Source organism: Alosa pseudoharengus, unplaced genomic scaffold (genome assembly GCF_046254945.1).
Source record: "Alosa pseudoharengus isolate Yale_2024_CS ecotype anadromous, Long Island Sound unplaced genomic scaffold, YU_APseudo_1.1 YU_APseudo_1.1_scf_10, whole genome shotgun sequence".
NCBI classification, from domain to species: domain Eukaryota; kingdom Metazoa; phylum Chordata; class Actinopteri; order Clupeiformes; family Clupeidae; genus Alosa; species Alosa pseudoharengus.
The window spans coordinates 27,802,392-27,874,480 of NW_027468565.1; the positions used below are offsets into that span (position 1 = coordinate 27,802,392).

At 42.3% G+C, this 72,089-nt stretch overlaps 1 protein-coding gene across 1 annotated transcript; it reads right to left on the bottom strand.

Moving 5' to 3' along the window:
- Nucleotides 1-8,264: 8,264 nt before the first annotated feature.
- cspg4 (chondroitin sulfate proteoglycan 4) lies at nucleotides 8,265-49,816 on the bottom strand. Its single transcript, XM_076269394.1, has 10 exons — nucleotides 49,698-49,816; nucleotides 25,831-25,994; nucleotides 21,711-25,271; nucleotides 19,131-19,601; nucleotides 16,637-16,813; nucleotides 14,787-14,985; nucleotides 14,290-14,421; nucleotides 13,928-14,088; nucleotides 12,704-12,881; nucleotides 8,265-12,478 (listed from the first exon to the last, which is right to left on the bottom strand). Exons 1-10 carry the CDS (start codon nucleotides 49,765-49,767, stop codon nucleotides 10,659-10,661), a joined length of 6,933 nt encoding a protein of 2,310 aa, XP_076125509.1. The 5' UTR covers nucleotides 49,768-49,816; the 3' UTR covers nucleotides 8,265-10,658.
- Between the last annotated feature and the right edge of the window lie 22,273 nt (nucleotides 49,817-72,089).

Below are 72,089 nucleotides of genomic sequence, written 5' to 3' on the forward strand. Positions count from 1 at the left end.
GTCGCAAAAGTCCGATTAAATAACCGGTGACCAATGAAATAATGCACACTAGATCAACCCAGTGTATAAATATTAAACTTTGAGATGGTACTCATCTTGAAAATCACAATTCCTATCACATTTCCAAGGAGCTCACTTAACTACGTCTGCTCGGCACCATGACCGGAAGCGCCCCTCCTCAATTGTGTTTCTAAAATCATATCAAGTGACCTAGAGGGCTGAAATGCAGTCAGTTCAGAGATGCTTGTTATCTCGCAGAAAGAAAAAAACAATATTCTAGGCTCTGTAACTCTGTGCCAGTGCTTCCTAAGAAACTACAGGATCTTAGCTTTCTAAAGATGTCCAGCATTTAATGGTAGGCCAAAAGAACACACTGCCCTCTGAAGTAGGCAGTGCAATGTTGGGGGAGAAAGCCAATAAATCGCCAAACAGGTTATGGGAAGATTTGGAGACTGGCACTCTTGCACTCTGGTAACATTTGTGTGGTCCAGGTGCTGTTGCATAAAAAATGGTTGTCATTCACAAGACTACTTTTACTTTTATACTTTAAGTAAATTTCCAAGCCTGTACTTTGTTACTTTTACTTGAGTAAATAAGTTAAACCAGTACTTCTACTTTTACCAGAGTATTTTTTAACACAAGTATTTGTACTTCTACTTGAGTATGGAAAGTGAGTACTTTTGCCATCTCTGACCATTAGCTTCTCGCCTGCAGCACAATGATATCATGCAGCACCAGAAAATAGTCCCTGTAGGCTAACTTCCAGCAACAAGGTTGAGCTGCAGCAGACAAATTGGTTAGTGACTGTTTTATTTTCTGTTAGTCTTATTACACTTTCTAACTTGAGAAGAGACAAGTTTTAAAGAGGAAATTTACCGGAAGTCTTAGTCACTTTTAAAGGTGATGCTAGCAGGCGAGAAGCTAATGGTCTAATCAGATTAATTGATCTATGCTAGGCTGGAGCTAAAACTGGTATCGCCAGACTCAGAGAACGGCTGGATGAACGGGAGAAAGGTAAAAATAAATTGTTTAACTCAAGGGGAGGTGGAAAATGAGTTTAATTCCCCAAATGGTGGATTATCCCTTTAATGAATAATCTTCATTGTTGTATTCTTCCAATCATGTTTCATGATAATTAAACGGAACTCCAAAGTCCTGCAATTTACTGTGAACTGAATCAGCAAAATATACATTTATAGAAAGCAGTTTTTCTAATCTAGTCATGACAGTAACTATGGCTATGCTCATTTGCCTGAGCTTGTTACTGATTTATGCATAGAGAGCATAAATTAATAGGTGAGAGGTAAGGGACTATTTTGGAGGCAGCAGCTCATGCTGTGACTCCTCCTCCAGTTCTTCCATCTTGTCCCTCCCTCTGAACTAAGAGCCAAGTGTGAGTCTTCCCCTTGGAGACAACAGCCATTTCCTTAGAACACTGCGTTAACATTCCTGGGATTCTGCCCGACCCCTGTAAACAACATTCCATCTCCGGGAGAGACACTTTGAGAGAAGGCTCACAGTTAAAGTCACTCAGTTTTGTCATGTTGTCACTTTTTTTCAGTTCTACCATCATCACACACATGAATGTCTCCATATGATCTTTGTCAGAGCTGTAACCTAGACTCTGCAAATCAGATTCAGGCCTTATTCAACTGTACACACACCAATAAAGAGCATTTATGTCTGCAGCTCATCCAGTTATCCCTCTAGGCAGCGCTATTAGCATTATAATGGACCAAGCCAGGCAATCCTGTGGAACTGTCCGTTGTCATAGCATGCTTGAGAAATTACTGTCATCAGAATAGCTTACACCTTGGTGTGGACTGACCAGCCATTTTGTAGCACTGAAATGTCAACCCTGAGCTTTCCTTATAATGGTAGTGTCTCAGTGTTGTGGACTTTTTCCTCCATCTCAGTGGAAATTCCCAGTATAAATGGCACAATCCAGTTAGTCTTACTATTAAGTACAAACCAAATGTGTTTAAACCTTTAATATACAGTCTATGGTTTAAACCGGTAGCCCTCACATACATTTGAATCATAATGGGTTACTAGTCTGTTGCTGAACACTTGGCTAGCGGTTTTGTTCCTATGCCTACCTTTACCACACTTCAGCTACGTCCAAAATAGCTGAGTCGCTATCTGTATGTGAACCAGCCAGATGTGAACCTGAGTACTATGGGTGTTGACACGCAGTGTGAGGTTGTTTTTTGTGGCTCTTGTAATAAAGCAATTCATTAAGTATTCAATTTCAAAAGCTTCAGAGATCTGTTTGATGAACGCATTTGGTGGAATTTTCAGTGAATATCAGAGGCCACATGCAGGGTGAGTGGAAAAACATCTGAAAATGAGTCTTAGTTCTGCTGTGACTTCGACAAGCTTTTGTGCCAGGGCATCTCATTTCCAGCACGTTATTTTGCAGATTCTCTCTCCATCTGTGGTTCTAAATGTTTCAGGATGGAGAAAGTAATCAAATCAAATCATGTTATTTCATAGACACACAATCCACACACATGCACATGCACACACATACACACACACATACACACACATACACGCACACATGCACACCCACACACAGAGAGAGAGAGAGAAAGAGAGAGAGAGAGAGAATACAATTTATTACGGTTACAAAGGAAAATTCATATCGGTGACTCAGCAAGTATTGAACTGCCAGACAAGCCAAAATTCAGTTGTTGTTGCCGTCAAAGCGTTTCTTCACATATTTGGCAAAATGACCTCATTTCACTTCCTTTTTTTGTGTGCAAATTTGGAGCCTATTGTGTAACTCGTCTGGGTCGGCTCTCAGAATGGCTGAGCTGTTGCAAAAAAGTGGCTGCGGACGGCCTAAGTGCATTTCCAGAAGCGCACGCTCCGAAAATATCAGCACAGCCAGTCTGCATACCAGCCTCGGAGTGCTAGACCTCTCTCCTCACCATGCATTCAGTGGCAGGCCACCATCTCATCGGATACCGCCGGTGATGACCGTTTCTTGCTGGGGATTCCACCTCCATAATGTCTTGCCGCCTCAGTCGTTCACCTCCTTTGCCTACCCCCCCCCCCCCTCTTTGGGCTGCCCTGTTTTTTCCTAGACAAACATCCTTAACAGGACAGACCATCATGAACACTTGGTCTCCATGACAGTTGTTTTCCAACCAATGAGGGGAGCTCCAAAGTCATGATGTCAGGATATGAGAGGCACTTACGGGATTATGTAAATAAAACAAAGCATTTAAACTGACCTGAAGGGTGTAGGTGTATTTCTGCATGTCAAGCATTCTATACACCTAACTGTTCTTCCACAAAGAGGACTAATGAATTTTGTTTTTGTATTTTTCTGAGTTGTTGATAAGCCAAACAGTCTTTGATAGAATGAAGCAGGAAATAAAAGATAATTTCAATTATGAGGTTTTCAGGAGTAGGCCTAATGCTATTTTATAATAGATGATATTTATTGCAAATGCTACCTGTTAAATTAATTGGTTAAAAATTGAGTGAGCATGAGTGTTCTAACAGCTGTACTGAGGGGGGCCCATGTCCATAATGTGACAAACGTGGCTGTCTCATCTAAACACATGGCACCACCACTATTGACACACACACAAACACACACACAAACACACACACACACAAACACACACACACACACACACACACACACACACACACACACACACATACACACACACACACACACACACACACACACACACACACACACACACAATGGTTAGTGTATGGAGGACTGCAAGGGGGCAGCTGACACAGTTGGACCCACGTGGTATAGTGTCATCTCCGAACCTCTTGCATTCTTGTAGACTGTCTGGTGCACCGCAGTGAAGGGACCATTCTTCTCGCTGGGAACACTATGCCACTGTCCAAATGGCCACGCTCATGACCCCACCACATGCCCCTCTGACATACGTTGTACCCAACACTGTGCTACAGCAGCTGGGTCACATCTAGAACCAATTGCCTCGGAGGCATGGCATTTAAAACAAATAGAAAAGCCATGGCAAGTGGTATTGTTGTTTTAGATCATTCATATTAAAGACGTGCCAATAATGTGGGTTAAATTAGGGCTAAATAGATTAATCTTTAAGATTAATCTTAAATTAGGTAATCTTTTTGTGCGAATCATGGTGAAAATGTCAAAAATATCATTACTAATGTTTGCATTGTAAATAATGCTTTACTCATTTATAATTGGGATTCTTAGCCAATGATTTGGTGCATCATAGCATGTTCATTGGGTTGTTTATTTAGCTTAATGCACCAGTGGTCCAACTGAGTTTTGTCACCTGATGTATGCACACAGGGGTACCCGGCATAGAGAGCATAATTAAAGGTGCTCTAACTTAAGCGATGCTGGGTAACGTCACTTCTGTTGACTTTCAAACAAAACAGAGCGCTAGCTCGCTACTTCCTCCACCTCACTCCCGTGCTGCTCCTGTGCAATTGAAACTATCCTAAACGCACATCTCGTCTGTGATTTGCTGGAACAGTTTGTTATGTTTTTATGGGCTAGGTTTGTCCAGGTTGTTTTTGGAGTCTGGGCTGTCCACAGAGATCACATTTTTACAGAGTATTCAGGACACAGACAGCTAGCGGTTGGTTAGGTGATGTTTGCAGTAAGTGACAAAAAATGTTTTAGCCTAAAAAACGCGTGGCATCGCTTAGAGCACCTTTAAGTTACAGATAAAGTTGTAGAGCCAGGTTATGTTACTAGTATCTTCATTTTTCGTTCATTGTAAAACGGCAAAAAGAGCCATCACCACCGACAGAGCTCAGCCAGGCTTACCAACCTTGGGTGTTTGGCTGGAGTAAGATTTTGTGAAGTCATAGTGTGTGCGCACATGTTTAATTTTTTCCTAAACCTAATTTTAAAAATGTCTAATCCTTGATTTATGTAAAATAAAAGTCTGTCGTTTATCTGTGAGGCAAAAGGATGACATTTCTCAAAAACTAATTGCACTGAGAGGGCAGATGCCAAGTGAATTTGCTCTCCTCGGGGTTTGCGTGAAATTGATAGGTGGAAAGCCACTGAGGTGAAAAAATATTTTATCCCTGATACATATATACATTCATAATTATCTCGTAATTATGAGATACTATCTCGTAAAAATATTTTATCCCTGATACATATATACATTCATAATTATCTCGTAATTATGAGATACTATCTCATAATTATGAGATAATTATCTCATAATTATGAGATAACCTGATTATTTTTTTTGTTGTGACGTGAATGCAATGCGCCACCATAGATAGACGACCTGCTGTTGGTCTAAAGAGCCTATTTATGCCTTTAAACTCGTCTTCTGTCATTTTTAAACAATCCTGTAGTCTAGTCTATCATGAACAGAAAATGAACGGATTGAAAAAAGAAGAATGAATGGCGTGACATTTCTTATGCGTGAGATTGATGCTGAAAGTGTCACGCCAGATGCGTGAGAGTTGGCAACAGCTGCCTCAGCTAAATAACCTTAACCTATTATTCCAAATAGCCTAGGCTATTTGTAGAGAAATGTAGACGCCTCAACGCATTTTCGCCAAGATAATTGGCGTCCACTGTGATAAACAGTTTAACGTGGTAGCCTACAGCCTACAAGTCTCTCCACTCTTGTATGAGGGCAAAAGAATAACATCTCTCAGGCCTTTGAAGGTAAGATCACTTTACATGTTCCTCTTAACACAAATGATATAGGGCAGAGCAGGATTAGCACCTATGAAAAATAAATAACTTAAAATATAATAGATCATTTGTTAGACAAGTTGAGGTCACCATTATTACAGAGCATACATGTTTACTAGTCAGATGATACAGGAATACAGGGACCCCGCCCCTGCACCAGACAGTTTTGACAAATAGCCTACAAACACATGGCACAGCTTTCATCTTCACTGAATGATAGCACCACCACAGCACGGTTCGTTTTGCGCGTCTGTAACCTACATTGTCCCAATAAATCTAATGTTAGGTCAAGCCACTACTGGTACCTGCCAGTTTCCAACTAACCAAAGGCTAAGGCTGTCTGCCTTCACTGAGCCACTTCACCTCAGGTGACCGAGGCCAACGTCATTTGGGCCTCGGGGCTTGGTACAACCCATGTGGCTGGTAGCAATTCTCTTTAAAAACAATTTTGTGACGATATCCAGATAACAAACTTCAGAGAAAGGTAAACACGGTACACATCCTTGATAAATAAACGGGCTGAGTCACAAAGCCAGAGAAAACAATGGTGGTCTTACTCTGTTATGAGAAGCTAATGCCAATATTACTTGTGGAAGCAGTTCAGGGGGGTAGGCTGAGAGAAGAGACTCTGCCCTCTGCCAGCCACTGTTGGTGTGTTCTGTATGACTAACAACAAATGCAATCAAACACTTTCAGACATGAAGGCCTGCGTCAACTTATTCCTAAGATCTTTGATAACAAGCAGTGTGTGTGTGTGTGTGTGTCTGTGTGTGTGTGTGTGTGTGTGTGTGTGTGTGTGTGTGTGTGTGTGTGTGTATTTTGGAATGTTTGTCTTTCCAGCGAAACCAAATACTAAAATCAGCCTACTTGCAGGACATGTTTACAGCTGTGGTAAGGTAAAACAGGAAATGGATTACAGGAAGTCTCAAGTGGCTTTAAGGTAGAATTTAAGTCAAAGACTTCCCATTATCGTTAAGGTGCAATGCGACTCATCCCATATCATTGATATTTGACAGTTTGACAGTGAAAATGTGTTAATATGAGAATTTTTACTTTCCATTCCTCTACAAAATAGTGAGTGAACCAGTGATTTTTTCTGCATCAATATCTCAGTGAAGCACATCAAAATGTCTGAGAAATATTCAGACACATTATTGAGTTGAGAGACAAGTAGGCCTACATGATTTGATACATGTTTGTAGGGCTAATTAATTTAACAGTTTGTTTGACATCTCAACACATCTCATAGGCTTTATATTTCTGGATTGAACATGAATATGGTTTCAGACAAAAACATTATAACATCCAGTTGAATAAGCTAAAAACTTACCATCACCATCCCAAAAAACTTAATCAGCCTTTCCAAGAAACGGTGTTACTAACACTCAGCATACAGGCCCCCTGAGAAAGCCACAGTTGTTAAATTGATTTACTATAGTGGAGGATGTGTTGCTGAATTTGATTCAACTTGTTTCTTCCTCTCAAGTGGCAAGTTTCTTTCTCTTTGTATCTCATCATGACTGATTTTTTTTTTTTTAGTTCAGTGAAATTCCACATTAAATGTTCCTTTTTACTCAGTGGAGAAACTGATGTTTATATTATATATTATATATAAAGGTCTTTCTACAGTTATTGGGAAAAAAGCCAAGAACTGTTGTGACGTGAAAAAAAGGACAAAGATGGACTTTAACACACTGTTTCAAGTGAAAATAGATTTCAAATGTATTTACAATGTAAGTTGACAAGGACGGGGTTCCTCGAGTTGTGAAACACCAAGGCCAGGGCGTAAGCTATGAACATATGTTGAGAACTGAGGTAAGAATGACGACAAGGTTTAAAAAAGACTGAAAGGTGCAATGAAAGAAAAGGCTGCTGGTTGGAAAGTATGACTGCAGTCGAGGGGCTTGTTAAATGTCGACTAATAGTTGGTTCATGTCTGTAAAGCCAATTATATGTCGCAATACGCCACCTGCTGGTAGAAAACGTATGATGCAAGACTCCTCTCCAAGCGCTAGAGATTGTTTCCCCACTGTGTAAATCTAATTCTTTATTGATTGAGAAACTTAAAATCTGTAATGATTTCAAGTTTTAAACAATTAGTTAATCAGTCAGTGTCCCCCTGGAACAGAGATATTTCAAATGATTGTTAAGTACATTTGTGCTTAGATTCATTAAATTACATGTATTCATTTAGCACACACTGTTGTCCAAAGTGACTTACAAATGTCAACTATCATATTACAAGGGATCACATTGTCCCTGGAGCAACTTGGGGTTAAGTGCCTTGCCCAAGGGCACAGAGGTGGAAGCCAGGAATTGAACCCACAACTTTCAGGCTACTGTACGCTAGCCCAGCTCCTTAAACACTATACACTACGACCGCCTCAGGGATAGATAAGGGGTTTGCTTACAATCACAACTCAATTTACAAATAAAGGAACTCTAAAGCACTAAAAACATTTTAATATCTTAGTGTAGTGTAAATATTAATAACTTCGTAACTTCTTTAATGTGCTGAATATAAAAATATACAAAAAGCATTAACAGAATTAAAACATTATATTTCTGAATTTAGTATTTGGACTTTATTGTCTATTTTCCAGGCTTGGGTAACAAACATTTTCAAGGCAGCTTGTGGGTTACAATTTCAACATAGATCACATTTTCCTCACTGCCATAGAAGGTAGAAAAATAAATAACTGTTGATGAAAAGTCATTGGCAATGTCCCCCATGTGATCAAAAAGTTGAAAGTAAAATTTAAATTTTAGGAGTATGCTTTAGGATACAGATCATTCAAAGGGTTTTTGTTTGTAGCACACATAATGATGCAGTTAACACAAAAATATTGACAAATGCAAGAAATCAATAACCATTTCTTTTAAAACATAAAAAAATCCAACTCCCATTGGTACACACAAAAGACACAAACTTTGATTTCCTGAGCTATCTCTTAGCCTTTGAATAATGTAGTTGAATTATCACGCACTGCAGATAAAACACACACACATTTCCTGAGATATCTCAGTCTGGTTTGATCCAAAATAGTCAAAAATATATAAATACTCATATGGAAACATTCTCAATGGCAAATGCATGCATCTGACGATAAGGGAATGTTTATGTGTCTTACAATCAGATGGGGATAGTGACATCTTTAAATCCATCTGATTTACAATGATAGGACATATTAATACCAACATTATTGTAATAACTAAGAACAGTACAGTGAATAGCACAAGCCAACTATGCTACCTTAACATGATAGGGAAGATTTCCTTAAAACACAGGAAATGTTATTCATTTTACTTTTACGTTTCATCATGTTTTGTACACTATACTCATAGAACATATTACATTTCAGAATAAAGCAAAACAAAGGAATGTGAAGATATCAAAAACATTAAAATGTCTTTTCTTTTTTTACATCTGAATTAAACAGTTTCATTAAAAAAAGAGAGGACAAAGTAAGAAAGTAATTCTGTTGATTTCAGTCAGCTGTGCCCAATCAAAGGCACATTTCAAAAGATAGAAACAAAACCTGTTTTTGAAAGTTACATGAAACAGATGCTGCTTATTCAACATGTGTGACTCTGGGATATTTTATTTTTGGCCGGTGACCAACCCTGACATTTTATTAAGGCTATACTGGTGCTATTTGATTTAACTATTGACTCTTAGTGACATCCACATAGTGTTAAATGGCATTCTGACTGATAAACCTGTTACAACAACTCAGGAAACTTTATGGTATATGTATATATACAGTAGCTTACATATATATTCATGGGATTATATTTTTAGCACACACAATTTGTTACCCCCACATGGCTATCAGTATCAATTCTAGGACATATGAGGAGTGCATACACTTTTTAAAAGTCTTCGGTTAGGTTAAACATAGCTTTTTTTAATGTCTCCACAGGTTATAGCAAAGATGACAGATTAAAGGGCAATTTTAGATGTTAACACTAAAGACTGGGTTATTGGTTAAAGCTAAGCACTAACATAAATATTCAGTTATTCATAAATCTAGACTTCTAAAAGAAAGTATCAGAAAGAGCAACATTATGTTTAAAATTGGGAGAGATATGGATATTATACAGCAGCTGATCTATCATGGAAAATGTTCTCCCCAAAGCAAGCAGTAACGAGTAATACTTCATCGCCACTACTCTGGAAAATCGGGCCCAGTTCAAATTGACCTCACAACTTCCTGCCAGCCCTTTGGGATGGATTACCAGCCGCCACTGGAGAAGGACTTCCTGTCTGTGGTTTGCAATCGCATACTCTGCAGATATTTCTTCAGTGCCATCAGTCAGTCCAGTGAATGTAAGCGAGAATTTCAGTTGTGTTGGCAATACTACCACCCATAGCCTAAGGATACAAAAGTCATATCGCAAGACAAAGCAAATATTGTACATTTGTAGAAAAATAAAACAAAAAAGCACTAAAATGGCACCGTGCCCATTTAATATATATAGGAGTTAATTCAAATATTAAATGTGAATTTGATTTCTGTACACATATATACTTTAGCAATTTAGAACTAATACTAAAATATGCTTTTAGAGCTTTAAAACAAGATAATACTAAAAGAGCACATTTGGATAGTTCATTGTAGGAACAAACCTAAAGAGAGTTTCAAACACAACATGTGTTTATGTCCGACATGTCCTACAATAAATAGAGTAAAATCAAACAAAACTTGCATGTAGCTTTACTTTGCCTTCTTTCTTTTAAGTCTTGTGGAATTCTGCAGCATGCCAACAACCTGAGAATAGACAGCTGCAGATTTTTCCTTTTTCGTTTTCAGATAAAGAGCAAATATGATCTATCATCTGGCAAACTGCTTTAGCAAATGTCATTTCAAATGGCTGGCGGAGGAGATTCAACAAGCCCTATGCCAGGCTCAACAGTGAGTGTACTGAGCAGTACAATTTGTTTATTCGTGGGGAACTCTCATACCCAGTACTGATTTTTTTTCAGGGCAGGGTTTGTTGTCCGGCAGTGCTGCAGCAATTCAGGATCGGCCTCCTTTCCGTCCATGCTGGACATGGGAATGTTATTGGCTGGATCTGTTTTCCTAAATGTCTCCTGACTGACTTCACCGTTTTTGGGCTTGGTGGCAACCGTCTGGACGTTGTGTTTCCCCGTCTTGTTCCTGCGCACCAGATAGTACGCCAGAACAGCGGCTAGAATCAGAAGCAGGAGGATGATCAATATTGGTATGAGGATTGACCACAGGTTGCCCCGCCGGGACACCATTGGGGTCTTGCGTGACCCTGGATTTGGGGAGGCTGTAGTTTGGCCCATCCCATAAGGCCAGTTTCCCCGCCGGCCTGGGGATACACCATTCTTTTCTGGTAATGTTGGGGTTTTTACAACTGTTGCTCCATATACACCTTTGGGACTGTAGGGGGCAGTAGTGAACGACAGGACACACTCAGCAGGCGGGACCCCATGAGCTTTAAGAAGCAAGCGGGCCTCATCCTTCGCATCAGCATCTGCCTGTTTGCCGGTGTTGTTCAAGATCTCCAGGGCAACGAGTCCGTCGTCCAAATCCTTTTGAGTGAACGTGTCCACAGGCTTGCCCTCCCCCTCTCCTTTCATTCTGACAAACCGTGCTGACTTTGGCTTCTGGATGACCGTGAATGTTGGGAGGGTCTTTGCCTTGTTGGCAAGCGGAGTGGCATCCAGCAGCTGCCCATCAACCAGGACAGTAGCGCCTCTGGGAAGAAGAGGATCCTTTGCTATCTTCGCCAGTGGTTTCACTGTGATGTTCAGGACAGAAGAAACGTTGGCAGCTCTGCTCCGTGCCAGGAAGAGAATGCTGTCCCGTGGTGACGTAGATGTCACAAACCGTACACTCACCCGACCCTCACTGATTTGCTTTTGAGTGAAGGCATGGGTTGTTTGCCTGTCCACCATCAAGGCAGCATACTTAGGTGTGCTGGTGATTTTGTAGAGGACTTCCTCCTCAATGGGCCCGCCAGTACTGGCCCTCAGCATGGATTCAGTGATGGGGGTTTGATCATCTCCCTGCAACACATAGATCTCCTGGGGCTTGGTCAGCACCAGTGTGTGGGCCAGAATGCCAATATGGAGCGTGTATGGTGTGGTGTGATGCTTTCCATCTGTGACGGTGAATTCCATAAAACCTTGTGAGAGGCTCCCGTCACTTACAAATGCCACTCGTTCAGCATTAATGTCCTCCTGGGTGAACTCCTTGATTTGTTGGTTGGTGTCCGCGTTGATGAGCTGGCCGTTGGCGGGGCTTTTCAGGACCTTGAAGCGCACCTCATCAGGGGTGCTGTCCTCATCGATGGTGTTGAGGTACTGCTTGGAGAGGACCTCAGTGGAACCCTGTAGAACCTCCAACAGCAGGTCCAGGCTGACGAGCTCCGGAGGGCTGGAGTCGCGTGGTCGGACGTTCAGGCGGAAGATCTCCTCCATAACCAGAGCGGACTGCTGTGGGCTAGAGGGGCCCCTGCCGTGGGGGTTGAGCCAGGCACGGAAGGAGAAGCTGTCAGAGGGGGCGCCAGAGTCATCGTGCTGATACTCTAGAGCATCGCTGTCCACGTCCTCCTGGTGAAAGTACGGGGCGTCTTGTGTGATGTCCACACCGGCCAGTGTGAGCCGGCCATGAGTGGGGAACTCCTTCACTTTGTACAACACATCCTGGGTGTCGTGCTCGGACTCGGGAAGGCTGGCCAGCAGGTTGGAGGCATCCAATCGGGATCTGTCTATGACCCTACTCTGGCCTTGGACTACATCTAAACCTGGAAACACAATAGACACAAACATTACCCCAAATATCTTCCTGCACATCAGTGACAACAGTTCATGCATCATCAAATAGCTACATATGAAATGGCTAACAACAGTCCTCTTTACTGGTGGTGTTGTGCTTCGTAGTTGAGATTTAGGCCTTAAGAGTTTAATGTATTAATCATTTGTCAATGAGTTTGCATCAGAGATGAACAGAATGGCATATCATGTCAAACCTTTATTCTTCCAGAGCTGAGATGAAACATTGTGATCGGCGGCGGAGAAAGACACAGTGATGGGTAGGAGGACGGTCGGGAGCGAGGGTGATGACGACTGCAGCTGCAGCGAGTCACGTACGACCCAGAAGGGTTCCTCGGGCATCTGGTGTTCATAGTAGATGTTTCCAGCTTCCAGCTGAGCAGCGGGGGGGAAACAAACACTTTCATTAGCTCAGCAGCTGTGTCCACATCATTTGGGATGCACTCCTATTTATATCAAAACAATTTGCAAAGGACACCCATATGGCAGGTGTCAACATGTTCCAAACAAGGGATCATTCTGTGTCAGCTATTAGCTGAAAAAGAGCACATTTTGATCCATTAGTCTGATAAACAGAATTGATGGTACATTCTTCTTGGCCTGAAATATTTCCAGGCATATCGGAGGATGACGACAATCACCAGGTAATTATGTCAGGATTCAGGATTGGTAAACAAGTTGAACTGAGGGCTGTTTGTTTTCAGAAGGGCGCCCTAGCTTGCAATTACTCGAGCTGAACTCAGTATACAGTGCTGTGCCGAGACGGGGAAGGAGTCATTTATATGGTCACCGACATCCAGCTACTTTATTTCCAGACCACACTGCTGTAGAGTGCTCTAACTCAGGGGTGCTAATGTGTGATGGTGTTTGCTGAAATGGAAGATGCTCAGTGTTGGACAAGACTACTAACAAGACTTAATCACTAAACACTTATGAGATATCTGTATTCCTATGATGAGATTTCTGGAAACCTCTCAATGAGGACAAATGATTCCTTTGTCCTGAATGTACTCGGCGCAATGTATTAAATATGCAACAAGGTGGTGCTGTGGGTACTGTGCCACTGGATAGGGTTGTTTTGGGGGCCTCTAGGGTGCCTAATGAACAACGGAAAACCAATATCAGGTGAACACACCTCCTCATTGTCTTCGTTGGCTTAAAATGCAGAATGCACTAACATATTCAAAGATATCATTATTGCTCATATAAGCCTGTAATAACAGTTGTTGCATTACTTATTTAATGTGTTCATCTGAAAGGAAACCTTAGTTATTTTCTAATATACACCCTTATATTAGGATTGTTATTGGGATAGTGATTCACAGCTGAATTGCATTGCTTCCAGTTTAACATGCTCAAAGTTAACAGAATTTTTCACCATTATTTTTCTCTCTCTCTACATGGTGACTCAGAGCCCTCACCTCTGCTTGTGAGAAGGTTGTTATCTCTTCGAACTGGTTTCTCTGGATTTGCCTGATGAGTCTTCCTCGCCGAGGTGATTTCTGCAGTGAGTACCTGATTTCATCTCCATCCTCATCAGTGGAAGCCTTCAACATGGCACTGCTGATTGTCTGTTTTGTCCCTGCGAGAATAATAAAAAATAATGTTTTTTCCCCCTTTAATAACCAATGTTGGGCGAAATGTAAATCAGGATAGGCAGTTAAAGGTGTCTCATTCTGAGTCTCAGCAGTTGGCATTATTATTTGCCATCAGCTAATTTTGGGTTGCATGATCGCCACAGTCTGTCACATGATGGTGTGCATGCTCCCCACGAGCAACACACCTGGGAACACCATGAGTTCCTCTCCTGTTTCCACGGTGATGGTTGGTTGCTTGGCGGTGACCTCAAAGTGATAAAGTGGCGATGTGTGTTCTCCATCCGTCACGGTAAACTTGAAGCTTCCGGACTCAGAGCCTGAGAGTCAGAGAGAGAGAGAGAGAGAGAAAGTGAGAGAAAGAGACAGAGAGAAAAAAGAGAAAGAGAGAGAGAGTGCTGTCAATTAGAGAAATGCACTAGGATCCACACTGCATGGTCCTTTATCACTGAAAGCCAGGCATGGCAGCCCATAATGTCAGCATACAGGCTTACAGGAGGCCTGAAACAAATAGCACGGGATGCTGTGGAGTAACCTATCATGAGATGGCAGGCCTGGTGCTGTGCGCTTATTGCAGGAAATGATGATAACATATACCCACACTCTGAGCTAGCTAGAGCTCTAAGGAATATCTCCCAGAGGATTTCAGACTAAGTCTGCTTGAGGTGTGTAGACTATGCTATACCTTCATGAATGAAAATGATCTCGCCGTTGTCGATTTGTGCCTGAGTGAAGTTGTCAATGCTTTCATCAGGAGTTATTTTCAGAGCCACCATCCCATTAGTGAGTGCTTCAACGGAATAAATCAATTCATCTTTTGGCGTGTCCACATCCTGGGTATTCAGCTCTCTGTTGGTGATAACAGCCTCTTCGCCAACAACAACCTGAGAAAGAACAACGGTACAAAAAACACACAAAAACATAGTTATGAAAACACAAAAGCGTTTTGTTATTGGAGAGAAACTGTTTTGTTTTTTTTGTGTCTGGCAAAGTGGCTTGACTTGTTATCTGAAGACCAAGCTAAGTGCATATGGGGATTACCCTCTCAGGGCAGAGGTTTAATAGACTTCTTACAGCCGTGTTGCTGAAAGGAACATTAATTGAAAGAAATGGACCAGATGTCTTGAAAGACACTCTAAGATGGGCAGAATCAGTTGGGAAAAGTCAGGCTTGCCGTGAAAGGCATATATTGATTTGTTCAGAGCTGTTCTCTGTGCTGCCTCCATCAAGACTCTCCAGACGGGGGAAAAAAAGGACTGCCGGGGAAATTCAGAGAGCAGAGTGGCGTCCCAGATAAGCCAGGGCTATTATTCTGTCTCCTCCCGGCATGTGGAGTGCTAGAATATGCAACCTGCAAAGCCACCCAGGTGCCTGGCCAGCTCGTTGTTGTCTAGTGACAGTGGCAAATGCTGCCATATCTCTACCACTCTCCTGTGGCTTTACTAAATCAGACAGCCACACCAAATACGTCATATGGTGAGAGTGAGCGGGTGAGTAAGTTAGACAATGTCCACCAGATGGCAACATCGGTCCATTGCTACAGTCTTATTCAGGCCCATGCTGAGGCAAAGGCTCGCAACACAATCACTCTGTAAATTGTGCAGGAAATTGATAATTCATGTTGTAATCAATGTGCTATACAAACAAAATTGATCACAAGCTGTGTGGCAAATTCTATTTAGTCCTGAACAGTCAGTAATATCTCACTCGGGGGCATCTCGGGAGATGTGTCGAAACATCATGCATGATGTTAAAAATAGTCTTCACAGGGTACACTTTACGATTTTAGCAGAACTAGAGAGCGCAGGGAGCAGGGGCATATGCTAAGCCCTAATGAGTCTTTGCTACAGGCTCCGAGTTTTAATAGACAGCAGCTGTGGACGTGGCTAGCTAGGATCTGTGGTGATCAGTTTCTGTCACGGCTGTGTTATTCATCAAGTGTGATCATCTCTGCTGTAGGTCAGCATGTTCACACTTCCTGCCTTAAATCAGACATAGGACAGTGTAGGGTCCAAGAGAGAGAGAGAGAGAGAGAAAGAAACAGACAAAGAGAGAGATAAAGAGACAGAGAAAGAGGGAGATAAAGAGACAGAGACAGAGAGACATTGATAAAGAGACAGAGAGAGAGAGGAGGATAAAGAGATAGAGAGAGAGAGAGAGAGAGAGAGAGAGAGAGAGAGAGAGAGAGAGAGAGATACATGTAAAGAGACAGAGAGGACAGAGCTGCGTGAATGTGGCCTGTATGCAAAAGGAAGATGTATCATTAAATTCCATTTTGTGGGAATGAGGCTGAGGCTTGGATTGGTTGGCTCTCACAGCTGCCCTAGAAGTAGAATTCCAGCCACAGTCATGGTTTTCCAAAAATATGTGTTACCAAGGAGACCCAAACCCACAAAGTCCAAAAAGCTGAATGATACATTTGGTTTCTAGTTAGGTGTACATATTTAATGTTTTCCTAACAAGATTTGTACTCTAGAGTTGACTTTGGTTGTTTTTGGAATTCAGAGACAAAAAAGGTCCAAGAAATGACGTTACCTCTATTCCAGTATTGCGCTCAAGACGTGGTGGTTCATCATTTACAGGGATAATGGTGACACCAAAAGTGATGGGGAAGCTTCTTCTGGTGTTCTCAAAGTCAGATGCAGTGAGAGTAAAGCTGTCTTCTGTGGTCTCTGTGCTGTCATGCAGGTAGTAGACAACCTTCCTCTTCACCTTAAGTTGACAAGACAAAAACAAATTAAAGAAAGTTAGGTTGAACTGTTATTATAAGACATCACATGTTCCAGCTGTCAGTCACATATGATACAGGGTCTGTGGCTGATACATTCCGCTCGCAGAGACACAATGCGTGTTGTGTGCTATATGTTCTATAATATAAAATACTCATTAAGTGAGCCACACTTTTGTTTACGATGCCCTAATGACTAGCAAAGGGAGTTCAACATCATACCCAGGGCAATTTAAAAAATAACATTCACAATAAGCTCTGTGGTATGGGGGGGCTGGGGGGGGGTAAAGTTTTATTGACTAAAGGTGTTATGTCAGCGGTCATCAGCAATGACATGAGGACGAACAAACGACGCTTCTATCCTTACTCTGTGATTTATCACATTTAATTTAGTGTGCCTCTTGCTTGAGTGATATTGCCCGAGGTCATGTGCACAGATGAGGAGAGCAGTCAGCAGGCCCCAACACTCTCACAGTGCAGAATTAATTGGCTCCAGATGAGTGTAACCGGACTCAGAGAAAAGCATAACACCCCCGATTGTAGAATAGCAGCTCACAATCTGATCAGGAATAAAAATAAATATTCTAACATAAATTCAGCTTGTGAGCTTGTTAACATTATGAAAGATGTTAGGGTACATGAAATGGAAGATGTTAAGCTATGTTTCAAAAGCTTGTTTCTTACAAAAGTAATAATACGTTTAAACACTTTGTAGATCATTCATAAAAACTATGACTATGTAGATATGTATAATCAAATAAAAAGTGTTACCACTTTCAAGTTTAGGCTGTTAAGGGTTCGTTAATAGCCATAATTGTTACGGTCTGCATCTATAACATGGCAAAATATGATGCCATGAAATACTTGACCCTTATCGAATACTCAACCCTTAACACCCTGTTGATGATGGATGAATGGATGATGGCTATAAATAAATATGGTCCTACTATCTTTCTCTGATGAACAACAAAGCAAAGTGAGCAAAAAGCAGTCTGTGAGACTGTGAACCACCCAGTTCTACAGTATGTTTGTCCAACAGCGTCTTAAATGCAGTGCGAACGCACAAAGTGTGCATTTCCTGCATCACACTTCTACTGTAGAGCTTACTGAGCTCCACTGCAGCCCCTCATTGCACGAGAACAGTCTGGCTGCATGAAAGGGAACCCCGCTCCCACATGAGTTGAGAGTGGGGAAAAGCTGAGAGAGATGTCCGATAATGAGCGCGCTACATCCGTCTTTAATTTCGGGAACAATTATACTCTCATTCCAGTGCTGTGCGTGCCCGCAGTCTGCAGCTTTATGCGTCAATGTGGAAGTAATTTAGGGAACTGCTGTGCTTTGTCCCCTTGTACTGTAGTCTACGTCTGGTTGCATAACCTGCAGAAATACACAGAGCACTGAAAGTTCCCGCTTCGCACATCGGAGCAAGTCTTATTCATAACTCGAGAGATAATGATATGTCCAGAGTCTCCGTATAACATCTGAATTGGTTCCTATCCCTGATTTTTTTTCCCTGCCTTGACTAATCAGATTTAGCTGAATCATGGCTCTAGCATGTGGGTTCTATTAGTTCAAATGAAGCTCACAGTGATTCCTTTGAGAGAATGCGTCTGGCATTGCGCGGGAAGGCCGTGCGCACATGCGTTATTATAGAAATATATGGCCCAGTTTATTTTGGCTCCAGGCGGACGAGGAGCACTGTCAGATTTTCCACCGTGCGGCCGAGAGGGAGGACAGGAGAGGAGAAGAGGGCAGGACTACATGATCAAGTCCACGCTGGAGTGACTAACAACCTCCACTAGGCTCTAGTGCACACAGGGCCCCATGACGCTTTTCCACCAGTGCACACTTTGTACCCTTTTCATTCTTTCCAGGCTCCTCACTGACTTCTGAAACCACAGCAGTAGTAAATATGGTCATGTATTATATGCCTTCTATGTTCTGAGCACATTTTCCAGCAAGATATCACTCAGAACCAGGGGTATACTGTAGATGACTATATGATGAGTTTGTTACAGATGCTACCTTTTTCCACATTTTTCCCAGAAAAGGGAAAAGGGATGGAAAAGACTGGTTGGTATTACATGGGACTTGTAATTATGTATATGAATGGTATTTTTTTGCTTGTGTGTCCTTAAATTACAGCCAGGGTGGAGATGGAATATGTTTTATTTTAGGCTATAACGTACACTATCTGTCAAGTCCTTTCAAACTGAATTTTGAGCTAATTTTGAAAGAAAAGGAGGGTGACAGTAGACAGTAGACAATAGAGGAAGAGATATCAGTAACTACTGGACTTACCTCATCCCAAGTAAAGGAGGACAGCTCAAAATCATCCCCCTCCAGGTAACGAATGTCTCCGTGCTCAGGAGGTTCCTCCACTATGAAGTCAATATTGTTCATCCGGTAGAAGGCATGCGATATGTTCAGCAGCTCCTGGGACAGTGCAACAGCCCCACCTTCCCTTACAGTGAAGTTGAAGGTTTGAACTGGGATGAGCCGTGGGACGATGTTGACGTGCACCTCCAAGTCCTCCACTGAGGTGAAGCCATTGCTGACATCAACGCTGAAGACATCAGTCCCCTGAACTGGGGTGGACACGTAGAGGATGCGGCCCTTATTAAGGTCCTCCTGGGTGAAGGCTTGGATGTAATCCAGCACTGGGGATGCTGTGCTCTCTGAGTCCTTGTTCATCTTCACTACGTGTCCCAGTTGTGGGTATTGTTTAATGGTGAACACCATTTCAGTTGGCAGGATGTCAGGTTGTTCTACCTGTAGGGAGTAAAGCAATGTATTCAGTGATGTCACTTCCTCATTCTGTCTATAAACATTCTGAGTGTACAGTCCACCTGAAAGTGCACTATTCATGAGACATCTCCCTGCTGAAAAAAACAGCCTGACCAGCTTAAGGTGGTTTGCTGGTTGAGCAGCTTGTTAACTAGCTTGTTTGAACAACCACCCTTGTGTGACCAGCTAGATACCAGCAAAAACATACCTTCAACTGGTTTACCCAGCTTACGATATGGTTCAGCTGGTTTTGCTTGTCGTACCACCTCAAGCTGGTCATTGCAGCTAGTGTTGCTGGTCTTACATTGCTGGTTTAACTGGCCATGCCAGCAGTTGGTCATTCTAGCACCAACAATGTTAAGCTTGGCAGGCTGGTCACCAGCATGGGCATGGCCATGTTACACCAACTGTATACCACATGACAGGCTGGTCACACACCAGCATGACCAGCTTCCTCAGATGGTCATGCCAGCATGTTCACCTGGTGGCCCAACCAGCTACACCAGCAAGAGCTGGAAGAAAACCAGCAAAGACCAGCTAAAACTATTTAAAACTAGCTACCAGCATACAGTAAACATAGCAAAACAACATAGCTGTTTTTTTGTCATAGCAGCTTGAGTCATCAGCATTCTCGTACACTATGCATGTTTAGGTATTCTTGGCGACTGTAGAGCTCCCTCTAGAGTCGTGATGTATTTATATGTTACTCTGCTGTTGTAAATAGCAAACTTCTCGTGACTTATCCCCCCTGTACACAATGCAAATGCTTTTCTTGTGGATCTCCAAAGAGTTATATAAACTGACAAGGTAATGTTTCACAATTCTCGCGAGATTTAGTGGGGTGCCACTTTTGGAAGTTGCATGGCTGGTTTTCTCAGTAGGGACTGGCTACGTCTATGCTGTGTATAGCTATGCTAGGTGAACGTTTGTAGGGTAGGGGGGCAGGGGATCATGTAAACAGCTCTCTCAATGCATTAGACCAAATAATCCATTTTGACATTGTGGGTAACCATTGATTGCTCTCTTTAGATGAGGTGCTGTATCGCCACAAAATAAGAAATATTATGTGAGTGACTAGTCAGTTGGAGGTAAGTCATCGTAGAGTATCACACTGGTAAATACTTGAAAGTAAGTAAGTATATGTTTAAAGCAGGATTGCACAATTATGGTGCACAGCAGGTCTAATGTGTTTACTACCCTGTGATCCATCTAAGGATTGTGAAGCTGTGATGTGTCTTTTTGATCTAGTGGCATGATGTAATTTTTTTTGTCAATGAAAGCGACTCTCAGAGCTTCATTTAGATATGTGTCAGTTCTTCATCCCCTCAGTTAAAATGTGTCTTTGTTTATATAGTCTTCTTTGATTAATAAAAGACAATGGTAGGCAGAGAGATTCATGAAATGACATCTCAAACGAACTTTGAACATATGATGATGAAGGGCTTTGTTTCAAAGATCCTGTCATTTGGCTAAACACAGTGTTTTTCACATTTTGCAGACTATAGTCTGTAACAAATTAATTTAAGACACACATTGCAGAAAAACACATTATTGCTGTTTTCATGTGTGGAGTTAATTAGTGTTTGATTTAAAAAAAAAAACATAGGAACACACCCATGACACTTCAGTGGTCTAAAATAGGCCCTCCCAGCACAGACAGTGTATTGCCATTCAGCATTCATCATGATGTTTTAGGATTTGTCAATGAGTGGAGTGCACATCTACAAAGTTTAAACAGGTGCTGGGTATAAGGCTTAGCCGACAATTACCCGCACCCTGTTCTATAAGCTCCCGGAGTGATTTATTAACAACGATACCCGCACACGTTACCGTATACTGAAAAATAAAAAGATACCCGCACACTGTTCTATAAGCTCCCAGAGTGATTTATTAACAACGATACCCGTACACGTTACCGTAGCAACGTTTCAGCCAGAGGTGACGAAGACCTCTGGTCGAAACGTTGTTAATAAACCACTCTGGGAGCTTATAGAACAGTGTGCGGGTATCTTTTTATTTTTCAGTTTTAGGATTTGTGTCATTGAAAAAAATATTTTCATGTAAAATATATGAAAATGCAACAAGAAATTTTACCTTCAAATGATCTTGGTCTATTACTGTATGTTCTCCCTCATATGAGACGATCCTCTGATTATTGATCACTTTTGGTTCAGACAAGTAGCCTTGTTTGAATATTTTGATCCTGAATATTCCATCTTCGGAATGTTCTTTACATCTAACTGTGAAGCTAAAAGAGTCTTTTGACTTTAGACTGTAGTCATGGTGTTCATATGACACCACACCCTTCTTCAGATCCTTTTGTGTGAATTGCGAGGCCTCAATTCCACTGACGATGATCCTCCCATCACTTGGTGGCACTGTCACCTCGTATATGATTTCACTGCCATCTTGGATGTCCACATTAGTGTCGGCACTAAGCAAAGTAGTGTTAAGTGTTTTTGTACTGCCGTGATCCATGACTGCGATGCTGTTGTTCACCACCTGAAGGTACGGATCCCCAGCTTGAATTTCAAGCAAGGCTGTCGTCTTGTGCAAACCGTCAGATATCCGAAGTTGGAACCTCTCATGGTCTGCCCCGTGATGAACAAAGAGGACTTTGTGGTCCCTCAGGTCAGCTTGAGTGAAACGGTACAGGGCCTGGGAGGGATCTGCAGCAGAGACGATGTTGCCGGACAAAATTCCCATACGTGCGTACACCAGCTGAGTATCGTTGAAGTCCGAATCGCTGTCGCCAAACAGGATGTCATCTGTGGTCAACAACCTCTGTCCGTTCCGCACCACATTGAAGGTCTTGTCAATGACGCGTTGTGGCACATGATCATTTTTCGACTGGATTGATATTCTGAAAGTACCACCCAAAGACTCCACTCTGTCAGTGCTCACACTGCCCTCTGTCTGCTCGTATGCCTGGAAGGTGAAGTAATCATCTCCTGTTTCTGATCCATCATGTTTGTAAATGAGCCTGTTGAGGAGCAGGTCTTCATTACTGAACACTGTCACTGCGCCTTCAAACCTTGGCTGACCTGGGGGAGACTCTCGAAAGATGTAACCATGCTGTGGGCTTTGCAAAATTTTGTACACATAGTCTGGTGAGTTCGGTGTCTCAATCCAGAGATATTCTTTATTTAAGATGTTTTCCCCTCCCTCAAGGATGGTAAGGCGCTCATTAGTTAAAACTGGAGTGTTCGAGTCGGCCAGAATTTTAATTGGGAATGTGTACATGGGAGAATACTGATTGTCTGCTAACACTTTAAACTGAAATTGGTCCTGCGCATCGACCTCTCTTTGGACTTTGGGGCTGTAGCTTATGTGAGCACTTGACAGTTCTTGCTGAGTAAATGTATCACCCTCCCCAAGTTCTCTGCCTTGTGACTGTAGAGTCCCCAGGATTGGAGGCTTCACAAGAATATATTGTATTGAATCTGGTTCCAAGGATGTTCCTGTCACTGTTGCCTGAAGTTCTGCTTGTGAAATAACTCTCTGTTGCCCTGCCTCAACCTCCAGTGGAGCCATGTTTTCCACCTTCACTTTAGCAGGTGTGATCTTGATTAGAAAGCTGTTGTCTGTCAGTGACTGTTGTCCAAGATGGACATTAAATTGAACATACTCAGCCACTGTGTCCTCCTGATCACTTGTGTCTGTGCTGACGTACCTTAAATGGTTTTGTTCCAAATCTGACTGTCGGAAATATGTCACCTTCCTTGGCACATCACCAGCTGTGGTTAACTGCAGCTCACCATATCTCAGTGGCTGAGTGATATTGTATAAAACATCTCCATTCCTGGGAGTGACAAAAACAGCCAATTGTTGTATACCAATGGTAGAATGACCACCTTGGGATATAAGAAGGCCTGTGTTGGTCACAAGTTTGATTTGTGGTTGTGTCACAGATAGCTTAAATGTGGTGGGTTCACTAGAAGACTGACCATCTGATACCATTAATTTCAGTCCCGCCCCACGCCCTCCTTTATGTACATAATAAATGAGTCCATCCTTTAACTGTCGACAGGTGAACTGACTGATGCTCTCTCCAGGGTGCTCCACGTTCTCTAGATATCCCTCTGGTGTATTTGACTCGGACATCACACGAACAACCAAGTCATCACAACGAGTATCTGAATCAACAATCTTTATGAGGTTGGGGCTCAATCGGGTGCGTCCGTTTTCAGTGATAGCGATGTCTCCACCACTCAGCTGGGGCATGTCATTGACGGGGAGGATTTCCACTGGAAGGACATACTGCCAAGCGGTTTTTAGGCAGTCTGGAAGGTAGCCACTGCTATGGGCTACCACTTCCAGCTGAATCTGGTCACCGTACTTCTCATTTCCGTCATGAAGATACTTAATCTTCTTACTGGCCACATCCAGGAGAGTAAATTTTTTTGTCCGTCTGCTATTGATGTTCATATCCACTAATCCGTACCATGGATCATTTTGAAGAGTGAAAATAATCTGAGATTGCCGAATGCCAGCTGCAGCTATGTCAAAGGTTGGGTGTAGATTGTTAATGTCTAGGTAGGCTTCACCTCCTTCAGGGACAAGTAAAGCTGTGACATCAAGAAGCTTTGTGACATTTTGGAAGACTTCTGGCATGTCATTAGTTGGGTAACAATGTCTATCCTCAGGAATTACATCAACATATCGAATTCGTACTGGGGCAGTGGTTGTGGGTGTCTCAAACTCATCATAACTTGAGTAATCATAGTCCTCCCCCTCACACTTGACATGCACATCTTTAGTGACCAATGCATCTTGAAGGCTTTTGTCTTTTTCATTCACTTTAATTTCTCCCATACATCCAATGAATGATTCTGACGTGACTTCTTCTTCCATCCGTGACAAGTAGTTTGCCTCTCTAAATACATCTTTCATCTTGCCTGGAATTCCTCCTAAATACAGATTGCCAATCAAGTCCAATGTCTCTGTCCCACCAATGGTAAGAGAGACAGACTGACTGTCCACATTCATTTCAAACTTGTCAGAGTCAACCGTAACCTTGATTCTGTGCCACTGATCGTCATCCAACTGAACCTTCAGATTGTCAAGTGCCAGAATGCCATTGCCTAAGTCCACCACCCCTTTCAAATACCCGCCCACCACTCCAAGAGCTATGAAGTCTGACTCTCGTCCGGGATGAAAGATCAAGAGAGCGTCTTCAATCGTGGTCTTCATCAACAGTTCAAGAGTGTGAATGGCACTGCTAGTCCTGACCCACGTGGGTAGGGAGACGAAAGAGTCAGGGCTGATGAAGCTTATAGCCTCCCCATCGGCAGCTTCAAACTCATCACTGCAGATCTCTTTTGTGTCTTGACAGTCTGTGGTTTCAGAGGCAAGTATATCAAACTGATGGGACTCAAACTTGACATCAGTAATGCAGCCTCGGAATGGAGGGACAGCGTGGTTGAGATATGACACATCCAAGTCGTCTTTGCCTCCGAGGAAAACACCAACGTCGATGTTAAGGTCATCTTCACCTTCCGGTACATCAGTGTCAGTGGTAAACAGGTCATCAACTGCCATTGTGAATTTGGATTCTTTCAGCGAGATGGATACATGGTGGTCCAAAAGATTGTTTAGCTGAAGACCCTGTGATGTTGAAAGGACTATCTCTCCAGCTCCCATATTCATTCTTGCCTGCAAACAAACAAAAAAAGATATTAGATATTTTACATTGTGTGTGTGTGTGTGTGTGTGTGTGTGTGTGTGTGTGTGTGTGTGATATAAAAGTTACACTGGCACATCTATCTTCATTGTGTAAAGCCATTGACACTAATTTAGTTACAGGAATGAAACACAGAGACTTTTAAAGAGGAGCTGCAACTCATGATTTCTCAATGACATTCAAAAATGTCTCTGGAATAGCTTTCAGATGAATTAAGTCTGACCACATTTTAATATGTATCATAAGACAATGTTTTTCTTCATAGCTTTGCCATGATGCACTTATGGTTTTACATTTCAAAAATAAATGTAGCTCACAATATTCCACTGTTTTCGTCAAAATATGAATTAATGCAATTTCTTGTTTATTTTGCTGGGATAATACCTAATCTCTTTAAATTGAACACGGGTGTCTTGTTTCAGTGAAGTGGAGAAAGAGTTTTATTTCATAACATTACATTCAAGTTTTCCTCTTGATCGATCAGAGAATTGTTAATATCTGATTGTTTTTATGAAGGAATAGCATCCTGACCTGTAATTTGCCATTGTAGAGTTCTATAGAGAGGTAATCCTCAACACCTGCAGCAATAAGAAGAAGACCACTCCGTTTTCCGGTCTTGAAATGTAGTGAGAGGTGGAAGTTGGAGAGGTCTTGGATGGCATGTATCCTACAGAAACTGTCTCCAAAATAGGATGCTGTAGGGAACAGAAAACAGAGCAAAATCTTGTCATTTGGTGCATTTCATCGTTGCATTCACACACAAATCTAACAGTAATATTACACCATGGAAATGTGTCTACTTTGTCTTGATGAGCTGTGACACGTATGACCTAACATGCACTTGGATACTTCCAGCTGGACCAGCTGTTGCCTGTGCGAAAAAGAAAGGAGGCCAGAGAGATCTTCTGAATAGACCCGTATGTCTCTCACCAAGACGTTAGTCATTGTCCCATGAGACATTCACTGCTCCAAGTCCAAATTGGGGTTTCCCAAGCTTTGCACATTTGATCACCTGTCCGGTTTTGTTAAGCGATGTAGAATAAACCGGAAGTCTATGATTTCCCATATTCTTTCAAATTTAACTGGAGGACCTCCAAGGCAGTGGTTTCCAGAGGCTGAGCCAAGAGACATATCTCCTAAGAGCTTGTTTCACAAACACCCACTCTCACTTTGGATCAAAGGTCACATGTAGAAAAAACTTGCTGGGACTCTGAACAAGCATGCTAGTTAATAGACAAACGGCCGGCAATGCAGCATTTTCCCAACCTGGTTCCTGAAGGTTGTAGAAACAGTGCTATGGTGAACATAAACAACCAGCTCTAACCATAATATCACTGCGGGACTATTTGTTTAAGTGCTACACATCTGCACTGGTGAATGTTTCAACTCTTGTGCAGCTATCAAACTAAAATGGGACCGGTGAAATGTTATGTTTGGGCTGTGTTATATCACAGTGCATACATGGATAGCTATATTTAATTGGCCAGTGGTCATTTGGATATGAGATTTCCACAAACATTTCCATAACATATAGTGTGCAACACCTAATGTCTTGTGTTACTAAATCTAAGTGCATTTAGGGAGGAATGTGTAAATGTAACACTGTATCATCGCAGAGTTAGGCAATATGACAACAGCCAGATGAAGATATCAAGTAAGCCATTTTTTCTCCGCTTTGTGTCCATCCATTGCCATACAGCATATGCTTGCCTTGAGATAGCAGACCGGAATAGAGCACAAGGTGGAAGAAAATACATTTCTAAAATGGGCGTGGCGGAATAAGGTGAATTCTTAGTGTCTTATGTCATGCCACTACTGTAAATGATGTTAGCTCTTGTTGAGACAGTTATACACATAATTTCTAAATGGTCTGTTGACCACAGCACTAACTTCTGTTAGTCACGATTCATTGGACGTCACAAAGTAGCACAGACTGTATAATGCACAGTTTGTGGTGGTGGTTATTTTTGTATTGTTTTATATTGGTGCATAAGATTGTGCAATCAGGGCGGAAACAAAGAATGGCAGTACTGTATGGCCATAAACAAACACTAGTGTGGAAGTGGAAGGCGGGACAGGAGCCAATGAAACAGGAGTTTGTGAGCCGGAAAAAGGGGGGGGGGTAAGAGAGTCAATTGAATTGACAAAAAAAAAAGAAATCACAATCAGCTTTATGATCCTCCAGGCTCAGTTTTTCTTGGACGACTCTCTGAGAAAATTAGGATAAAATATGTGACTCCAAACTGGAGCCAAATCATTCAGCCCCCCAGTCTTTGCGGTTGGTGTAGAAAGCTAGCCACAGCTGGTGAGGAGGGGGAGGGGCTCTGTAACAACCGATGCTTTGCAGTGGCCATTCACAGGAGAATAGGTGACCAGACATGGTCCCCATTATCTGCCCCAGACGTCTACGAGAGAGACTTGTAGTGAACAGCGATGTCATCCGCGCAGCAGTGCGTGTATGTACTGTGCTGAAACAGCTGTTTTGTATTAAGGGCTGACAAACATCCAATCCAAGCTTGGCTATATGGTTCTGGAACCTAAACACTCATGCTGTGACAGTCAAGGGTTTACCTTTGTTTGAACTGATTGATAACACTGGCCTCCCCATCTGTGCTCGATGGCACAAGTGCAAAAAGTCACTGCGGGCCCCAGTGAAAAGTACTATGTGACATGCCATAACTTGTGAGTTACTGCTGTAGAGGGCCTCAGAGGACCCAGTAAAGGTCCAGGTTGTGCGGTGCAATGTCTGTGCTGGTGGCCATTTCTCTGGGAAACCATGTGAGTGAAATGAATGCAACAGCACTCTCTGTCTCCACTGAAAGGCTGCTAACCACACCCTAGTGAACACTGGCTTATTGTGAGTGTGACGTCCTAGGCACTTTAGAAAACGATGGATACCATGTTATGACTGGTCTGTGTTGCACTTATGATGTTTTAAGGCACTAGAAACCCATGAATGAATCTCCCCATTGTCAGTTAAGCCGCCTCTCTTCCTTCTTCCCTGCTCCCTACCCTTTGCTTTTTGTTTCTCAGACCGTCTGGAAAACACATGAGCATGCAGGAGCGGTACCATCAACAGGAAGCTGCAAAAGACTCCAGTATCCAGAGTATGCAGGCTTTCATAGTAGTGCTCATGGGTTTCAGATTGAGAGTGTGGGTTGTGAATTTGGATAGGTCTCTGCCCCCCTTTGCCTACTAAGGACTTGCTGGTCTTGAAAAAGAGTATTAAATAAGTATATGTAGTCTTTTAGAATGACCTTAAAGATGGCACTTTATTTCAGCTAGGCCTGCACTCTAAAATCCAATAGATTATGAAGGCAACATTGAAAGGATGTTCCAGTTCTTTCTCTTAAGGCCTGGTCAATAGTTCAAGAGTTCAAGTAAAATAGTGTAGAAAAAGGCTGCAATTATTCAAATAATTTAGATGTGGCAATGTCATCTTGTCAACAGCACAAAGATAAGTTGAAAAAAAAAAAAAAATGTTTATTCAAAGAATTTGATTATCCAAATCAAAACGTATGTTCCATCACTGACAGAAAACAATTCCCTAACAAAAACAGTCTCCATGGAAACTGTGACTGACCATTGATTTTTACAAACAAACCAGCTTTGATTGTGGCTCCAGTAAACTTGTCTGTATTTATAGTGGTAATACCGGTCTTTTTTGAGGCACTTGCCAATGCCAGTACACCACAAGGAGGACTGGATATAATTTTTCAAAGCATGTAATGATGTGGAGTTGGTGTCTCTTTTTATAGATATGACGTCAAATGGGTACATGATTGTGCCTGTCCAACAAGGTTCCACCATTTGCACTATAACCAAATCTGCATTTCCTATATCATTGAATGTATTTTCATAGGACGCTGAAAATAGCTTGTACTAATTTCACAGTAATTTTCACACCTGCTCTAAAAGAGTATGTTGTTGTGCGGTCACATGTGGTCGACGACTAGAGAGAACATACAGCACTGGCTTTGTCTTCCTACTGCACTGTTTCTTCATTTGGGGCCATTATGAGCCATTATGGCTATTATGGGGCATAATGTCATCCACAACATACAGTGGAGGTTCCCACATGATGACCCAAGTGTTGGCAGTCAGGAGGAGCTACACTCCCGTACACATGGCCTCTAAATCTGATAATAGTAACAAATCCCCCTATTTAGAGCCACTCTCCACAGTAAGGACATGGTACAATGCCAGCGTGCCATAGCTTGGGTGTTTTATAGAGCCCTGCGCTCTCTTTTGTGATCCCACCAGGGACTCATATTTACTACTATCTTGGAGCCAGACTTCTGTAGAACTGCAACACTGAGAGGAGAAACAAAACATCGTTCTTCTTGCCTTTCAAATTTACATACACCCTATCCCTCAGAGATTTGTGAAAGGAGTAAAGACAGTGAGAGAGAGAAAGAGAGAGAGAGAGAGAGAGAGACAGAGAGAAACAGGGAGAGAGAGAGAGAGAGAGAATAAAACATAAATATGGCTCCAGTATAAATTACATTGCATCTGGCCACCCCTCAGCTAATAATTAAATCTTTTCAGCTCTTTCATAAAAACGGACTCTGGGACATTGGTAAGGAAATGTCTTGCTGGAAACAATCCTGACTTTCCATATGTGGGAGACGCAAAGTACACCAGAGAGAGTTCAGCTGTGCAAAAAAAACACTCAGAGGAGACAAAGGAAAATTTGGAGACCTCTATTCCAGAAAGAAGAAGCCTCTGTTGTCTGTGATTGATTCATGCTGTACCAACGTACCATTCCAAATGAGAAAAGGGTTATAATATTTGGAGTCAGATTTTATGTTGTGCTGGAATGTGTTTGTGTGAGACATTGGGCATTAGCAACACATTCCAGACAGAAGCCGTTGCCTCTCTCTCTCTCTTGCTGTTCTTGTGCTCTTTTTCTTCAAAAGATTAAATGTCAGTCTTTGCCTCTGAACAGGAAACGGCGCAGGTCTGAGAGGTGAGAGGTGAGGAGCAAGCAGAGATAAAAAAAAAAAAACTGGGGCTCCCATATGGAAGACTAATCACAAAGCCCCCTTTTGTACTGCATCAGCTATTTCCCCAGTCCTGCATGTTGTAGCCCACTATTGTTGCCAATTCAAATATCAGTTGTTGGCACGTCCTGAACTTCATGTTGGATTTGCTATGGCTCATATCAGACTGGGAGAGCATGGGAGCCATTTAGTGGCCCTATGTGATCCTACGTGTTGACTCTGAACTTGACTCTGATTCGCTGCTGCGCTTTCCATGATGTTGAGTAAGGGGACAACACGATTCAGGTTCATCATACCTCAAAGAAAGGCCAATAGCCAGCAACATGCATGTGCTGGTTGTATGGTTTCATTCACCTCTTGACATTGTAGGAAAAACAGAAACCTCAACAGGGCTATTGTATAAGCCCAAAAGCTATGTGTACTTTATGACCAGGCAGTACAAAGAACATCTCTGTCAGGCATGGCAAACTACGGAAGCCGTCAACTGCCAAGGTCCCAGAGGGTGGGTCTGTTTAAATAATTCCCCCCCCAGTGACATCAGAAGAACCTGCTCCCCCTAACTCCAGGTTTTCCTCATTTTTAAAACTATTACACTAAACTATTGTAGAGAGCGAAGACAAGTAGATATCTGTGGTATTATTATTATTATCTTCCCTTATAAGTCCATATGAAGACAACATAGCACATTGCCTTTGATCTTATCCTTGTCCGAAGGGAGAATGAAAAGAAAGGTCCGGTGCTGACGGAGTCCAGGGGTCGTGAGATTGGATTTCCTTAAAGGCTCCAGACCTCAGGACACACATTCTCCATGACTAAACATTCAGATAGAGTTAAACTTGAAGATAAATGCCACTAACAACAGTAAGTGAGCAGCCACATTTAATTGAAAACATCTGCTTACTAACCATCTATGCCACATGAATGACGTGATTTTTTTTCGTAAACAGGACAATGCAAAGCTTTTTCCCCTTTTGTTTTTTTATTTCCCCAGTTGCTGGTGATTGGTCCGATAAATATCAGTTGGATGTTATACTTTCAATGGGGTGGAAAGTACTCAGTGAGAAAGAGAACGCTTTCCATTAATCAGTTCATGAATAGCAACATCTGGACAATTGGCCTCAGCGCCGATATGTTCCCCTGGACTAAGTTGGTGTGACTGTGGGCAGGCCAAAAGGCAGTAGGACACAAGGCCCTATTCTCTGCAACACCCTTGCTACAGCGCATGAGTGTGTGCAAAGACCAGTGGCAATAGAGTGAGAGTGCAAGAGGCCCCATAGCCAACTGGGCTCTCTCTGTACGTTAGTATATATTTCATCAAGTCGTGTTGCCGCTAAGGCCCCTAATGCTTTGCAGCTGAAGGAACACTGAAGGACCGATGCTGCTCAGCTTGACTCACTCACTCACTCGCGCGCTCGCCCATCCCCCTCAATATGTGGGTTTTTTCCATTTAGGGCCCTGGTGAATGCTTTACCAGCACATTTCTGGTCCCAGCAATAGTGAGTTTCCCCCCCAAACCTTCAATCATGGTGTTCACTACCCCCCCCCCCACACACACACACACACCCCCCCCCCAGCCTTCACCTCAGTAAGGGGCCACTCCACCCATTATTCCCTGCTGCTTGCGCCACCGTTTCCACGACGCTACCGTTTGCGGCCCCACCCAGGTCTGCTGGCGTGGTCTGCCATTTGGGAGACAGCAGGTCTGCCAAAGCCTCCCTGCTCTCTCTTCCATGGCTCTCGAAGCCCAAAATAAACAGCCCTTTCAAGGAAACCCTGAAATTCTACAACAGACTTAAACACCACTCAAATGTTCCACCCCTAAATTTACTTATTCATTACTTTTTGCGTCTTTTTTCTAGATGTATCAAGCCTAGACTGTGGTTAGTCTCAATTACCATGGAACATCTTTTGTCACAGTAAGCAATAGAGAAAACAAAAGCATCCATTAAACAAATGGACGTGAGATAGACTTTGTTTTCCATCTCTAGTGTGTGCTTCTGGTATCTGACTACACTGCACCACTGACAGCCTAAACAAAAGGCATCACTTGTTTTCTGATAAGTAAGCAGATGACTTTATAGTTTTACAAAGATCGTTGATCTAATTGTGCACAATTCCGCACAAAGCTAAACAGAGGGTTTAGTTACTTCTGGGTAGACTACAGCTTGCTGTTGTTTGTTAAGGAGTACCTAGTAAACATTTTCATGGCCCATTCCAACTAATGGTTTAAACATGTGGTTCCCACCAAGAGTTCCCCCTGGGGGAGAAGATGTTCAGCCTCTGTGCCATCAGTCATGAGCGGCGACTCCACACAGCACCCTGTCACACACACAGACACGGCACCGGTGTCCTTTGAACAGCCCCGGCGTTTTCATCTCCCTCACGACACATCTACCTCCTCTTTTAGATCAGTGTGTTTGTGTGCCGCAGTTCAGCCTCCAGAGGAAAGCTACACATAGGTTTTGTGGCGCCCATTGCATTTAAAAAAGAAAATGAGAAAAATATATTTCCCCTTTATTTGCATATCTGTGATAAGCATCACAAAGTGATTTAATTCTTTGCTATCTAAACAGCTTTTGCAGTGTTTAAGCAGATGTAATTACGAGCAATTGCACCTCATTGCCCGCAATTGTTTTCAGTGTTATCTCTTCATTCCATGCGTTTGAATTAACTGCTATCCTCTCGCCAACCACTATTCCCCTCTTTCTGACTGAGTGCAAACAGCTCTCAAGAGGAAACACACACAGAGTTTGCATTAAACCATGTCAGTAAACTCCAGACAGACCTCCTACATGCATCACTTTGAACTGGTCTGCCGTTAGTATGTTTCCGGTTTCTGAATAGCAACATACTGTATTTTGAATAAATGTTACAATTATGGTGAGATTTCTTAATTTATTTCTAAACTGAAAAATATGGCTTCATCTGTGTCTCAGCCACAGATGTCTGGTGAAAAATTGTCAGTGTTTCTGGGGAAAGCAAGATATCAGTCCCAAGCGGAAGACATCTTTGATGTTGTCATGGTATAATTATGTTCATGAAAGCAATTGAGTTTTGTGAGTGATTGCAGAGATCAATGATGCCCTACCTACAGATGGTTGGTGGAGATATTGGAATAAAGCACACATCTACGGTCACATTTTTACAAATGCCGCTGCAGACAGGTCTTCAGCTTGATTTAGATTTATGAGCACATTCTTCCTGCTCGTAGCGGCATGGCACGGCTCTTTTTCCCCCATTCCAGACAGGCTGTATTGACATTCCTGTCACTCAGAGATGAACAGGCATCCGTGTGCAGCAAACCTGACATCAATATATGATGAACGTTTATATACATAGAAGAAAAACTCATTGAGCTATTGAAATCTTGGAGACGTGGTTAAATTAGGTGTGTCTCCTGTGACTGCAGTCAATGTATTGGTAACATTACAGATCGGCATTGTGTAGCATGCACTCTCTCTTTCTCACTCTCTCTCTGTCGGTCTCTCTCTCTGCTGAGTCTGGCACAGATCTGGCCTTGTTGTGGCACTGTTGTATCCCCCCCCCCCTCTATGTCTCTTTCTTTCTCTCTCTCTCTTCATACCATCTCTCTCTCTTCACCCCCCCTTTCTTTGTGTCTCTCTTTCTTTCTCTCTCTCTTCACCCATCTCTCGCTCTCCCTCTCCCCACATCTCTCTTTCTCTGTTCTGTATTCATTTTTATGTGTATCTGAACACCCACTTATCAGTACTGCTGAGGGAGCCTGGCTTTGAATATTTTTGTTGCTGTTCCCCAAATGTCCGATCACCTCTTATTTAACTTAATTATGGACCTGCAGTGACATGCCTGGCATGAGCTCTGTCCATGCATGTATATTTATATTCCTGTGATTTGCATGCATTCTTTTATATAGTGTACATAATGTATATACCTTTTGTTAATAAAAAAACATGATGTATCTTCTGCTCCATCTTTATGCTTAACCAGCGTTTGCTGTGGAGACTGATAAGTGATAAGAGTTATGGATGTGACATGCGTATTCCCCCTTGCAGCTATTGATCTTCCTTCCTCACCTTTCCATCTTATTACAGGCCAATCTATCACACACCCTGCACACTGGATCTACCAGCCCACCCACCCCCCCCCCCCCCTGAACCCCACAGTCCTGGAGCAGGTCACATGTAATGATTTAGCAGACGTTACCCTGCACAAGTCTGTGGGGACACAGAAAGCAAGTTGAGTCAGCGTTCAATCATTGCTTTCCTACATTAGAACAGTGCTGAACCCCCCTTAAGTCTATCCGTAAATCAAGGTTGTGCAGGTGCAGCATCGTGAGATTCGCTAAAGCAATAATCAGGAAGGGGGAAAGCAGGCAGAATGTACAGGAGTACATCATTCTTCATGCATACCAATGCAGTGTATGAGAAAACCATATCATTTCAGTTTCACCGCAAAATGCTTGACCTTTCCCATTGGGATGTTTTTCCTTTCTCTTGAACGAGGGATACTCTGTGACATTCTGTTATTAGAGGGTTACATGGGGCAGCAAGGAGGAACTAACTATTTGGTGCTGTTCTCTCCTCATTAAAATCAAAGCAATACACTGTGTCCATAAACCGAGGGGGAGAATGAACTGGGGCCTCTACACCACCAGGCAGGGGAAAACTATCTGCAGATGTGCACAGTGGTGCTTCCCCTAAAAGTAAGCATACTGTCTAAACAAAGCCGTGAAGTGTCAATGACTGTGAGGATGTATGTGCCATATGTTTTGAATGTGCACATAATGTCCACTGATATTACTCCAGGGAGTGAAGTAGACATCATAGACACAAAGACAGACTTTAAATCAGAGACACTATATTTTCATTTTCTTTGACAGTTTGACAGTCAAAGCATAAAACAATGATTAACAGTAATAGGGAAAGTGACCCTTTGATGTTAATCTTCTGTCATTTATTCAACAGTTTGGAGTTACCAGAGAAGGTCTCATTCTTCCATTTAATTCATGGTGGTTTGTTTACAGTGAGGTCCAAAGCTGGGGTGGCTTTGGTGTTTTCTCAGCTGGGTGAAGGAAAAAACTTGTCCTAAACTTGTCCTTGAGTTGTCATTCATTTGCTGAGGCAAGCTCAAAAACAGCCTGATAGCTATAGGGATTATTCTAATTTTCGGTAACACTTTATAATAACTACACACAATTCATCATTAATTAAGTCTTTGTTACTTATTAGTTAATGGTTTGTTCATCATTAGTAATTTCTAATTTATCATCAGTAAAGCATTTGTTCACACAGTTATACATAGTTTTTTCATAGTAAATAAGCCTATATCTTAAATATGTTTATACATTATTGTTAATACTTAATAAATGATGCAATAATATGTTTTTGATTAAGTAATATTTCCATTATTTAACAGTTGTTACATACACATGCACTCATGCAAGAATGCATTAGTTAGAGTGAGGATACATATTTTATAAACCACTTCCTAATACTATAATTAATAATTAACTCAGGAGTTACAAATGGTTAGTTAATGATATTTTTTGAGCTCATCTAAAGTGAGGACGTTTTATGTCTTGCAACACATTTACAAATGAGTTATAAAGTTTACTCTTGCATTTATTCATTTAGCCGACACTTCACCCAAAGCGACTTACACATGTCAATGAAATTAAAGGGCAAGGCCACATTGGTGGACGCCGGGGTTTGAACCCCCAACTTTATGGGTTACTGCATGTTAACCCAGCTCCCTATCCACTACACTACCTCTGCCCAGTGGTATTACAACATTCAATTCAAAAATATAATATAGATATGCGTGTTTACTATGAACAAACCATTTTTAACTGTGTGTAAACATGATTTACAGATGAGAATTAATGTAGGAATAATGCTTTACAAATGAAGAATACAGCATTTAATAATAGTTTACAGATGTTTAATAACAGTGTTTAGTAGAAGAAAACAGAAAGTCTTGCATAGTTGTAGGGCTTTCTATCTGGGCCAAGGTAGCGTAGTGGATAAGGAGCTGGACTAGCATCCAATAGCCTGGAAAGATAGGGGTTCAATTCCCGGCTTTCACTGTTATGTCAATGGCCTTCAATTTAATTGACATGTGTACGTCTCTTGTCTGCTAAATGAATGAATGTGAATGTAATCTTTACAACTCATTTGAAAATGTGTTGCAAGGCATAGAAAGTCCTCACTTTAGATAAGCTCACAAAATATCATTAACTAACCACTTGTAACCCCTGAGTTAATCATGAATTATAGTATTAGGAAGTGCTTTATAAAATATGTATCCTCACCCTAACTAATCATTAGTGCATGTGTATATTGCATAATTGATTAAGTATTAACAATAATTCATAAACATATTTTAGATATAGGCTTATTTACTATGAACAAACCATTTATAACTGTGTCTACAAATACTTTATTTATGAGAATTAACATAGGAACAATGCTTTACAAATGATGAACAAAGCATTTTGTAATAGTTTGCAACTGGTTTATAATAAGAAAATTATTTCATTATAAGTGGTTGTTTCATTACTTATTAAGTATAAATCATGTACATATTTTTTGGATAGGCTTATTTACTATGAACAAACCATGTATAATTGTGTGAACAAATGCTTTACTGATGATGAATAATGAATGAACAAGAAATTACTAATGATGAACAAACCATTAACTAATAAGTAACAAAGGCTTAATAAATGATGAATTGTGTGTAGTTATTATAAAGTATTACCTAATTTTCTTCTGTTTTGTCAAACATGTAGAACAGGGGCAAGTTGATATAATGATGAAGTGTAGTTCAAAGCTATGCCTGTTGGAAATTGTTCAACTTAACATTGTTGCAGTGATACAAGATCGTAAAACACCAGAATGGTCAGCTTGGCTATCAAGGACATTCTTTTACTGTGTTTTTTTCACAGCAGAGCAGAAAACATCTCTCTGCAGAGTAAATTAAAAACAAACAACACAAGGAACCAATTTACAGGCTCTTTTAATAATATTAAAATTGTGTTTCACATTCCAGTGCATTTCAGTGTAGTTATGGCTGGACATGGCTGTTTGGGAGGACTGTGGTACCTTCATTGTCCAATTTGTCCCATCTCTCTCAGTGTTGTTTTGGTCCCTTCATGGAACCACATAAGGCAGCATTGATGAATCAGACTACATAGACACGCTATGTGAGAGGACTCATTAGCACTAATAGGGTGAATGGCCTAAGCAGAAATTTTAAACAGGTGATGTTTTTAGCCACTCTGGTGGCCGAGACTCATAATCCTATTCAATGTCTGGGATGTCTAAAGTAGCTAATACTCAGAGGAAAATGCTGTGCCCCTGATGGTCTCTTAAAAACAACCCCGTCCCCATGAAGACATGGAAAAAGCTCTTGAATGTTTGTAAAGAGTCATCAGTGTTACAAAGCACATTGTATATGTCTCCTTCCAGTGTGTGACATAACTACAATCACATGTGTGGGAGAATAAGTCTTGGACAGATTCATAGAAGTTTCTTTTGGCTCTCTGTTTGAAAAAAAGACATGCATTTCGCTGTGGTAAGAGAAATTCTACACTACACATTGTTGAAAGCACATGGGCTTTGTCTTGAAGGCGTCTGTTTTCCTCAGACAGTGGAAAGGCATTCCTTCAAGTTAGCGTTTGGATTATTTATTGCATCAGCCCGTCCCCTCCTCAAAGAAGAATTAGAGCTGTTGCAAGAACCGAGTCACTGCTTTGAGTCTCAGTGGATGTTCATTGGGAGCTGTTACTGAAACGCATGAGAAAAAAATCTATTCCACACACACACACACACACACACACACGCACAGTCATTCAAAACAGACTGGAAAAAATAAGGATGCTTATTCTAAAACTTATAGAGGAAAATCTATAAGTCCACCCCCCATGAGAGCCATGAGAATGTGAGGCTTGAGTATGTGAAATGATTGCATTTGAGTAACATCTGTTTTCCAGTGAGCTCCAAGTGAGTGCATATCTGTGTGTGAGGAGGCTTGATTGCATCCATGCGTAATTAGAAGCAGAGGTCCCGTGAAGCTGATCGTGGCTGGTGCAGTGTGTGTGTTTTTTTGTGTCAACCCCAGCAGAAGTGTAAAATAGTGCAACATAACTTTCTCTTTGCAAGCTCAGCACGGAGTGTCGAGCCATAGTCATGCATTAATGGCCTGATTTATGTTGCCTCTGAAGTAAGCACGAGGGAATGTCGTCTTCGGCCAGAGCAATGAATGCAGTCCCATTTTTATACTTTGCTTTATTCTCCACAAAATAAGAATCAGTGCACATCCAAGATCTCAGTTTGCATGCAAGTCGTATGTCATTGTTTCATAGAAGTGTTCATGTAGTCAGGAAAGCAGGAGTAGGATACCATGGCAATAAAGCATTGGCACAACTGGTTCAAGTAAAGTTGTTATTAAATCAACAATGAAAAGTAATGGCAATATATCATTACACAATAATACCGCCCAAAAGATTTAGAGACGCAGATGCCTTTTACACCTCGTCCACCAGTGTTGTGACAAGGTATAAACATTTAATTGAGCCGACATTATGTTATCATAACCTAATTAATAAAGTGTGAGTTATTTCACAATGCATTAGAATACAAGATGGCCTCCAGGCTCTCCTAGTCTGAAGCCTTGTTATGATGGACGCTCATGTGTTTACCAATGTGTGAATGTTGGAGAGAATTCCTCGGGAAGGATGCTTTGACGGAGAAAATTTTTAGGGCCATCTTTCAGCAGCAGAAATGACAAGCAGAGATGGCGTGGGATGAACTGTGACCACAGGGCCGCAGCACCACCCCTCACAATGCACACACACACACACACACACACACACACACACACACATGACAGTATCAGACCACCAAGCCACAGCCACACTCCAGCTCTAACCACAGGTTCACAGCTACACATCTGCACAGCCGCCAGCAGACGAAGAGTGATGCCGAAACACGACATGGGTGTTGAGCGCTCAGCTCACACATCCAGTGGACATGCAACTGTAGTTTCAGTGTGTGTGGCAGGAATGCCGAAGTTTAATTGGAAACACACATACCGTACATAGTTCTATTTGTTCAATTCGTTTTCAAGAAACATCTCAGGGTCACAACCAAAGTAGGGTTAACAAATCAAATTTAAAATGATCACTCATTTTAAAATCAATTGATTTAATTTGTTTAAAAAACTCATCCTGCGCCTCTTCTTTCGTGACTTCTGCCTTGTTGCACCTGGTGCTTTTATCTTCCTATGCATCTGTGTTTGCATTATGTCTTTGGCCCCAGGGCACACACACCGCTGCCTGTATGTGTGAAGGCGCATCCTAAAAAGCCTAAGTTGTCCTCTTACAACACACAGCTAAGTACAGACATTAGATATGCATTCCCTCTGAGTATACCTAATGGAAATGAAGCTATAGTGGAGCTAGAGAGCAGGCCTTCTGTTCCAGTCAAACTCACAGCGAGGCTTTCGTCTGGGCCTCAGGGGTGGTCCTTTCTCCCGGTGGAGCTTCAGGGCAGAAAGCAGTGGGCCTAAACACCCCGATCACCAAATGAATGCTCATTTTGAGTGATTAAGTGGATGCTGGAGTCAATTAAGCCATTTGGTGCGAGTGGGTAACACAAACAGTCTTTACTTGAGTGTGGCATCAAGGCTCTTTGAAGAGAGAGTGGCCACGCAGCTAGACACGCGCAGTTCCCTCTAACAGCCCCGCTGCTCACATGTGCGGAATGTGCGCTCTGTTTTTAAGCACACAGCTTTCGCCCGGGCTCCTTCATGCCAAAACGTTTGGGGCGGTTTCTGTGCTGCTGCCCTGAGAAGAAAGTTTCTTTTTTTACTTTTTATGAGGCGAAGGGCGAATCCACCTCAGACAGGAGGGGCTGGGCCAGGCAGGGTGTGAGACGCGAAACTGCACCGAAAAAGCAAACAAGCCGCACAAAAGTTATTTTTCACGGGACTACCGTTAAAAAAGGGCCTTTGTGCTGACTAAACCTGTGAGCTTCTGGTTTCTGGCCAACAACTCACTCCATTAAAAAAAAAAATGAGAAAAAGAGGTGTCAGAATCAATGGATGGCCCAAGAATAAAAAATGACTAAGGGTGTGTTGGAACAAATGTTTATTGTAGCATAGTAACCAGTCAGAATATTTTTTACTGTGACTACTGGACCCATGTTCAGACAGTGCTGGACTGAGGTTCAGGGCGTTGGTTGTATTTCCAGTGTATCATATCCTTCTCTGCATGGTAATGACATATGGACATTTGGTAATATAATATTCAACCCAAACAGTTTTCAGAATCTGACAAATCTATCAACACCAGTCATCTTCGTGTCAAGAGGTTTTAAGTAAGATGGATAAATATATTCATGAGGGTCCTGATGAGTGCCTCCTGGGCTGTGTTTCTGCTAAGAGATATTTTTTTTTTACTTTCCCATGTTCCCTTAGTGCTCTCTAGATCGTTCAGACTCTGTAAAGCTATTTCAATTGCTTTGGCCACTCAACAAATGAAATGGAATTGTATTAAGGTATATGCATTCATAAAGGTATGCGTTTTAAGTTCTCCAGTCTCATCCAGAAAGCGGATGAAGTACATCCTACTTTTAAAAAGAGTTCTGTTCCATTCTCATACCAAATCCTATAATGCAGTCCTGACCTCAGAGGACACCTATCTTGTATTGTAATATGTATTGTCACAATATACACTAATGGATACAGTGAATTCTACCAATCCCAAGACCAGTTAAAGAATGCATTCATTATGGCCACTAAACAGTATGGCTTTAGAGGAGATCGCATATGTTCTTGGCTAGGTCCACTGTAGTTTCAGGAGTCACTGTTTGGTGCCATTTTTCTGAGCAGTATTCTTGAAAAGTAACAAATAGTTCAATGTTTGAACTCCAAAGTAGAACTATTTGGAGTTAAATGTTTGAACTCCAAAGTATGTTAGCTAGAACAAATTGACAGCTAGAAATATGGATTTATAGATTTCATTGTCATTGCATTCATTGCACTCTATGAATAACACATGTGCCCACAATATAGAAGGCGGTCTACTCCAAGAACCTGTGGTTCAGCTAAAAATAGCACACTATAAGGTCCATTTACCAGGTTGACCCTTGCTTCCCCGACAAATGGATGCCGCAATTCAAACTTAGCACGCAGCGTTGGACAAGATGTGTGGTTCTGTGTCACCAAAAGTCATCAAGTCAATGTAGCATGCCAAAGTTGACAAGGCATAGCAGCGCAGCCAGCTACTGTCACTGCATCAACACTAATCATTTCCCGCTGTATCTAGGGTCCACACTTCTGAACAGAACTCTTTCTTTTATTCTATCTCTTTCTTTCTTTCTTTCTTTCTTTTTTTCTTTCTTTCTTTCTTTCTTTCTTTCTGTCTTTCTGCCTTTTTTCTTTCTTTCCTCAGTTATGACAATTCACAATTCCCTTCATAGAGTCAACCACAGTGTTCCTGGAATTTAAAGCAGTTTACTCAGAGCCAGATGTCAGGTAACGCCTGAACTTGGTATATGGATTATGTTCCACTAACATATGAAGAGCTTTTCATTTTCCTTTAGGACTTTCTGTAAGTGTGATGACTAAAACATATGAAGGTGAAGTACATGCCGGGGTCGACAGAACATTCGACAAGACAAGCTTATTCCACAGGATGGTTTTATAAGCCTTTCTTTGTGCCTATGTAGATCCAATATACTTTGATACCAAACGTTTGAAAAAAATCATCACACCAAGCTGAGATGAAAAGGTTTCCTTAGTGGTAAGAAGAAGACTCAATCCAAATTCATGAAAATGAGTTTTGTGAAAAATGATGATTTTGGTGGCATGTTGCCTTAGGCCCATGTAGTCTATTTAATACTTCATGGCCCACCACCCCTCAGCACAACTTGGGCTAATGAAGGCATTGCACTTTTTGTGCTGACCTGGTTGTCTCCAGAACTTAATGTCAGTTATAGCTGTTTATGAAATGAATGCAACAGCCTACTATATATCCTTTAGAAGGATTACATCTGGACATTCCATTCATTAAGATGACTTATTGGTTAAGTAATTAGGCTCAGTACCTATAGCATAGGACCTATAGACATTTAAAGCAACACTGCAGCAATTTGAGATACTTTATGAGGACCTGTATTTGTAATATGGTCATGTGTCGGACAGGTAAGTAACTGTGGTTCCAGATAGCTGTAAGTAAGGGATAATGTATTGTTCACCGGTAATTATCAGAAAATAAGTCCCGACAGGGAGAACAGAACCCCGACGCGCAGCGGAGGGGTTTTGCTTCGACCTGAAGGGACTTATTTTCTGATAATTACCGGCGGACAATACATTATCACACTTATTACACAGCTACTTGCCAAAACGAGAAAAGAAACCTAACACAATGAATCTTTAAAAATGATTTTGCTACCGTTTCGTGTCTTCCGCTGACAAAATAAATAGTTCGCCACACAGATAGAACTTGACAGTTTCAGGTGTTGCGTGGCAACGTCTTACTAGCTTACTTTCCCTTTCAATGAAATTCCATTGCAATAAGCGAACGGAATTCTTGCGGAGGGATATGAAAGACGTTAATCAACCCGTTGCCATTGACAGCGGTGATTATATACTTTGCCGGTGATTTATATAGATTTAACATATAGGCCCGAACGTTGGGAAGGCCCATTCATGTTAATGGAACTTTCTGCAGCACTCTGAAGAGCCGTGTAATAAAGGTTATTTATTACACGGCTCTTCATAATGCTGTAGAATGCTTCATTCACTTGAATGGGCCTTCCCAACGTTTGGACTCGGAGGTCTGGTAATTCTGTTTAACAGACCGTTGCTATGTGTAACAGACTGCCGTCAAGGAAAATGGGTTTTGTGCTTCTGATTCATGTCTTTCATATTCCGCGAGTAGTTGGTTCGCTTGTCGCAATGGAAAGTTGCAACAGCAAGTAATACATTGCCACACAACACCTGAAACTTTCAAGTTCCATTTGTGTGGCGAACTATTTGTTTTTCTCAGTGGAAGCCACATAACGGTAACAATATTATAAATAATTTGAAGTTTCTTGACTTCTTGATGCAGGATAATGTATTGGTCACTGGTCATCATAGGAAAAAAAGTCCGAAGCAAGACCCCTCCGTTTTCGCGTCGGGGTTCTGTTCGCCCTGTCGGGACTTATTTTCCGATAATGACCAGCATGACAATACATTATCCCATTATGTTCTGTAGTTTGGGCTGGACCAAGTGAAAGCACGGTCAGAGGCAGAACACTGACTTCACAACATCGCCAACAATATCGGCAAAAGAAGCTAGTTCGCATTTTAGCAGGCTTCGATCAGTGGCACCTGGGCTGTTGATGATGTTAGTTGTTTTTGGATGTATTTTAGGTAGGTAGTTAGCTGTCTACTTTGAAATGAAAACTAAAGCGAGATGTTTTCATAGTATTTCCTGCAGATGTATGACATTGGACACATGAGGATATCCTATATCAACCCCATGGACTGAAGTGCCACGTTGCTTTTAACAGTGGTACTACCAATGGTATTTGATGACACCATTAAAACTATGGTGAATGTTTATTAGTCAGGGTCCAATTGAAATTTATACTATGGCTTTTGGATTGTGGCTCAATGATAGCACTGACTGAGAGAATACTGATGTAGCATAGTTTTCATCATTGCTGTACAGCTGTTATACAAAGCTACAGCATAACTTTGGATGTTACGTTAGGACACTAAATGCCTTTAAATACCTCCTGTATCTCCAGATGCAACATACATTAATAATTGAGTTGCTACAGATGACTGGGCATAGACTAGAGCTTGTGCTATATTTAAAAAGTGACGCAACTATGGTTTGAATGGGGACCACTGAGAATGAGAGGGTCTGTCGACTCCCCAAATTAGCGTTATGTGATTCTGACCTCGGCACAGGCCAGACGGCCTTCACTTTCAGCTGCAACAGCAGCTCAACAGTAGACAGCTTCTTCCGTTGGATATTTGGGGCCTTTCGTGACTGAGGGATGACGACACGGCTGCACATAACGGCATCTGGATGTGTGTCCATGGGAGCCGAGCCCCCACCATTCACTGGCTCTCGGGACCCACTCTGACACACAAAGCTGGCATTGCTCCCTCTCTCTCTCTTTCTCTCTCTCTGTCTCTAGCTCTCTCTCTCTGTCTGTCTGTCTCCCTCTGTATCTCTCTCTCTTTCTCTCTTGCTGCTCATTGTGGCTATATTTATCCAGCACTGGTTTCAATTTTGTGAGCTGCCCCAGGCCTAGCCCATCTCAGGACATTTGATTCTCTCCCCAGGGGGCCTGGACCATGAAGAACCCTGGTCACAAATTCTTCATAACACTTCATGTCTGACAGAGGCTGATAGGATAAGAGTTAACTCTGACAAGACTATTGACAAGGCTTCGCTCCCTGTTGAAAATACTCTCTCAAATTCCTCTGCCCACTTAGATCCGGATTGTGCCAGGCTGTGTCTTGATGAAGGGATATCCGTATTTCAACCAGTGGGGAGAACAAAGAATATTTGTTTTAAAGTGTATAAAAACAGTTGGAACCTGGGTGGACATGCTCAGCAACTAAAAGACTTTCAGTGCAGACATAGACAAGAAAAAGAGAATACCCTAGAGATATGTACTGTGCATTCCTTTCATAAGCTAAAACCTTCCAGCATTTTATGGGAGAGAGAGACAGATCAACCCTAAATGATTGTCCGTAGTTTCTTGGAGCCACAGACCATGTTTATTTTGCCGAGAAGAAAAATGGAGGTGGTTTGTTTCTAAAGCTCGCGGCAAAGGAGCTGGTGCTCTGTCACAGAGCGTCTCTGATGTCTCCTTCCCTCCCGGTCCGACCGTCTCATGACTCTGTGACTCATCACTCCTCCCCTGGGTTTCCACCCGCGTCCAGTGGCGGCGGATCTCAGGCACCCCTGAATTGCCCTTCATTAGTCACTAAACCATGTGAACCACCACAAAAACCACCCCTGCCTCAGAGAGCTTTTTACAGCACTCCCCGTTACCAAGCAACAAAAACACGGAATTGCCTTATCATTATGTACAGATGGGCCTATGTCATATTTGTCATCCAAACATTGTGACTTCTAACATGTCTGTGCTTCTACACTTGTGTTTGAGAGCTTTTTTAGGTTCATTTGTGAATCAAGACTTAAAACGGTTTCCAATGAAAGCACTTGCAATAGATAAAGAATCTTTCTCAAATACTTATAATGGTTACCATAAAAGATACAATCAATTTTTTTCTCTAACCAAAATACTTGACTATATAAGGAGACTAAGTAAAAAATGCACCTAAATTAAAATGTAGCCATACTACAATTGCTAAACCAGATGCAAGAAAGACAAATAACTTTAAACATATTTAGAAATAAGATAAGGAAATTAACATTTTACAGCTCAGTGATGTTATCTACCTAAAACAATATGTTACAAGCTGATATCTCGGCTGATGTTGGTCTTCATTTTCAACAGTCTATTGAAAAAAAAAAAAGTCAACTCCTTAGCAACAGTCTCATGAAACGCTCCAGATCTTTTTTTCTGTCACACATTGCCTCACCATATAAGAAGCAGTGGAAACAACTGTGCTTCATGCATAGTTTCTTCACATTTAAACATATTTTTTCTCTGAGTGTGTGTGGAGTTCTCTGAAGCTGAAGTTTCCATCAGAGCATTTCTAAAGAATTCACATCAAAAATGAATGTGCTGGAGAACACAGACTGCTCACTGACTCGCATTTCCATTTTTGGGACAAACCAGGACGTAACTTTTCAAGAAAGCAAACATGGTGTGAGACATGGCTGAGGGTTGCCAAGTCAAAGCTCTTTCATTAAATATGCACAAATGGCACCTTCCAAATATACTAGACAATGATACCTGACAAGTAGGTGTAGCTGGCAGACAACATAGTGTTGGGATGATGGCAAAAGGCTGCTCTTTCAAGTGTACATTTCTATAATAGCATAGCAAGCTCAGGTCAATTATAGCCTTTATGTCCCCTTTTACAATGATACTCATGTTATTCTGACTGAGAAAGAGAGAATGCCGGTCTGGCTAAAGGGTTTCGCTTTGGATGGATGTTGACTTAACTTAACTAACACAACAAGATACACAGCATAGCCACATACCACAGTCTGACCGTTGACCTCTACTCAGGACATTGACACGTTGTGTAAGATTGTGACACCTCACATGTGTGGGTTCACCTACCCCAAAATGGGAGCTGTGAATGCGGCCAGGATGTTAGTATTCCCGTGACCTGAGCAGAGGTTAGCACTGAATAATGCACAGGCAACCGGCTAACCGTATTTTAGATGCTAGAGCTAGCATCTATGCGTCTCCGTCCGACCAGCTTTATGATGGATCTTTATGTTGGTGTTTGCCTCTGGCCACTGCCTGACAGGACATTAATAAATCAGGACAGCAGCTGAAGACAGCTCATAGTTGAGGTCCAAAGCTGTCGGGATTAGAACAGGAGGCTTCTGCCCTTCATTAAATCACTCTGCATTGATTTTTGTTCTTTTTACGAAGCTACAACTTCCATATGATTTTGAGAAAAAGGATTATGGTTGAGTGTGAGAAAGACCTCCAATACTACATTTATCCAGCAGAGGGCCGTGATAAAAATGGTCCTTATACTGGGATACTTCTCAATTACGTCAGACCCAAGTACCAAGGGAAAAAAACATACTACACAAAAAAACGGAACTATGTGGTGATGTAATTAAAGAGTTGTTAACCGAGTACATGAAATGAGAGCATAAAGCATGTTTGGATAAATACAGTCATCTACTGACAGAGTGTATTTGTGTGCTTTAACCCTTACCAAAGTAACAACGAATGCCACCCCCCTGGTTAGTTTACAGTACAGAGCATACTCAAAACATCTCCGAAGCATGTAGCAGACCATCAAACATTGCTTTTACAGTCTCGTCCATCTATGTCCACTGTTGATACTGCCTGGGAAGGTTGTAAAAGAGGAGTCTAATCTCATCAATTTCCTAAAGCTAATATTGTCTCTATTAATCTCCCTTCCAGAAGGCCATAGTAACTATGTTTGCTCTGCTCACTTCAGAAGCTCACACCAGCTCCTTGTATAGCTTCAAAAACTCTTAGACGCGCCTCAGCTGAAATCACTATTTATTTATAGTGTTGCCAGGGTGACATAATAGACCTGAGAAGATGTGTTCTGTCTGGAGATGCAGAATCCCATAAGAGGAAAATGAGGGCACAAACACATTAACAAACATGCCGTTCTCTCTGAAAATGCAGTTCTTGCGAGGAGCTATTGAATATTGAATGATCATTCGCTTGCTTTATTTTTCTAAACATGCCATTAAGCCCTCTGCATAGCAAGACTTTCTCAGTTTTTCAGTGAATGTGTTGTGATCTGCTTCAAATGTGGAATTGGAAATTGGATTAGGAATATACTGACTTGCCATCCAACGCAATTCCCTATCAATAAAAGGTTGAAATTAAACATACTGTTGGATCTCAACCTTCTTCTCTCGTGAGGGTTTTGGGCTGGTGTATGTCTCCTCTGCACACATCCTGACACTGAACCACGCCCAGTTTGGCCGAGGGATGGATTAGATGTTAGAGCGTTACAGCCGACTGCTGTCCTCACTAGGTGGCGGGAGCCGCAGCACAGATGGAGTCCTGCTGCTCTCGGTGATAGAAGGCCGAAATGTAAACATGGCACAGGAAGTCAGGTCGGTTTTTACAAACATTCCAGGTAGCTCACAGCTCAGCTCAGCAGTGACCATTGGCTGCTACTGATGGATCATGGCGGGCTGAGAGGCTGGGGCTCAGGGTATGGGTGGGGATAGGGGTGTCCCCTCACAGACACAATGAGAAAGACACATGTGGTTCCCATCAGGAGCTAAGTAACAGGTCAATAGGTTAGCCAGCAGTGCTCATGGGTGGTTACCACCACGTTTAAAAGCTGTCTGACAATTGATTCAACCTCCCACTATAGAACTTACTTTTGTAATGGGTTACACATAAGGAAAGAAAAATAGCTCTTTCTCTATCCCTCTTTTTGATGTGGTTAAAGTGGTTACTCTCATGATAACTGACATGATGCAGTCCTTGGGAAGTTCAGAGAGGAGGAATCGTCAAATATGGACAAATTCAAGGAGTGGCTGAGCATGCTAACATTCTCACCGACCGAAACCTGGTCCAATCTCCCTAGCACACAGCAAATCACACAGCTTTGATCCCATGCCAGGGAGAAGATCTGAGCGGCCAGTCGCTGTCCAGAAGAGCTTCTGCTCCCCAGCGTGCTAAGTGAGAGCATTCTCCTAAGAGCTCGCCTATTTTGAAGATCAGAGGCTCACGAAGGAAAATAAGTCAATTGAAAGAAAAAAGAAAGTGAGCAACAGGAAACACGGCTAAACATCTGCACAAAGAGGAGCCCATCCCTGCCAAAGTGCCATGTGTACAGTCTTGTGAGGGATCCAATGAGCCCTGAAAGGCATCTCTTCATTCCCCACGTCTTATTTAGGGCAAAGCTGTTTGGCCAGCACCAACTTCCCTCCCAGACACAGCAGATGCCAGAGACATCCCCCCACCCCCCGGCCACCACCACCACCACCACCACCTCAACTCCGCGAGAAACTCCTGGAAGGAAATGCATTTAACAAGTGAAGTGCTGCCGATGCATCTGAAATCTCGCGCAGCACTGTAGGCTCATTGTCTGAGACCGGCAAGCTTCCCCCAACCCCACACCCTGACCCCCCTCTCCCACCTTCCTTGAAGACTCGCTGCCTTGTGTGAGCCCTATAAGAGCTCCGCTCACCCAGCTTGCTCGCTCCCTCACTCCCTCCCTCTCTATCTCTCTCTCTCTTGCGCTTCTCCCTCATGCGTCCGTTCTCTCATCCTCTCTGAATGAGTCTTTCACAGCGAGCAGAAAGCGGCAGACCTCAGTTCACCTTCCCGCACCTAACTGCCACACAGTGCTCAGTGACGGCCCTCCCACACACGTCCCTGTAAAAACCGGGCTGTGGCGCCAGCAGCAGCAGCAGCAGCAGCAGCATACTGACATAGCTCAGTGTTCTCCTCAAGACTCCCACTGAAGGCTCTGCCTGAGGCCAGTTCTAAACTCCCTCGCAGTCTCACAAATGCAAGAACCGTATACAAGAGAGACATATCTGACCCAGATGCATGGAAATATTGCTGGTAAGGAGGAGGGGCTGGGTTGGGGTTGAGGGAACAGAGTCTTGAAGTTGATTTGGTTTGAATGGGGTGCTCCAGGAATCTGAGATGACCGTAGAGGACCCCACTCTCCAAAAAAGCCTCTGCCGCTCTGACAGGTTGGTTATTAATAGATGGAAGTCTGATTTAGAATTCTTACCTCCATGGCCGGGATCCGGCAGACAGAGCAGGGCCAGGAAGGCGCACGCTAGCGAGGGCAAGACTCTCATGTTACCGGTGCAGCCCGACTCTCGCTGTCCATTCAAAGCACTGCCTTCCAGTTTGGGACCTGAACAGCCCTGCAACTCATTCTCATGGAAGGGGTTGGGCAGAGGGAGGGGAGGCCGGAGTGTGTGACGCCCTACAACCCCCCAAAAAACTTCAGGAAAGCCTCCACCTCCAGCCCCAGCAACATGACGCCCCTGCACGGGGAAAAAAATCATGCATAGCCCTGCCCTTCTCTCTCTCTCTCTCTCTCTCTCTTTCTTTCTCTCTCTCTTTCTTTCTCTCTCTCTCTCTCTTTCTCTGTCCCTCTCTCTCTCTTTCTCACTATCTTCTCATTCACTCAAATTATACACTTTAAGAAGTCATCTTTAACTCTGCCATGCTGTCACCCTCTCACGGTCCTCTCATTCCCTCTAATTACATACTTGATGAGGATGAAGGAGGGTTTTGTTTCTCATACTAATTGATGCCGCCTCTTTCTCTACTCAGAATAAAGAATGTGACTCATGTACTGGTTGTCCTGGACACCCCATGTAATGGCTGGAGGCAGCATATAATGTAATAATTCAGTGTGTGTACTCACACTATTTGTTGTGCTATTTCTGTCTTTTTCCAGTGAAAGTTTAACAAACCATTTCTTATAGTCATGCGGAAAGATATTCTTCAAAGGAAAGTAAATCTCAAGCATCAGGGTTAACCGCGACATACACTGTTGAACTGTGCTATGCTCACTCCGCGGCGCGCGATATGGAAACCATCAACAGCGCAGGCACATCTGAGAGTTTTGCTTGCACATGGAATGTTCCTCCTGTATTTAAAAACACAGCCGACAGCTTTTCCCAAAAGACAAACAAAACGTTGTGGGTGGGACTTTCATATTAAAATATGGGACCGCATAACTCAACTCTGCTGCCTTTAGCATGAAATCCCTGCCTGCTGTTGAGCAAAGGTACATACAGCTCACTGTGCATGTTACTCTTCACCCATATGGGTGAATGGGTGAATTTGACATCAGCACTGTCAAAATGCTAAGAAAAAGAATGTTTTTGTTGGGGCTTTATTTTCGGTAAATCTAATATTACTATTTGCCCATTTAGGTGTACAGCCATCATTTGGCATCATTTAGTCAATGATCAAATGCGATCAAATATGGTCCCATGAGAGTAAGTACTGTACATACTGTATATATGCACTGAAATATTCTGCACATCTTCAAAAATCCCTTCTTTTAGGATTCAATGGCAACGTCTGGCATTTGTACTCACCGTCACAAGTCTGAATATGCAGTTTATCCATGTCATTTATAATTCTCTCTTTCAAGAGTTATTTATTGTGGCTTTTAGACTAACACATGATTAGTCTGTTCGTAAAAAAAAAAGTCTCTTCTGTGGCCAGGAGAAACAGTGAGGAACTCCACCAACTGCCTGCACCGCCTCACACATCTCTCCACCAACTAACTGCACCGCCTCACACATCTCTCTCTACACTGCTTCTCAATTTCCACCGCAAATGAGGTGAAATCCCCACCGTGAGTTGCTACTCTTTCCTAACAGTCTGTGGTTTCATACTCATGGTCGAAAACTTCACTAACCACAAGTTGTGTGTCAACGTTACCCCCCCCCCCCCCAACTGTCTGGTAATAACCTGTGTCATGTCCAAGTTGATCACAAAGGCGTTATTGTCAGCTCTCGGTTTTCACTTCTATGTTAAGTGAAATTACAGTGTTGTGGAGGAGGAAGGGGCTGAAGTACTCTGCCCCCTGATTTCTTTCCAGTCAAAATATGGGCAGGGAACTAATGAACTCTCATGAATGAACAATACACTCATTTACCACTGTAACAGCAAAGTCTTGACACAGACATACGTATCTCACCTTTGTCAAAATAAACGTAGGACCTACAGGGGAAAAGCACCTTGCAATTTGTATAAATTACAGATTAGTTGAGCCTAACACAATCAGTGGGAGAGACCTACGGTCACACGGCCAGAGCAGCTAAAAGGCTGCCCAGTCTTGTAGGTATGGACACACATAGGATAGGGGAATGTGGTAGGGGAATGATGTGGTAGGGGAATGATGACAATACATGCAGGGATCCCCTGACACACAGTGCAATTAGATAATGACTTTTCTACAGTATTGCATTGTTGCTGAATATATAGTGCATCTCTGTTGGGGACCTCTGGTGAATTTATCAGGTTTGAGAGGCTAAATGTGTTTTTCTCAGTGCCCTGTATGGCGCCCACTTAACCTTCAACAGCAGCACATCATCGGCTTGTCATCTCGATAGCCAGAAGTGACACCTTCATCTCTGAATGTGAGAAAAAAGGAACAGCACCCATTTTGGCTCCTGGGGTGACCAAAGTAACTCTGACAATCTGTGAATGTTGGCCATATCGGCAGTCAAAACTAGCTGAAAGAGGGATAGAATTGTTGCGCATATTCCAGATTATCCAGGGTACTGCATACTGCATACATATATGGAGTCTTTATACACAAGGCAAATGCAAAGGCAAGTGCAAAATATTTTTGTTTTTTAATATATATATATATATATATATATATATATATATATATATATATAAAAAGTTCAAGCCAAGAAGCCATATTTACTTAAAGTCTGAGCCCTGCCAAGCTTTAATCTGTCTTTCCTCCTCTCCCAGATAGGAGTGCAGTAAGCCCTGACTAAATTATAATCCTCATTATACAGAGTTCTGTTTATCTCCCTCTCTGGCAGCTCTGCGGCTGGGAATCTCCATCTCTAATGTGATGCTGTTGGCTGAATTGTCTGTGAATAGATCAGAATAGGAAGCCCAGGTATGAAATTCGCCCCCAAAAACAAAGCGAGAGGAGGAGAGAGAGAGTTGGAAAAGTGTGAGCGTGAATGAGTGGCAGGGGGTGGTGGGGGGGGGGGGGGGTGAGTGGGAAAGATCCTCAGAGACGACTGAAAAGATAAGAATGTCGGCGAAACAGTTTGTGTCCTCTCCATTTTTCACAGTGGCTTCACAAATATTGAACGCGCGGGTGGTGAGCTCCAAGTGTTAACCTTAGGGAAAAAGTTTAAGATGGCAGTTTAAAATGGCGATCCTTGGAGTGCGTGTGGATAAATAGTGGAATAACCACAGGCCTGCTCCCTTTCTTCTCCTCCGCACTGACTCGGCATAGCCAGGAGTCCACGTTATGTTAAGCCATCTCTCCTCCCGCTCTGCCTGAGGAGCATGAGCAGTTGCTGTGTGCGAAACTTGAAAGAAGCGTTTCTTCTAGCTGCCAGGGTAAGGAAACAAGAGGGCAGAGAGAAAGAAGACTTCTAAATGTCAGTGCCCATTTAAGGGTGAGGGATGCCAATCACGCTGCAGCCACAAATTAGCTTGTTACATCTGTCAGGATGAAATGAGAGCTGAAACAACCCGCACAAACTTATTTCCCGCTGCTTGCGATGCTCAAGCTCCTTTCAAAGTAACAGTGGCACAGCATGGGACATCCATGTAGATAAACAGTGATTGGACATGAAAACAAACATCAAAGGTATGGTGGGCGGTTTAATACTTCTTCCAAAAAGCAAATAGATAATTTATTCAACCAAGTGGCACGGTGGCCTGATGGAATCAATTAATGATGTTTTGTTCGCTGACTAGGCCTCCAATACGACAGGATTACTGTTGCATGCATTTAAACAAGTTACATCATGTTTTCTGAAAGTAGAAAGAGTTGGTTGTTAGCTACACTTAAGCAGACCATAAATATGAATCATCTTAGAAAAGTAAATGTTTTATATCGAGTTGTTGGAAAATTTATGAATATTCATGGTTCCCTGTACATGTATTTCATTGCATGGTGCAACATGTAGGATTTTGTCTGACTGTCCTTAATGTGCCAGTGCATTTTGATGAATGGTCTGTGAAGCCTTGCATTACCACTTTTGGTTGTTATATACTCTGAAAATGTTCTGAATACTCGGAAAATGTTCATACTCTATGAAAATGCAGACAGCATTCAACATTACATTGCATTAGTAATACATTAGCTACCTTGGTGGTACTATTTGAGATCAGTCATGTCAACATGCTATTGCTTTTCCTGCTTTTTTAAGATTAAGCGTTTCACTGTATTTCTGATTTCTTGTAGGCTGTGACCACTGGGGCTAGTTTTGTAACGTGTCACTGGTCTGAGTATCAAGTCAGTCTCTTAAACCTAAGGCCCCTGATCCCTGGTGAGAATTCTATGAACAATGCTATCTATGTGTGGAGACCAATATTATGATGTATATGAATGGTGAAAGTAAATACTCCATTGATTATCACATTATTATACTTAAATCCATGTTATAATTGTCATGGGCCATAGCCTCAGCAACAGATCACACACATGTAGTTTTGTCACTGACCGCCCCCTTGTGGAGATATTCCATCTGATGGAATGGGAATACTCTAATCCAGAACACATATTCCACCTGATGGAATGGGAATACTCTAATCCAGAACACGTATTCCACCTAATGAAATGGGAACGCTCTAATCCAGCATACATTTGTATGTAGAGCCATTCAAATAAACACCACGTATTGGTGCAAGTAATACTGCAGAATTACTCAGTATTCAGGTCTTGGCTACACAATGATAGTAATATTGTATTCTAAACCATCAATCCTCTGCTAAGTGCCGATACTTAGATGCTTCAACATGTTGGGGAAAAGTGTCTGTTTCTCAGCGGGCTTGTAAAAGCTACCAGTTAAAAAAACAAACAAACACAGACTAAACACCAGTGTAAACATGCAGAGCTTTCCCAAGCCCTAAATAACGTCTCATTTTGAACAGGGCCGTGCAATCGGACTCTGCCGGTCCTTGGGAACCAGGAGAACAGGAAGCACCCTGCGAGAAGAGCCGAGGGGAATTTCCAGTGCGGAGAGTGGGACCAGGGGAGCAGGGGTGAGGGGTACCACCAGCTACTCCCAGGGTGAGTCACTCACACCACCAAATCATCCTAGGATTGCTCACATATGTATGCACAGGGTTGGGAAAAGGAGGATCACTACAAATGAAGCTATAGTAAGTATTAATGTAGGGTTAGTAGGAGACCTTGGAGTGATCACTCAGTACTAATTTTGCAGAATAACACACCATGCAAGATCGGTAAAGAAGTAAAGTGGTGGTTAGTTGGGCATGTGAGGGTGTTAGAGGGGTTCTCTCCTCATGGAAAGGAGCTGTTCTCAGAAGAGATGAGTCTTCAAGAGATTCTTGAAGATTGAGAGGGATGCCCCTGCACTGATAACACTTGGCAGCTCATTCCACCATTGGGGAAGACCAAGGGAGAGAAGCAGGACTGCGATTACCTAGTGTGTAGGGCTGCCAGTGCATTTATTAATATTAAATCATATTTATTCATGTTAGTTACTGGAACTGGAGTGTGCTTGCATATAATAATATTATTATATAATAATTGCATATAATAATATTATTATACCTTCACTTGTTCGTTTTCTCAGATAGTGACTCGGGTAGGTAGTGTGGATAGGTAGTGTGGATAATAGTGTTTAGCCCTTCACCCAAACCTCTGTGGACAATGACAAAGATGCAGCTGGCAGAGGTCCAGTCCCTCTCTAGTCACAGGCTCAATTGTCTGAGGTGCCGAGTTCATTTGTGGCCTTGGAGAGACTGGTGTGAAGCATCTCCTCCTCTTGGAGGAGCTGTGAGTCCTTCAGACTCACCGCTACCTGCGTAACCTTGACGAAAGGCAGTCCAAAGATTGAGGATCAAGGCCGAGCACATTTTTGCATTAATTCCGAGGCCTTCTGAGGGCCGATAGATTTGCAATCGAAATCCCTCTTTCCCTTCAGTCGCTCCGCCAGAGTAATGACCTGCGCTTGTGTCTCCTGGTTCTCTCCGCTGTGTCCAGCCCTCCCCTGTGCCACCAATCACAGCCACCACCCCCCCCCCCCCCCCCCCACCTGGCAGAGGCCTGACCCAGTGGTGATGCCTCAGCTGTCCTGCGCGTCCTGTCCTCTGTCTGACAGCCGGCACCCGACAGCGCCTCTGCTTTGCTGCCAGCATCAGCCGCTCCTTTTGTGTGTGAGCGGAGCCTCTTGATGCTGATGGGCAGGGGCACGGAGCCGTTTGCCCGGTACGCACCACAGCGGCGGCGGGTACTCTCTCTCTCTCTCTCTCTCTCTTGCTTCCCTGCAGCGCTTCTCCAGATGGCCCCAGTACGCTGCCTCGTGGCAATGAAAGGCCAGCGCTCATTACTGGAGTCAGATGCCATTAGCGGGATGATCACATTATTCGGGAGCAATTTGGCTGTTGTACCCTGATCATCAGGCTGTCACTACAGACGGCCACAGAGAAAGTGAGAGACAGGTGAATAGAGAGAGAGAGAGAGAGAGAGAGAGAGAGAGGTGAAAAGAGAGAGATGGATAGAGATCGATAGAGAAGAGATGGAGAAAAGAAGAAAATAAGCATTGGCTTTAGCACTCCAGCCTGTTAGCACGTTGCTGGGAAGCTATACAGGTCATAAGAGGCGGCTACATGGACGAGGCGGCCACGTGTGAAGAGCTTTATATAAAACTCACATAGAAACATCACACACCGCAGCACTCCACCATGCCCTCATAATGAACCCCTTTGGAAAACATGTTTGTGTACCTGTGCATCTGACGGCATACCAACCGCATTCAACAGTGGCGACAGAGGAAGAAACCGTGAAGACCTTGTATAGGTGCTCAATTCAGGCTTTCACTCCTCATGGTAGAGAAAGAGAAGAAGAAAGAAAAAGAGAAGGTCTCTGCAAACCTCTCTCTCTCTCTCTCTCTCTGTCTCATTGTATAGGCACTGTAAAAGTTCAGCCTGGCTGAACAAGTTAAAGCGAGCCATTGTGGTCCGGCGCTGCCCATTTGAATATGGCTGAATAAGCCGGCTGCAGGGAGCTGATTGAATTGATGAGGGACACTTTTCATTCGTCTCCCCCTCTCTGAAGTTGAAATATATAATTCAAATATATGTCAGAGGGGGTCAGCTGTGTGGAAAAGCACCTTCGCCACACAATGGCTGGATTACATAATGTGTTCAGTAATCCTCCAAGGTCACTCCATAAGTAATCAGTGGCCTTCTGCACTTAATAAAACTAGGCTGGAGACAAATAGACACAATCGGCGCTCTCCTCTCTTTACCCCTAGTCTCTCAAAGAAAGCCAGTCGATAATTACTCTCTTAATCCCGCTCTGAGCTCGGAGATTTCTGAAGAAAGACATGAAAGACATTAAAGGAGGTGGTGAGGGGAAGGCAGATCGTTACTTTCTCCTGAGTATAGACTAGGATGCATCCCCAGGTTGCCTCCCTGGCCTCCCTATCAAGCCTACAGTAGTTTGTATTCAGGGTATCATTACTTTCTATATGCAGGAGGGGAAGGTTTGGGGTGGGCGGTCCCATGTTGCAGCAGCATTCTCTGTCTCATAGTCCCTGAAGTTCAGAGATACTGGGAGGTGCAGCACTGTGAAAAGAGTCAGTAAATATCCATAGGTGAAACAGCACGAGGTGTAGCTAGCACAGACGATGGGAGATGAAGGGGTGCTTTAGTGTGTATGTGTGATGATGGGAGGGGTGGGGATTGTTGAGGAGGCCCCTGGGTAAACCTTCTCCACTTCCTTATCCTGCCTCCTGCTTTACTGCAGCAGAGCTCCGGTGAGAGTGAGCTAAATGAAAGCAAGTCGGCTTGTCTTGTCGTCGCTTGTTGTTTGAAAGAGCTTGTTTTGCCTGTCTGAAATGCACTGGGCATTACAGGATATGAAGCATGGAGCCACCATGGAGTGACATAACCATCAATGACCTTGAACTCTCTACATGCTCAGCCACTAATGGCGTGTTGCCCATGACGACCAGGAGCAGTGCAGCACCGCGAGTGGGGAATGTCACACATTCGAACGACACAGCGGAGTCGTTCTCCTCTTTTGAGCACCCCCGGGGGTCTCAGCACTTAAAGCAGCCCCTCAAAGGTCCCCGTTGTTTCTAATTCGACAGGCGAACAAGCTGCCCCTGCAAGGTGATCATTTCGCTCCCCACATCAGTGATGTAACTATCGGTAAGCAGGGTATGCAATTGCTTATGGGCCCGGACCAATCAGGGGCCTGCAAGACAGAAATGAATTAGCGGCTGGGCCCCCTTCCAAAAAGTTTAGACTTTGACTGTAACATGCTTCTGCTCGATGGTGTCCCTCTTTAAGAATGTCATCTAACTAGATAAATACCATACATAAAGAAATTACACAAATATATTTTACTACATAATGAAAACATATTTTAGTGGCCATTAAATACATTTATGAAACGAACTATGATGGATTTTGGTGTAATTTGTTTTGAACTGGGACTGGGGATTGTGAGATATAGTAGGGTAAGTGACAATGCGTATAGCGTGTATATGCGTATTGGTCAGAAAATGTCGGAAAATGCAGCTAGCCTTTGATGTAAGTGAGCATATTTTCATGTATTTGGGCCTAGGCCTATGTGTGCAGTCATAGCAATGAATTACAGTGTGTTATGTTGCCTCGTCTTCAGTGTTTTTTCATGTGGTATGGTGCGCCGTCACCAGCAGTGTTTTTTCATGCGTTATGGTGCGCCGTCACCAGTGTTTTTTTTTGCTGTGGTGCGTGTACTCCCGATTTTGTCAAGGCCTTTTCCCAGTGGCAGCAAGGGATAGGTTGGAAATGTATTTTCATTTTTTATTTTACTTTACAGTAGTAATGGATACTCTATTTGTTCATAACATAGCCTACCTGTACTACATGTACTCTACCATCTTGTGTGTCCCAGCATGTTACACACACACACACACACACACACACACACTTCACTGTCATAGGCTAGTATGCTAAGTTACAGTAGTAGCCTATGCATCTCAAACTGAATTCAGAACAAAAGGATCAAGGACAGGGCAAATGAAACTGGAACGACAGAGAAGTTTAATTAGCTTTAACATTAGCGAGTTAGTTAGTCTCTCGTTTCTTACGTGCAGTAGGCCTAGTTTCTTCCTCCATGCGCTCAGCTTATTACTGCACTTAAGAAACGAGGGACTACAAAGACATTGTGCATCACTGAAAGCTAATATTTTGTCACTAGCAACCTACATCTGTCATCTGCCAAATACAGTTGCATTTTCAGCTCTGAACGAAACCCTTCAGGAATTATTTCAGCAGAAGTGGGACATGCGTATTTAATTCCGCGGTCGGGACGAATGAAACAGGCATGATGGACGAATGAAACCAGCAGTTTAAGCCATAAACTTCCCTCAACTTCAATATTTTACGAATCATGAATGATACTTGTGACAGAATACTGTTGGGTCTTAGTGAGTCTGATAACAACTCTTTGCCGTCATACTTAGCGTATCTCGCGGTTATGGAAATATGCATATGGTTGATTTTGCTATTTGTATAGCTATAACAGTAAGTGTTCCCATTTATATCATATTTCTAACGTGCAAAATGTTATTTCACTATGTTTATACATGGGTTAGGCCACTGCACATCCACATAAGTGCCCTTTATGACCAACAGCCCTTCAGTCTCCATAGGTTAACATGGCAAAACTCAATCTCCTAGTCCTAACATATTTCTTAAATTGTTTTTGCATGTCCCAGCCCCTTAAATGATAGAGATTAATTAACAGAGATTAAGGACAGGGCAAATTAAACTGAAACGATGGATAAGTTTAACTAGCTCGAACATTAGTGAGTTGTATTTGTGTGTAGTATAGGCCCGCATTCAGGCGAATTGCAACAGAAAGTGATGTATCGTTTGTGATGTAGGCCTTTCGTTTGCGTTTGTGAACGACCATGTACTGTAGCTGCCTCGTTTGTTACCATTGCTGCACGACAACAGGCATCTTGCATTGCGTGCTGTACAAAAACGGTGCTGTACAAAACGTACTTACATAAAAAACATAAATTAAATTTGGATCGCACATAAATTGACAGGGTCGGTCGGTAACCGGAACCAAACTATTTTTTTTTTCATGCCCGATCATCTCATCTGTTATAGGCCTATGCATGCTGTAATTTAGGCAGTATCCTATCCTGTCCTATTTATGGTAGGCTTACTCGTGGACATTGCATTATCACGTGTTGTAGTAAGGGGGCCCACCTTGATTATCCTGCATAAAGGCCCGGTGTTGGCTCGTTACGACACTGCCCCACGTGGCTCAGTTAGCCACATCTCCCCACCGACACACCCTCACACCACAACACACACCCTTTCTCATACGCGTAGATTATGGTGGGGACGGGTGGGATATGTCCCCACCACTATTTAGGGCCCGAGCACCCGAAGGGCGCAAGGCCCTATTGTTTTTGTAAGGATTATTATTAGGGCCCGAGCACCCGAAGGGCGCAAGGCCCTATTGTTTTTGTAAGGATTATTATTATTAGGGCCCGAGCACCCGAAGGGCGCAAGGCCCTATTGTTTTTGTAAGGATTATTATTAGGGCCCGAGCACCCGAAGGGCGCAAGGCCCTATTGTTTTTGTAAGGATTATTATTATTATTATTATTATTATTGTTATTCCACTTTTTTGCTTTCCTGTTTTTGAGGTGGTTAACATGGTCGAAACCTCTTGAAATTTGGCACACACGTCAGGTGTCATGCATCGCAGTTAGGTACAAGGGCTTGACCCCGGGCGTGGCCCAGGGACTCGCTAGCGCCCCCTTAGGTGACTGATCCCGTGGTTGGCAAATATTTTGAGGTGGTTAACATAATCGAAAACGCATGAAATTTAGCATACACATCAAGTGGTACAGTGAATAGACAGGGATAAAAGCTTGGCACCGGGCGTTGCCCAGGAACTCCATAGCGCCCCCTTACGTCACAGTGACTTGTGGTTGGCATATAGTTTTAGATACACACACCAAATTTGGTGGGTGTATGTAACTCCCAAAAACAAACAACTTTTGTATTAACATGCCATTAGCCACGCCCACAGGAAGTGAGGTAATTGAGATTTTGTGCGTTGTGGACATGATCAATTTTAACGTACTCCTCCTAGACGGTTGATCCGATTCATGTCAAAGTTGGTATACATGATGCCGAGATGTTCCTGATTATAAATTGTGAAGTTTTTTTTTGATATGTTGTAATTTGACGAAATGGCGAAATTATTAATTTTAATACCCTTCCACATAAACAATAAATGTGTCATAATTCACCATGCATGGCTTGAAATGTTTTAAATTTCACAGGTCATTGAAGACCATGTTAATGATAATATTCACATGCCCATAATGCATGTTTGGCATAGCGCCACCAACTGGCAACAGAAAGAATGACAATTATACTGATGTCACATGATCAATTTGAACATACTCCTCCAAGACGGTTTGTCAGATTCATTTGAAATTTGGCAAACATTATGCCAAGATGTCGCTGATGTTAAATTGTGAATGGATTTTGGAATGTTGTAATATATTTGATATGATTTTAATATCTCACCACATAAACAGGAAATGTGTCATAAATCACAGTGCATTGAATGAATGGTCTGAAACTTCTCAGGTTAATAGATATCATGATTATGATGATATCCAGACACCCAATGGGCCTGCCTGGCATAGCGCCACCACCTGGCCAAGCAGGAAATGTGACAGAAATGGACAATGCCTTAAGTGATTGATCTGAAACTTTATAAAATATTGGATATCATTATTGTGATGATATTCACGTGCGTAATTCACAGGCCTAGCATAGCGCCACCTTCTGGCCAAGCAGGAAATGTGCCAGAAATGCTCTATGCTTTGAATAAATGGTCTGAAACTTTTCAGGTTAATAGATATTATGATTATGATGATATCCAGACACCCAATGGGCCTGCCTGGCATAGCGCCACCACCTGGTCAAGCAGTAAATATACCAGAAATGGACAATGCCTTAAGTGATTGATCTGAAAGTTTACAAACATTTTGGATATCATTATTGTGATGATATTCACATGTCTAATTTTCATGCCTAACATAGTGCCACCATCTGGCCAACCAAAAAGTGTATCAGAAATGTTCTTTGCTTAAAATGAATGGTCTGAAATTTCTCAGGTTAATATATATTATGATTATGATGACACCCAATGGGCCTGCCTTGCATTACGCCCCCACCTGGCCAAGCGAGTAATTGTGGCAGAAAATAAAATACAAAAACAACTAGCACACGCATTAAATATGTACATTTCACAAACGCACCACGTCGGTGCTTTGTTGGATTCCGACATGTCACGGGTTGCGGCCCGCAGGTGCTCGGGCCCGCCATCGCCGCTTGCGGCTATATTTATTATTATTATTGTTATTCCACTTTTTTGCTTTCCTGTTTTTGAGGTGGTTAACATGGTCGAAACCTCTTGAAATTTGGCACACACGTCAGGTGTCATGCATCGCAGTTAGGTACAAGAGCTTGACCCCGGGCGTGGCCCAGGGACTCGCTAGCGCCTCCTTAGGTGACTGATCTCGTGGTTGGCAAATATTTTGAGGTGGTTAACATAATCGAAAACGCATGAAATTTAGCACACACATCAAGTGGTACAGTGAATAGACAGGGATAAAAGCTTGGCACCGGGCGTTGCCCAGGAACTCCATAGCGCCCCCTTACGTCACAGTGACTTGTGGTTGGCATATAGTTTTAGATACGCACACCAAATTTGGTGGGTGTATGTAACTCCCAAAAACAAACAACTTTTGTATTAACATGCCATTAGCCACGCCCACAGGAAGTGAGGTAATTGAGATTTTGTGCGTTGTGGACATGATCAATTTTAACGTACTCCTCCTAGACGGTTGATCCGATTCATGTCAAAGTTGGTATACATGATGCCGAGATGTTCCTGATTATAAATTGTGAAGTTTTTTTCCGATATGTTGTAATTTGACGAAATGGCGAAATTATTCATTTTAATACCCTTCCACATAAACAATAAATGTGTCATAATTCACCATGCATGGCTTGAAATGTTTTAAATTTCACAGGTCATTGAAGACCATGTTAATGATAATATTCACATGCCCATAATGCATGTGTGGCATAGCGCCACCAACTGGCAACAGAAAGAATGACAATTATACTAATGTCACATGATCAATTTGAACATACTCCTCCTAGACGGTTTGCCAGATTCATTTGAAATTTTGCAAACATTATGCCAAGATGTCGCTGATGTTAAATTGTGAATGGATTTTGGAATGTTGTAATATATTTGATATGATTTTAATATCTCACCACATAAACAGGAAATGTGTCATAAATCACAGTGCATTGAATGAATGGTGTGAAACTTCTCAGGTTAATAGATATCAAGATTATGATGATATCCAGACACCCAATGGGCCTGCCTGGCATAGCGCCACCACCTGGCCAAGCAGGAAATGTGCCAGAAATGGACAATGCCTTAAGTGATTGATCTGAAACTTTATAAAATATTGGATATCATTATTGTGATGATATTCACGTGCGTAATTCACAGGCCTAGCATAGCGCCACCTTCTGGCCAAGCAGGAAATGTGCCAGAAATGCTCTATGCTTTGAATAAATGGTCTGAAACTTTTCAGGTTAATAGATATTATGATTATGATGATATCCAGACACCCAATGGGCCTGCCTGGCATAGCGCCACCACCTGGTCAAGCAGTAAATGTGCCAGAAATGGCCAATGCCTTAAGTGATTGATCTGAAAGTTTACAAACATTTTGGATATCATTATTGTGATGATATTCACATGTGTAATTTTCATGCCTAACATAGCGCCACCATCTGGCCAACCAAAAAGTGTATCAGAAATGTTCTTTGCTTAAAATGAATGGTCTGAAATTTCTCAGGTTAATATATATTATGATTATGATGACACCCAATGGGCCTGCCTTGCATTACGCCCCCACCTGGCCAAGCGAGTAATTGTGGCAGAAAATAAAATACAAAAACAACTAGCACACGCATTAAATATGTACATTTCACAAACGCACCACGTCGGTGCTTTGTTGGATTCCGACATGTCACGGGTTGCGGCCCGCAGGTGCTCGGGCCCGCCATCGCCGCTTGCGGCTATATTTATTATTATTATTGTTATTCCACTTTTTTGCTTTCCTGTTTTTGAGGTGGTTAACATGGTCGAAACCTCTTGAAATTTGGCACACACGTCAGGTGTCATGCATCGCAGTTAGGTACAAGAGCTTGACCCCGGGCGTGGCCCAGGGACTCGCTAGCGCCTCCTTAGGTGACTGATCTCGTGGTTGGCAAATATTTTGAGGTGGTTAACATAATCGAAAACGCATGAAATTTAGCACACACATCAAGTGGTACAGTGAATAGACAGGGATAAAAGCTTGGCACCGGGCGTTGCCCAGGAACTCCATAGCGCCCCCTTACGTCACAGTGACTTGTGGTTGGCATATAGTTTTAGATACACACACCAAATTTGGTGGGTGTATGTAACTCCCAAAAACAAACGACTTTTGTATTAACATGCCATTAGCCACGCCCACAGGAAGTGAGGTAATTGAGATTTTGTGCGTTGTGGACATGATCAATTTTAACGTACTCCTCCTAGACGGTTGATCCGATTCATGTCAAAGTTGGTATACATGATGCCGAGATGTTCCTGATTATAAATTGTGAAGTTTTTTTCCGATATGTTGTAATTTGACGAAATGGCGAAATTATTCATTTTAATACCCTTCCACATAAACAATAAATGTGTCATAATTCACCATGCATGGCTTGAAATGTTTTAAATTTCACAGGTCATTGAAGACCATGTTAATGATAATATTCACATGCCCATAATGCATGTGTGGCATAGCGCCACCAACTGGCAACAGAAAGAATGACAATTATACTAATGTCACATGATCAATTTGAACATACTCCTCCTAGACGGTTTGCCAGATTCATTTGAAATTTTGCAAACATTATGCCAAGATGTCGCTGATGTTAAATTGTGAATGGATTTTGGAATGTTGTAATATATTTGATATGATTTTAATATCTCACCACATAAACAGGAAATGTGTCATAAATCACAGTGCATTGAATGAATGGTGTGAAACTTCTCAGGTTAATAGATATCAAGATTATGATGATATCCAGACACCCAATGGGCCTGCCTGGCATAGCGCCACCACCTGGCCAAGCAGGAAATGTGCCAGAAATGGACAATGCCTTAAGTGATTGATCTGAAACTTTATAAAATATTGGATATCATTATTGTGATGATATTCACATGCGTAATTCACAGGCCTAGCATAGTGCCACCTTCTGGCCAAGCAGGAAATTTGCCAGAAATGCTCTATGCTTTGAATAAATGGTCTGAAACTTTTCAGGTTAATAGATATTATGATTATGATGATATCTAGATACCCAATGGGCCTGCCTGGCATAGCGCCACCACCTGGTCAAGCAGTAAATGTGCCAGAAATGGACAATGCTTTAAGTAATTGATCTGAAAGTTTACAAACATTTTGGATATCATTACTGTTATGATATTCACATGTGTAATTTTCATACCTAACATAGCGCCACCATCTGGCCAACCAAAAAGTGTATCAGAAATGTTCTTTGCTTAAAATGAATGGTCTGCAATTTCTCAGGTAAATATGTATTATGATTATGATGACACCCAATGGGCCTGCCTTGCATTACGTCCCCACCTGGCCAAGCGAGTAAATGTGGCAGAAAATAAAATACAAAAACAAATAGCACACGCATCAAATATGTACATTTCACAAACGCACCACCTCGGTGCTTTGTTGGATTCCGACATGTCACGGGTTGCGGCCCGCAGGTGCTCGGGCCCGCCATTGCCGCTTGCGGCTATATTTATTATTATTATTGTTATTTCACTTTTTTGCTTTCCTGTTTTTGAGGTGGTTAACATGGTCGAAACCTCTTGAAATTTGGCACACACGTCAGGTGTCATGCATCGCAGTTAGGTACAAGAGCTTGACCCCGGGCGTGGCCCAGGGACTCGCTAGCGCCTCCTTAAGTGACTGATCTCGTGGTTGGCAAATATTTTGAGGTGGTTAACATAGTCGAAAACGCATGAAATTTAGCACACACATCAAGTGGTACAGTGAATAGACAGGGATAAAAGCTTGGCACCGGGCGTTGCCCAGGAACTCCATAGCGCCCCCTTACGTCACAGTGACTTGTGGTTGGCATATAGTTTTAGATACACACACCAAATTTGGTGGGTGTATGTAACTCCCAAAAACAAACAACTTTTGTATTAACATGCCATTAGCCACACCCACAGGAAGTGAGGTAATTGAGATTTTGTGCGTTGTGGACATGATCAATTTTAACGTACTCCTCCTAGACGGTTGATCCGATTCATGTCAAAGTTGGTATACATGATGCCGAGATGTTCCTGATTATAAATTGTGAAGTTTTTTTTTGATATGTTGTAATTTGACGAAATGGCGAAATTATTAATTTTAATACCCTTCCACATAAACAATAAATGTGTCATAATTCACCATGCATGGCTTGAAATGTTTTAAATTTCACAGGTCATTGAAGACCATGTTAATGGTAATATTCACATGCCCATAATGCATGTTTGGCATAGCGCCACCAACTGGCAACAGAAAGAATGACAATTATACTGATGTCACTTGATCAATTTGAACATACTCCTCCTAGACGGTTTTGCAGATTCATTTGAAATTTGGCAAACATTATGCCAAGATGTCGCTGATGTTGAATTGTGAATGGATTTTGGAATGTTGTAATATATTTGATATGATTTTAATATCTCACCACATAAACAGGAAATGTGTCATAAATCACAGTGCATTGAATGAATGGTCTGAAACTTCTCAGGTTAATAGTGTAATGATTATGATGATATCCAGACCCCCAATGGGCCTGCCTGGCATAGCGCCACCACCTGGCCATGCAGGAAATGTGCCAGAAATGGACAATGCCTTAAGTGATTGATCTGAAAGTTTACAAACATTTTGGATATCATTATTGTGATGATATTCACATGTGTAAATTCCATGCCTAACATAGCGCCACGATCTGGCCATCCAAAAAGTGTATCAGAAATGTTCTTTGCTTAAAATGAATGGTCTGAAATTTCTCAGGTTAATATATATTATGATTATGATGACAACCAATGGGCCTGCCTTGCATTGCGCCCCCACCTGGCCAAACGAGTAAATGTGGCAGAAAATAAAATACAAAAACAAATAGCACACGCATCAAATATGTACATTTCACAAACGCACTACGTCGGTGCTTTGTTGAATTCCGACATGTCATGGGTTGCGGCCCGCAGGTGCTCGGGCCCGCCATTGCCGCTTGCGGCTATATTTATAATTTGAATTTTGTCCCCACCACTTCTAAAAAAGTGCAAACCAATTGCGACCGAAAAAATCCCCACATAGGCCTATGAAATCATCGAGTCTAAACCATGCTATAGGCGCGCACAATGACATCCTCAGCATGCACACCTGCCTGGATATATGTGGATCGAGTGTTGCGTGGTTAAGGTTTTTTAACATCCGCACCCACCCGACCCTCCAGTCATGTAATGCCTGCTAGAGTTGACTGTAGCTCGGAATGCAATCGGTTGCCATAGTAGGCTATCCTAAAATCCAGCGATAAAACAAAGCATGAACTCGAGGGTTGGTCTGGCCTATATATGCATATTGTAATGTTTACAGATAGGCTATCTAGGCGATATTTGTAACATTTATTTTGTATTTGGCCTGTTATAAAATCATGTAGGCCTATTGAACAATTTAAACACATTGTGAACCCCAAAGTTGGAGACATGCATATAGACATTGCTGCAAATGTAAAACCGGATTACTCTGGAATGGCTAACTGTACAGGGGAGTGCTTTAAACTTTAATTAAAACTTTAAACTTTAATTACACCTTTGTGTTCGGTAAGGTCTTGGGTACGGAAAGTTCACGAAGCCAAGATGAATGGGTAGGGAGACGGGCGCAGAAAATATGATTAAATTAAAGCTACTTTTCTGGCGAACCGTTTACCACAACAACTAACCACCAACATCGTTTAAAAGCTGAGAAAAAGCTCTTTCGTGTGATACATGTGATGTCTGTGATGAATAGGCTATTTCGCAAGTAGTTCAGCAAATTTGGGTGGGACAGAAATACCTTTACAGAGCAGCAGATCAGGGCTGGCCATATCGGCTCTGATGTACATTGATTTAAATGCATTATCGCTTTACTACCCAACACGCGAACAAGAAAGAAAAGAAAAAAGAAACCAACGAGCTTATGTCACGATTTCCGATATGCCTAGTCCTAGAGAAAAGACAGCTATTGGTAACCTAACAAGTAGTTAGTTGTCCCAAAGTTGTGCCAAACTTTAAGACGACCCATACTCGCATTAACTGAATCTTATCAACCCGAACTGCGATGTTCCAAACAGAGTGACAGGATGCAATGCATAACTGATGCATAATGCATAACTGATACAGTGCGCCTAGGCCTACTGTTAAACACCTGAAAAATATTAAGCTGCTGTTTTCTTTTCATGACGAGCACTAGGCCTACTTTTGAATGATTTATGACTGAATGGAACGTTGCGTTTTTATGCGCCCGAACTGCTTATCACGTCGTGTGACAAAGTTTACACCAATCATCATCTTCTAATGTATCCTTATGTTGAGATGTCCATTCTCTTTGCCCTAGGTTATCATTTGTGCGTGAAACATGTTTCAATTAAGACAGTACACAAGCTATTTTTATTGTTGTATTGAATGATTTCATGAATGAATTGTACGCACACAGGATTACGGCTGGCGGCGCCACTGACCAAGGCCACAGTAGCCTGTGAAACTCTGATTTTCGCTTCAATTTCCCTTCCAAATTACTTTTTATTGTCTGAAGACATATATCGCAAGAATCTAATAATCTAAGCAACAGCAAAGCAAATGCAACCAAAGTGCAGTCGGTTTCACCTCGTTTTCAGACACACGTTGCGGCAAAAAGACTTCTCATTTTTTTTCGGGTAGGGTCAGGTTCGGGTAGTTAATCAGTGCATATTGAGGGTCGAGTGGGTGAAGATTGACTCTCCTGACGGGTCGGGTGGGTGCGGATGTTAAAAAACCTTAACCGGCGCAACACTACTGTTGAGCATATTGTAATGCAGCGTTGAATGGATGAATAGCTTACATGAGGGTACCCTGCACTTTTCAAACCACACTCAAGCTTATGGTTATTGTCCCCACCACTATTAAAAACAAACTGACGCCCTTGCCCTTTCTGCTCTGTGGAAATATATGCAGAGATAACGCACATGGCCTCTCATTACCGCAATTCAGGCCCTGGACTCAGGTCAGGCAGCCTCTCTTCACCTCTTCATTTGGTGCGTGGTGAGATAAGGCATTTTTCTCGGCTATCATCTAGCTCAGGGGTAAGTGGCTAATGCACATTCCCGATGGGGGCTCAAACACTTATGAATGGATATTGAAATAGGGGGTCACTCCAGGTATGCCTCATTCAGTTGACTGAAGGCCAGACTGTGGGAGGGCAGTGCTGTACATGAATACAAAAACCCTCTCTCACTGCACACAGCCTATTTTTTTTTATATATCGTTTGAAGTGTGTGGCAAAGTGGTTTCAGAGGCACTATTTTCAATTTAAATGTCGGGCATAAAAATAAAAAGCCCCTTCATTGTGATGATGGAAAATATTCTGACTCCTGACAAATTAAAAACAAATTGTTAGCACAGAATAAAGAAATATAATAATAAATGCTAAATTATTTTACATTAAGATCCATATTGGAAATTTTGGCCTTCCATGGCCACAGCTTGCAAAACCAGGATCTAAATGTCATACAAATTCAGGTTTCAGCTGACCTGGAATAAAAAAAAAACCCTCCCCTGTGAGGTAAAATGGTGCGTTTTTTCCCCTTATTCACTTTTTCACGCCCAGATTGCTGCAACCCACTGGCTGATTTTCTGGGAACATGGCACCATAGCCAATTTTAGCCTCAGACCAAACACTGGGCACTGGAGGCCAACAGTGCCACACACTCTGGCTGCGTCCCTCTCTCCTTCTCTCTCTCTCGTTCTCCTCGCTCCCATTTCCTTAAGTGCCCACCACGCTCAACGGAAGAATCCATCGTGAAATTAATCTAAAGCCTGCTGGAGGTGGCGGGCGTTTCCTGTCCCCCTGGAATGACCGCAGGCCTGCGCGGAAGGGGTTTTGTGGACGACGCCACACCATTCCCCATCTTGAGGGGGCGCTGTTGCTCAACACTGAGTCGCAACCGAGGGAGCAAGAGAACTGAAGCCAAGCCTGAGCAGTGTGTCTGTCACAGACCAGCAGCTGGAAAGCTCAAAACTAATTTGCAATCAGATTGTTGAGAGTTTAAACACTTACCTAATGGAGATGGCTCAATGACTGTAGTACAGTGTCCTTTTTTTTAGCCGTTTTGTTTTTTCACACTGTCGATGATGCTCTTGCCAATTTCATCTTCGGTCCTCTCCAAATGTTGATGATTGTTCTAATCTCCACACAGAGCCATGAATCAGAGGGGTTATCATCATTTGCATGATAATGCAGTGCCGTGTGCTCAGCTGAGCCGTGCGGATTGGCCTTAAATTATTTTCTATGGTGAAAAGGTCAGGGGGATAATATTGTGGCTCTGTCCCGTACTAATAATCACAGGTAGGTTTTGCTGCTTTTGTGGCTATGCCAAACACATCAAATGTGGGGTTATACCAAACAATCTTTTGCTTGATGTGTGAAGCACATCAAAGGCAATAACTATTTGTTGCCTCTAAAACTGATAAAATCATTGATATTTGAGTCATTTTTTATGCCTCAAACATTTGAATAGAACATTGTTGTCATCTACACAACAGGTTTGATAGACCTCCACAGGTAAAGTATAATTCAGTATTATTCCCTTGGCCAAATTGTTTTGATTGAGAGGCACAATATACTAAAAGTTACAAAATGGGGAGTTAAGACCACAATATAAGTCGCAGCATATTTCAGTTAGTCAACATAATCCGTTTATGTGACTCAATCATCACACACCCTTAAGAGTTTGATAGGGCAGAAAAATTTAATAATGGCATTCCATTTTGCAAATAGCAGTTGTGAGCCACTGGTGGAATGCAGCAAATAAATTCCTGCATTAGGTAGGCAGGTACCGTCACTGAGTGACAGAAGAAATGGTGTCAGGGAGAGAGGCGAGCCTGGCACTAAACTGTCAAGAGCCACAATTCACAAAAGCAGCGCTGTCTGGCAACCAATGCTAGCAGACAATAATAACCATTTGACTCTCAGCACTAACACAGTTTGTCATCACTTCGACCCATTCATTCTGCGATGTCATTCGTTAGCTCTTTATTGCGCTTCAGAGTGTCTGCATAGAGCTTTTACAGTACGTGTTAGCCATTTAATTGTTTTCCATTTCAACATAAGACCATGACCTGTTCAGTTTTGGCTTTATTGACAGCATACTGCAGATTATACAAGCTATCTACAGTGGGTGTATAAGTATGCAAGTGTAGTATATGAGTGCATTCAGAATTGATGTAAATGATCTATGAGAAGTCCATAGTTCACATAGCTTTTTGTGTATTTGCATGAGGTAATATTTGCTTGTTAATGTATGATATCACCAAACTAATGAGACTTTTCCATTGGAGTTAAAGTGTTCTATTACAAAAAAAAAATGTCTTATATGTCCTAAAAGAGGATGTAATGCCTTGAAACGGCATAATCTGACATCAGAAGGGTTTTGTAAGTATATTTTCTGCCTTTAATCAGATCAGGCAGAAGAGTGACAGGAAGCAAGTGGGAGAGAGAGATGTGATGGGATCAGAAGATGACCACGGGTGGGGTTTGAAACTGGCTCCCCGTTGGCACTTGGGCCCGAATGTGGTACACTGCAGTCACAGCGCCCGCAGAAGGGTTGTTTTTGAGATCTAAAAAGTAAACTCAAAACGATAATTAATGGTAATTTCTCTGTATTTATGAGATCTTTTAAAATGTGCTAAATAAAAAAATAAATTAAAAAAAATAACTAATTAGACTTGCTCAGCGAGCTCAATGTATTTTAAAGAAGTGATGAAATGGCATCTGACAACATGTGCAGGATTATGGGAGAGCGGTGACTCAGAATGTGTAATTATTGTCTGAAAACAAAAACAATTTCTCACTCCCTGTCACACGCAAACATAAATTGAGATAAACATTTTTCAGTGATGATGATCTCTCTGACAGGATGGAAGCTGAGGAAGACCGTTGAAACATGAAAATAACATTTAGCTGGATCTAGCTCGACTGTGGAGCCATCAATGAAATATTAAAAACCCAGTTGTT

Coding starts and splice junctions, on each gene's coding strand:
- cspg4 (XM_076269394.1), bottom strand. CDS start 49,767: ATGAGAGTCTTGCCCTCGCTAGCGTGCGCCTTCCTGGCCCTGCTCTGT. Junction 19,602..21,710: donor TAGACCAAGATCATTTGAAG/GTAAAATTTCTT, acceptor TACTCCCTACAG/GTAGAACAACCTGACATCCT. Junction 14,986..16,636: donor AGCGCAATACTGGAATAGAG/GTAACGTCATTT, acceptor GTTCTTTCTCAG/GTTGTTGTTGGCGAAGAGGC.